Source organism: Mercenaria mercenaria, unplaced genomic scaffold, assembly GCF_021730395.1.
Source record: "Mercenaria mercenaria strain notata unplaced genomic scaffold, MADL_Memer_1 contig_161, whole genome shotgun sequence".
In the NCBI taxonomy this organism is placed as follows: domain Eukaryota; kingdom Metazoa; phylum Mollusca; class Bivalvia; order Venerida; family Veneridae; genus Mercenaria; species Mercenaria mercenaria.
In genome coordinates this window covers 1-68,038 of record NW_026459599.1, presented here as the reverse complement: position 1 = coordinate 68,038, position 68,038 = coordinate 1, and the positions used below count along the sequence as shown (strand labels likewise).

Sequence of the window (68,038 nt, the reverse complement as noted above, 5' to 3'; positions counted from 1 at the left end):
CTTACCACGAACATGAAAACAGTTACTTTTATGCCTTTGTTTACATTTCAAAAGTAACTATTCACATATACGTTCAAGAACGTAAATTTCGTGCTTTCCGACCCACATGGTGTGTAAACTTCTGTATTTAAAAGTATGGTGTATTCGGCAAACCATTTGTAACTTCCGACGTGGTAAATGTCATTGTCAGTTATGTTTACGAAATTTAATTGAATATTTATGTTTTATACTTGCAAAAGAAAAACTTGATGGTCATGGTCGCTGGCTTCGAATTCCTCGCCCATCACCGACGTGGGATCAAAAACCCACTTGAGGTGTGAAACTTTTCAGGTAAGGAAGCCATCCAACTGAGGTTAGTGTCTCGATCTAGGTACTAGTCTGAGCCTCAAAAAATGTCTGGAGGGACCCCTGGAGCCTTTCACCACCAACAAAACCTGGGAAAAGTTCATTGTGTCGTTTCGGTGTTACTCACAATCAAACAAAATAAACATTGTTCCCATTTTTGTTTGTTTGTTTTATATAAATGAATATGCAAAAAGGGTTTGTTTGTTTCAGTGTAACGTCAAAATTAAATATTACAATTATATATCAACAGTGAACGCCACATGCATTATTTGTTCACGAGGGGTTATGCTTTAATCCTACAGGTAAAACAAATATATTCCTATTGTATAAAGGGTTAAGGTAAATATATATGTATATGTGTGTGTACTCGTGGAATTAAATGTTAAGTGTAAAAAGTATATATTCACAGTTCAAATCATCCATGCTAAATAATACGTACGATATGTTTGCTTTCTCACTGTCTAACATGTTCGAAATGATTTATTCGATTTTTATCATAGAGTTCTAGTTTATTTTTCACCTTAAATTAAAGCAAACGTGTTCAATATAATTTTAAACAAACTCTGAAGTTTAGTAGGTTGTAGAATTCTCTAGGTCAATGGTATTTTTAATACCTTCTGTAGTCAGTCATTATCTATTGTGAAAAAAACTCTTTTTAACCAAAGTGGAAAAATTCAGGTACTTGAAAATGCAGCTTTCTAAATTTAGAATTCTCGATGTCATTTGTCAGACATACCTTGTAAATAAATAATATTATTACAAAATTAATACTGCTATTTCTTTTGTTGCACTTTGCGGACTTATGATAAAGTTATTTATGTGCATCTGTTCACAACGAAGCACTGACCCTGAGGACTATGTATGGGAAAATATAAGAGTGAACTAAGTGTTGACTGAAAAAGGGCAACATTTATTTTGCCGAACAGTACCTTAACAAATATATATTTTCACATATCTGGGCGAAAAATACCGCTTAACAAATATATATTTTCACATATCTGGGCGAAAAATACCGCCATTGCAAAACAATACATTAAAAAATATATATATATTTTCACATGTCTGGGCAGAAAATACCGCCGAAAAATACCTTAACAAATTTATATTTTCACATATCTGGGCGAAACATACCGTCCTTAACAAATAGATATGTTCTCATATCTGAATGGAGTTACAGTCCAATACCATAACAAATATATATATTCACATATTAGGGCGGATATAACCGCCGAAAGCATATCAAGAAATGTAGATGAATTTGCATATTAAGAGAAATCTTTCAAAATTAGAAAATTGTCACTTGAAAGAGGAGGCGGAATGGCATGTGGTGGTAAGACAAAACCAGAAATTAGCCAAAATAAAATTAAAGAAAGAAGCGTGCAATTCACTCTTAAATGCTGACGAAGAAGGAAGATGCCGTTTCACGACTGGTTCAACGGTATAAAAGGAATTCATTGATTGGCTTTTACCGTAGTATATAAATTAACATATTTCAGAATAGGACCGATTTGCTCCAAATGTACAACAATGACATAAATAATTTTATCTACCTATAAAATTCATATATATATGAGCAGTACAATTCCTGTAAATGAGCACTACGTAAGCGCTCAGGCCCCTCTCGCACACCATACCTATAGTTCGGACTTCTTTAATGTGTAAAGGCATGTGCACAAAAATGACAAATTTTGCCAACACCTGGTAAATTGTAATGTGTTTTTTAGAAAAGTAATAAACGGAAATAGAAAAATAGCTCTCAGCTCATTTACACGGATAGTTTAGCTTTATTATGTATGTTATAGTTTTTCGCAATTATGCACGATGACATAGAATACTTACCCCGAAAATTGTGACACGAACATACTGATAACTTTTCCCACTTTACTTATTAAATTAAAGTAAGAGTTCAGCACTTTATGGTTTTGATGTATTGTCACATTGGAATAACGTTTGTTTTACAGTAACTTCGAAATTAATCAGAAATAATATCATGTACCCCACCCACCTAATTCATAATTTCAAAATAGCATAGGCCTTAACCTGTTTAAATAGAAAGATCTTGGAGAATATTGTAATTAGTAATAGTTTAGATCATATAGATAAATTTAATATTCAGGTGGACCATCAGCATGGTTTTCGTGTCCGGCGATCTTACAAAACCCTATTTGTAGGTTTTATTAATGATTTAGATAAGTCAATACAGCGAAGCCAGGTTGATGTCGCCATCATAGATTTCTCCAAAGCCTTTGACGTTGTCCTACATGGCAGACTACTTCTTAACTTAGCCCATTATGGCATCAGGGGCTATTCATATTCTTGGATGCTCGGATGAAAGCATTTCTAGGTCATCAAACTCAAGATGTTGTGGTCGACGGGACAGCATTTAGCTCGGCTCCTGGTATATCAGGACCGCTTCTGTTTCTGCTTTTATTACATAAACTACCTACTTGCGCTCTGCCTTACAGCGTACGTCTTTTATTTTCAAATACGTGAGTAGTTTGTTTATGGGACTACAGATCAGCTCACGCGGAAAACCCATTCTATTCGATCCTCAGACCAAAACGAGTACCAAGTCTCAGACTCAAAGTTTCTTCGAGTCAGCCATTTTCCGACAAGGAATTTCGCTATCTGACTCCGAGGATTTATGCGAAGTAACTCGAAGGAAATTTTCGGAATGAGTCGAAATGAAATCCAGTTAGCCGAATACACACCTGTATTTGTTTCTTTTGTTTCCGAGTCACTTGACGGAATACCTTCAAGTGACTCCGAGACGAATAAATAATTACCTATACAAAATTTAAATGGGTCTTCGAGTAACTTCGAGGACAGATTTCAGATTACTACGAGCAGAATAACTATATTTATGCCCCCCTTTGAAAAAGGAGGGGTATATTGTTTGGCAGATGTCGGTTGGTCTGTCGGTCGGTCGGTCGGAATGTAGACCAATCCGTTTCCGGATGATAACTCAAGAACGCTTGGGCCTAGGATCATGAAAATTGATAGGGAGGTTGGTCATCACCAGCAGATGACCCCTATTGAATTTGAGGTCTGTACGTCAAAGGTCAAGGTCACAGTGACCCTGAATATTAAAACGGTTTGGATGATAACTCAAGAACACTTGGGCCTAGGATCATAAAAATTGATAGGGAGGTTGGTAATGACCAGCAGATGACCCCTATTGATTTTGAGGTCAGTATGTTAAAGGTCAAGGTCACAGTGACCCAGAACAGTAAAACGGTTTCCGGATGATAACTCAAGAATGCTTAGGCCTAGGATCATGAAAGTTGATAGAGAGATTGGTCATGACCAGCAGGTGACCCCTATTGATCTTGAGGTCAGTATGTCAAAGGTCAAGGTCACAGTGACCAGGAACAGTAAAATGGTTTCCAGGCAATAACTCAAGAACGCATGGACCTAGTGTCAGGAAAATTGAGAGTTAGGTTGGCCATGACCAGCAGATGACCTCTATTGATTTTGAGGTCATTAGGTCAAAGGTAAAGGCCACATTGGCCAGGAACAGTTAAATGGTTTCTGATCTTCTTGTCCAAAACCATAGGGCCTAGGGCTTTGATATTTGGTATGTAGCAAAATCTAGTGGTCCTCTACTAAGATTGTTCAGATTATTTCCCTGGGGTCAAATATGGCCCCACCCATAGGGTCACATGGTTTATATTGACTTATATAGGAAAAAACTTTTTAAAACCTCTTTTCCAAAACCACAGGGCCTAGGGCTTTGATATTTTGTATATGACATCATCTAGTGGTCCTCTACTAAGATTGTTCAAATTATTCCCCTAAGGTCAAATATGGCTCTGCCCTGGGGGTCACATGGTTAACATATACTTATATAGGGAAAAACTTTGAAAATCTTCTTGTCCAAACCACAAAGACTATGGCTTTGGTATTTTGTAATGTAGCATCATTTTGTGGTTCTCTACCATGTTTGTTCAAGTTTACCCTCTCGGGTCAAATATGGCCCCGCCCCATAGGTCATATGGTTCATATAAACTTATATAGGGAAAAACTTAGAATCTTCGTGTCCATAACTTACATCATTCAAATTTGGACCACATGTATAGTTTTGAGTGGCAAGATGAACCTTGACATGAGTTGACCTTGATCTTGACCTAGTGACCTACTTTCACATTTCTGTACCTACAGCCTTCAAATTTGGACCACAAGCATAGTTTTGTGTACTGAAATGAACTTTGATCTTGAGATTGACCTAGTGACCTATTTTCACATTTCTGAAGGTACAGGCTTCAAATTTGGACCACTTGCATAGTTTTGTGTTCCGAAATGGAATTTGACCTTGATTTTGACCTAGTGACCTACTTTCACATTTCTGTACCTACAGCCTTCAAATTCAGACCACGTGCATAGGTTTGTGTACTGAAAAAAACTTTGACCTTGTTATTGACCTAGTGACCTACTTTCACATTTTTGAAGGTACAGGCTTCAAATTTGGACCACATGCATAGTTTTCTGTTCCAAAATAAAATTTGACCTTGATTTTGACCTAGTGACCTACTTTCACATCTCTCAAGCTACAGCCTTCAAATTTGAACCATATGCATAGTTTTGTGTACTGAAATGAACTTTGATCTTGAGATTGACCTAGTGACCTACTTTCACATTTCTGAAGGTACATGCTTCAAATTTGGACCGCGTGCATTTTTTTGTGTTCTGAATTGAAATTTTACATTGATTTTTATCTATTACCTACTTTCACATTTCTCAAGCTACAGCCTCCAAATTTGAAGCACATGCATAGTTCTGTCTACCGAAATGAACTTTACCTTGAAATTTATCTAGTGACCTGCTTTCACATTTCTCAAGCCACAGCTTTCAAATTTTGACCACATACACATTGTTTGGTACCTAAATGAATTGATTTTGACCTTGAGCTAGTCTTGAAATTTGGAACATTCAAAAATGGCTCAGTGGATGGCGCCAAGATCAATCTGTAATCTCTTGTTAGGTTAATAGGTTAAAGGTCAAGGTCAGATTAAACCAGAATGGTAGAACTTTTGTTTACAGTGAGCATATAATTTCTGTTCCTTGTGCAATTACTGAATGCATCAAGGGGGGCATTTCGTGTTCGACGAGCTCTTGTTTACATAGTTATACGCTAAAAAGAAACACGGTATTTGTAAATTATAATAATAGTAGTATCTTTTATTATTACATTAAAATAAACCAGATTTTTCTGTTTATTTCTTTTTGAGGATACGGCAGTGATTTCTTTCTCCTTTTTATAATTCCTTCCAAATAAATAAAAGAAGACCATTTTCATAATTAAAAATAATATAAACCTTTCTCCTATGATTTTCATTATAAAGATCACTATTCTTTAATGGTCATTATCTTAAAATTTATCTAGTTTTATATAGTTTTTAATTTAGTCTATTTTACATAAATTAATTTCTAAATTTAATCTGCACTGTCAGAAACTATTTCAATATAATATTGAACACATCGCTATTCTTCAACGGCAGTTATTTGAACGTTTAGTTCGTTTTATATAATTATTAAATTAAGTCCATTTTACATGAATTTATTTCTAATTTAAATAGCATAGTCAAAAAGTGTTTCAATATCATACTATACAATTTACTTTTTAGCGGATGTTATTTTAAACTGCATCTAGCTATAAATTATTCTTAATTTAGTGAATTTTACATTAACTTTATTTCTAAATATAATTTGTAAAGTCAGAAACTATTTCGATATCAAAATTTAACAAATAACTTTTCTTTTACCGCGGTCATTTGAAAGTTTGTTTGATTTTATGTTATCAATAATAAAGTCCATTTTACTTAAATGTACTTATTAATCTAGTTTGCATGGTCAGAAACTATTTCAATATCAAAATTCACAAATTTTAAACAGCAAAAAGAACAGGATAATTATATAAAAAAGAAACATTCAGGTCGGAGTTTCGTGAAATCATCTCGCCGCACTCGAAATGACCTGTTAATTGTTTACAACAGACTCGGAGTTACCTGTAATATTTCGACTCGGAGTTCCGTCAAGTAATTTGTCGGAGTGACTCTACGAAATTCCGCTAAAGTAATAAAACTGTTACAGTTGATGTTCCGAGTCAGAATTAGGCAGTACTCGGAGGAATTCCTCGCTATGCAAGATGTTTTCTTCGAGGAAAAACGGAAAGTGGGTTTTCCGCGTGAACTGATCTGTATATACTCGCAGACCGATTCAGCCCAGCTTTAAAATGACCTTTACATTGATCATTATGGGGGCAGAAAACGAAGACGTCTTTCAATGTAACCAGATGTGACATATTGCACGTCTCTATGTCGAGAAAACCTATAAAGTTTACAGCTTTCACAATTAGCCTTCGTTTGCTGCCAGTCAAGCTACCTATTTAGGCACGGAAGTAACATCAAATTATCTTGGCCTCCACGTGTAAATAAAATTTTTAGTAAAGCTAGTCAGAGCTTACGTTTCTTCATACGTAACATACATTCTTCTAAAAGTGTCTCCAAGGCATCTGCTTTAATACTTTTATGAGACCACTTTTAGAATACTGTCTCAGTGTATGGGATCCTTACCATCAGAAGGAAATAGTCAAACTAAAAATATTCAAAGACAGGCTGCAAGATTTATAACAAATAATAACAATTCCCATGACACAGTCTCAAATATCTAACTGACTTAAATTAGAACTCACTGCAATTAAGAAAACAATATAGTAGAATTACTGTATTTCATAAAATGGTTTATTAACAAATAGATGTTGATCCTAAGCAACATGTTACAACTTACACAAGACAGTCCAGACACTACAATCATCTGGCATTCCGGATACAATTTACTACAGCTGATTATTACAAAAGTTCATTTTTCCCTTAGAACAGTTATTCAGTGGAACACATTACGTTCTCTTGTAGTCAGTGTTGAAATGGTCTTCGGATTGAAATCCGCATTGGCTACAATGATGTTTACACCATAATTCCAGTACAAATCTTTTTGCTTTTTTCCTGTTTATAATCCTGCTTACGTCTTTCGTTCTCACAACAGTTTGTGTGTATATATTTTTTACAGTTAAGGGATTTAAGGATTTAGGTGTTAGGTTTTTGCACGTTTTCAATCACACTTGTTAGGAAACACCCGGTGGACTGAGTAGCCTGGAAAATCTGACATTATTTTACCTTTTCTAACCCTGTACGCATGACCATAATATATCAGTATTGAATGTTTGACATTATTGATGATAATGGTAATCTGTATTCAGATCCTGTGTTTTACATGAGATGCATCCTAAGGCTATTCAAATTTTGTATAATTAAGCCTCTTTAACTTTTCAAAACATAATCATAGTCAGAGCAATGAGGGAATTTGCAGAGAAACTAAATACAAAAAGTAGGGGGAAAAAAAGAATTTGAAAGATATGAAGCCAAAACAAACTAGTGTTCTGGTAGTTAGTTTGTTCTTTTATCACAAATATACAAGTGGGGCATGATGACCCTGGATCGCTCATCTGAGTAATGAGAGCTACATTGACAAGTGTAAGAGATCAGGTAAGAAAGTCAAATGTACGTAAGCATTGAAATCTATTCCCAGTTGTGTGAACATGTTTCAAATGTCAAACTGATGTTAAAATATTACGAAAGTAGGTCAGTATAGATTGAATTCAATAAAAGCAAAATCGATACAACTAAATTAGAATCTTTTCAAGAAATACGTAAACAAATACTCTGGGGCAATCGTTTCATAAAATATAGCGGCAAGTGTCTTATATTTAAGTCATGGATAGACTCCAAGATCATTTTCGTTAATGATATAATCTCAAATACAGGAGAAATTGATGTTAATAAAATATTAACTCTTCTCAAATCTAAGCATAACTGGATAGCTGAAACTTAAATCATTAAGAAGGCAATACCAAATACCAAAAGATTCGTACTCAACAAGGGTAAAGACAGAATTAGCTTTATTTATTGAACCTAATAAACCTTTAAAAGATATGACAAATAAAATTATATATGATATACTTCTAAAAAGAAAATTTGAACGCCCATATATCCATAAATACTGGGAACAGCAGTTTGGTAAACAAATTATGTGGAGTTCCTTCTATTATGTTTTAAATAAAGTCACTTTCGACAACAAAGTAAAACAGTTTAAGTACAAACTTATCCATCGTATTGTTGCTACAACTCTGAATTTATTTACTTGGAATATATTTGATAATCCGTTTTGTAAACTGTATTGAGGATTATTCGCATTTTTTCCTAGACTGCAGATATCTGATAAATTTCTGGCGTCTTCAAAAAATGTGGTTTTTCGAGATCGTTTAAAAACTTAGAAAGTATCGTCATTGGTTAGTTAATTGAACTTAAAGAGTATCAAGGCGTAAATTTATTATTAAATTAAATTGCATATATAAAATCTATTTTATTAGCGATAGACGAACTAAATATTTAAATATTAGTAACGTCCTGTACATATTATTGTTCTAATAGAATATTTGGAAAAAAGAAATACAAGACTACCTATTTTGAAAACCTTTTTGAAATACATGTAATATAACAAATGTTGAATAATATTTTGTCACACATTCTATACATTTATATTTTCTTTTATACTGCTTTTTATATTGTATATGTTAATTTGAAAAAAAATAAACGGGTCGTTCTACAGATGTAAGACGATTCCAAAAAGAAAAAGTAGGTCAGTTGGTCATATTTATGGTCACTGAAATTCAGTTTTCCGATCGGTGTGCAAAACTGTACATGTCATCCAAATTTCAAGGTTTCAAGGCTGTATCTTAAACAAACACAAGAAAGCAGGTCAGTAGGTCAAGGTCTAAGTTAGGTGACCCCTAATCACTTGGGGTCATCAGGTAATTATAATTAAACAGTCTAGGAAATATGATCTGATATTTTTTGAAGTATTTTTTTCCTATATAACTCATATAAGAAGTGACCAACGGGGCGGGGCCTCTTTTCACCCTAAAGGCATAATTTGAACAATCTTGTTAGAGGTCCACTACACAATGCTACATACCAAATATCAAAGGCCTAGGCCTTGAACTTTAAGAAATGAAGATTTTAAAAGAGTTTTCCTATATAAGTCTATGTAAAATTTGGGACCCCAAGGGCAGAGCCTCTTTTCATCCCAGGGGCATAATTTGAACAATTTCAGTAGCGGACCCCTAGGAAATGTTACATACCAAATATCAAAAGCCTAGACCTTGCAGTTTCAGGCAAGAAGAATTTTAAAGTTTCTTTCCTTTATAAGTCTATGTAAAACTTGGGACCCCCTGGTGGGGCCTCTTTTCAACTTAGGGGCATAATTTGAATAATTTTGAAAAGGACCACTAGGCAATGCAGCATACCAACTATCGAAAGCCTAGGCCTTGCAGTTTCAAACAAGAAGATTTTTAAAGATTTTTCCTTTATAAGTCTATGTAAAACTTGGGACCACCGGGGCGGGCCTCTTTTCACCCCAAGTTAATAATTTGAACAATCTTGGTAGAGGACCACAAGGCAAGGCTACATACCAGATATCAAATGCCTAGGTCTTGTGGTTTCTGACAAGAAGAATTTTAAGTTTTTTTTCCTATTTATGTCTATGTAAAACTTGGTACCCCCGGGGCGGGGCCTCTTTTCACCCCAGGAGCATAATTTGAACAATTTCATAGAGGACTATTAGATGATGTCACATGCCAAATATCAAGGTTTTGGACAAGAAGATTTTTAAAGATTTTCCTTTCGGTTGCCATGGCAACCAGAGTTCTGTGTGAAATTCAATTCTTTGAACATTTTTACAAAGGGAACTACCAAAGAATCATTCCTGTGAAGTTTGGTTTAAATTTGCCAAGTGATTTTCAAGAAGAAGATATTTTAAAAAAATGTTGGCGGATGCACGACGCATGACGGATGACGCACGACGGACGACGGACATTGAGCGGTCACAAAAGCTCACCATGAGCTTTTGGCTCAGGTGAGCTAATAAAAAGACACAAACTTGGAGAGGGTACATAGAAAGGCATCGAATCGAAGCAGTCAGTGATAAAACCACTACTTGGTTGTTTAAATTGATTTTTGCGGCGCAAAACTTCGTTATACTGTAAGAAAATGCAAGCTTACGACCCTAAAGTAAGGGGCAAAATCCATTTTCTATTATTATATTGATTTCGTAGTTGTTGTAACACTTGACGCCGAAATTGTGATTGTTATATTTATACGGCTATTTAAGCACCATACTTTAACCTCATTTCATCTTTATTTTTGTTTATCAAAATAAAGCATTTCTGTTAGAACATGCTAGGAAATGGATATATCTAGTCTGTATTTACACCCTATGTTTTGTTCACAGGAAAATTTACCTTTTTCAGATCTTTAGAAAGATAATCTAGTCGGTAACCAGATTAGAATACATTGTCGAACTGGTGGCGTTTGGTGGGCTAAGTCATTCTAGAAATTTCAAAGAGTTGATTGTTTTTCAAAATGCCACATGAATCTGCAGAGGAATTTACCAAGTTAATGCCAAACATGGGTATTTTTCTTACTGAAATCAAATGTGTTATTATCTTAATGAAAGCGGGTAATGAGGGAAAACATGCATAAATGCAACGTATCAGAAACTATAAATGTTAGAATCACATGAAAATGATCTTTTGCTAAAAACTAGAAATTGTGTCCATAGGACACGGATGCACCCACATACTGTGCAATCCACTAAATAGCAAAAACTATCAAAAGGCCATAAGTGCAGTAAAATTTTCACACGAAAATTCCTTCCTTTATAGTCTAGTCATCTGTACATCAAGCTTTTTCATCTGTGAGAGTTTGAAGCAAATCAGGCTTATAGTGTCGGAGGAATTGGACACACAATATTTTTCTCTATATTCCACTTTCTATTACTTCCCATGAACAAATTCAAACAAACTGAGTCTGCTATTATTTTGTTGAGGATCTTCATACAGATTTTATTTTTTAAATTGGACTGGACATTAAAAATGATATGGTTTTTAAGCCTGAAAAGGGACGCAGGGATTTTGACACACGCTACGCTCCCACAGGTTATATGTCTTTTGTTCTGGGTGAAAAAATAAAACATGTCCCCGGACCCCACTAGTTGCTCTACTACACATTTTTCACCCCCCTAACACCAAATCCTGTATCCGCCCCTGTCAGCAGACCTTTCAACATGGACACACGCTTTTTCAGTTTATTATGCTTGTCAATGTGCTCTGAGGGATCATTATGCCCATTTTGGAAAAGTTCATGTCAGCGTCAATCCATATGCTGTGTCAAGTTCTTTTGATATTTACCGCCTTTTTTCTTTATCATTGGCGCTGCAACTAAAATATGTAAACATTACATTTGCATATAATTTTTGTTAAAACCTAGGAGTTTATACATCTGGTTTCTCCCTTCGAATCAGATTATTATATTATACAAGAAATCTTTAAAAAAGGTACGCGGCCGCATTAGTCAGTGCACACTTTAAGCTACGAAACGTGCATGCTCTCTGCACTTTAACATACGATCGGCTATTTATAAAGCAAAACAAAATGTAATTTTTAAAGTAAAATTTTCATGTTTTTATGCAGAACATTTTTACAGACCACATATTTTACATCATAATTACATTGATCATATTCTAGGAAACCTTGACAAAAAATAAGACTTAAAAGGAGCGGCCTAAAAGATGGGAACAAAATGACCAATCATTAAGGGATACAAAAGAACCTACATCGGGACGAGTAAATCGTTTACGGGAGGTCACTCCGCATCAGAGTGGCAGAGTGCACAGGTTTGTAGTCGAATTCACTACCCCGAGGGAATTCAGGTTTATGACGTAAATTATTTCCAAAGCAGGCTTGCAACGGATTGTACTGTCTAACAATACATCTCAGAGCACCTGTACATCCCTTAGAGGTGGTTAATCAGATTTTAGTCAACAAATAGAGAGGCAGAGTTGGCAGGTTTGTAGTCGATGTCTGCCGCAGTTTCACTACCGATGGGATTCAGGTTTATGAAGTAAGCTATTTCAACATGAGTCTTGAAACAGGTTATACCGTCTAACAATGCAACTCAGAGTACTTGCACACCCCTTAAGAAAATATTATCTATTCCATTCGAAACCCTATGGAATTGTTCATCCACCAATCAAAATGTACAGTTTTAATCAGCTGTTAAATGACCTTCACCCAATATATTTACAGGAAGGTGAAATCAATATCGGTCTGCGGCCGGAAAAAGTTGTCTCCCATCTTTATATTGATGTTAATATAAGGCATGGAGAAACACCGGCTAATGAATAAACCGCTTTACGATATACAAAAAGGATACAAATTTATTTAAGATAGGATTAACAAGAGGTTATTATTTATGCTATATCACATAGATCTATACAATGTGACCTTCTTTGTATACTTGTTCTGTTATAAATAGTTCAACTTTTATGTGTTTGTTTTCTTCTTTTATCTCTAAAAGACAAAAAATGGGACTCTATTAGGTTACATTCTACCAACACTACTGGATGCACATGCCATTAAAAGGGTCATGAAATTGGCCTTAATTTTTTCAAACGTTTTAAACAGAGTTTTAACAGGTCACCATTAAAATTCACCCATTACTTCTTACTATTTAATGGGATTTTCATGACCATAGTTTTAATGCCATTAAAAATGACTTTGATGGCCATGAAAAGCTGCTAGAAATAAACCATTAAAATAAGTTAACAGGCTCCTTAAAACTCCATGAAAAAATTTAATTGGCATGAAATTAATGTTCCATTAAAAAAGTAGCCCTTAATTCCACATTAATTAGTAAGAACTAATTGGGCCATTAATTTTTTAATACTCTGTTAATGGCTGTTAATTATTAAAAAATGATTAATGGTCTCATTAAATATGTCAGATTCAATTTTAATGGGTTCATAATATTTTAATTGTATATCAAATTAAGGGCCATGAAAATTTGCCATCAGAATTATACATCTTAAGATATTCAACTTCATATTAATATTTGCCGTATTGATTTAAACAATGTATTACTACACATAGTATCTATACACAATGTACTGTTTTGTAAAATGTTAGAAGAATATTTCTTTCTTCCTTTTTCTCTTATTATTTTGTAATGTATACACATGTAACAACCTCGTACAAACATTTGTTATATTGTATCCTTATTCTGTCATATGTTCATATGAAATGAGAAAATAAATGGATATTGTATTGTATTGAGTTGTACTGAGAAGGGTTTAGAAGTATCGGTTTAATAGATCAAGTGACCATGTGGGTAGTTTTAACTATTCAACATTATAATATTGACAAATATTCTGACCAAGTTTTTATTGGTACAGACATTAGACATCAGGTGCATTCAAAAAGCAACTGTTAATGACAATATCAGCGCACAATGGGCAATCACAATTTAGCTCTACTTCAGTACGTTGTGCTCACGTGCATACACTTAAACAGCTATGAGCTAGTGTTTGAGGGATTGCATCGCAAGTAGCTTCTCTCATCTCCAGTCAAGCGTATCATTGAAACGAAGAAGCGATTGATCTGCCCATGTCCCAAATGAATTTAAATCAGACTGTAAATCTTCACAGTTATGTGTACTGTTCACTTCTCTATAAAACTTATTTTCTAATCAAGGATTGGAAAATTTGAAAATCTAAACTAGTCTGAACACATTTTGTTATGTAAATTCCTTACCCCATTCATTTTCTTATACAAATGCTGATAATTTGGACAAGAAAAACATAAAAAGTGGCATGCATCAATACGTATTTATCCTTACCAAAATATTGTAGATTGATGTTATCAAATAAATTAATACGTTTTCATCCGACTTTCATTGAAATAAATCCGATTTTTTGTAGGAACACAATTTGGCAAACATTTGATAAAATGGCGTAACTGCATCAAGGGGAAATAACTTTAATGCAACTAAATATAAAATCATGATATATTATACACGATGTGTGCGTAGTATGTATTTATTGTGATTAAAGTCCATTTTAGAACAATATGAGACTGGAATTATAAGCATTCAATAGGAGAGCAAGCCAAAAACCAAAAAAGAGAATATTTTACATTTTACAGAATGTAGGATTTAATGGGCATTACATTGCTGTTAAGGGCCATTAAGTTTACTCTTAAATGAAATCGTACACAACCTGAACATTTAATGGGCATTAAATCAAATTTAAGGGCCATGAATAATCCTGTTAAATATAAAATATACAGAATTTCAATACTTTTTCAAAGCCATTAATTATTTTAGCTACCAAACTAATTTTTAATGGCATGATTTATGGTAAAAAATGGGTGTTTTAATGGTATTTTAAAATGTAACCCATTAATATTGTGAGACCTGTTAAATAAAGTGATGCAAGAATTAATTTGGGTTAATTAACGGTTTTCCTATTTAAATGGATATTTTACAGTGTTTTAAACCATGTTTAATGGTATGTGCATCCAGTAGTCCAATTCAGTTCCTTCTTTATTTCATATATACATTTTCAGTACTTTAGAATATTTTAATGATATAAAAACCATATATGATCGTTTAGTATCACATGTCTTCTTATTAAAGATAGAAAATATTGACATGTTATGTTACATATAAGAAAAATAATCTGTTCTGAGAAACAACACCCTCTAAAACTGCTCCCATGAAATTAGCCGTTTAGCAATTACGCGTATGTAGACATTTTCTCAAAGAATAAAACTTATACCTGGAAATTCACAATGAAACTGGTCTAGATCTTTTCTCAATACAGTAAGCAATAAAACTGAGCCAAAAATATAACTGTCACATCCTCATTTGACTCATTATACCAGATTTCATCAACAGTATGGAACTACATATTGGATAACTTCACTTTCTGTTTGGTGTAATCAGTTCTAAAACAATTTCAGCAAGAAAACGTACCTATGTCGTATTGAGGTAGCTTTACTGCAAAAAGATATGTCCATATTATTGGTACTTTGCTTTTCTACTGGGTCTTCTTTCAGGACTGTCCATTTCCTTTCCGCATTCCTGTCAAAGTTGTCAATGCTAAAATATATAATGCAAAACAATTGTCGTAAGGAATCTCATACAAAGATTTATATAACAAAATGGCGCAAACCACCACCTAAATTTCAGTTAAAGTCGTGCAATGTCAACGCTGAATAGCTCAATCTATAACTATCTGTATAATCCTATTCTTTTTTTTTTTTTCGAAAGTCAGATTTATAAAAAAGAAAGGCAATTATGGCTTTAACACATTCAATATTTTATCACAAAGGAATAAAAATTATAGACACTGGTCAGACGTGAGAACTGTTTCATTCACATGTCTCCCAACTTCTTTATTACTTATTAAGGACCAAATTGTCTTTCTAATAAAGAGATGACGTTCTTGTTTAATGTTAGTGTAGATATTTCACTGAAGACTGGGAATTTTAATTCAAACCTTTTCGAATTAGAATAGTAGAAAATACCAAGAAAATGCTGTATCAAATGAAAGGAAACGTTCGTGTTAAGCATCATCTTACGTGTAACGCATTATTTTCATATTTTCATTAATATTTCTCTTATTTTGAGACGCAGTCACGAAATATTGACAAACACTGCGTGATTTGCATTAAGTTAACATATATTAGCAAAAACCTCTTAGAGATCTTTATTTTTTGAAACATTATTAACTAAGCGATATAAGATTTTCTTTGGAAAAAGTTCCCGGCTCACTCAAAACCTCGAGGTAATCTAGAAAACTAGTAAAGCTACAATTTTTGGAGATATACCATCGGAAATATTTTTTTTGTGCTGCTTAACATGCGCTATGTCTGATAAAAAAACGGTTGCGTATAAATGTCACTTACTTCGCATTTCCGTCAATTTTGGTTCCTTGGCCGCAATTTTATCAGTGTTACGCATCATTTTAGGTCACGTGTTTTCCCACACGGAGCGGTGTATGTTGGTAAACTGTTATCAATATCGTCAATGTTTAGCATAGGAATAACGTCTGTTTTGCGTTTATGCTGTCCTGATAATGTATGTATCTCTTATTTTAATTTTCACTGCGTCGTATTATATTTATTTATAAATATTTGTTATAAATATTACCATCCGTATTTTATGAAACAGTTAGGGTGTACTTGCATTAATTTTCCAACTTTTTGAAGCTCTATGACATATATTACATAAACACGACCAACTTGGTTGAACTTTTCTAAACTGTAATTAAATTTTGAATGTTCTGAAATTTGATAGGTCAGGGGCCGTATTCGAAAAGCATCTTAAGTATAAGTATAAGAAATTGATTATTTACTTAAGTATTACTTAGGCAAGAAATTTATTTTACTTAAGTATATTTATTATTCATAAAATAACTTAATAAGTAATTCTTGGCTTTTATTGCGGACGAAAACATTAAAAAAGACAACATTAATTTCAAACAGATACAACGTGCACAGTTATGTTTAAAGTGCTTTTATCTGAAAAACAACACTTTATTCGTACTCACGATGCCATTTTGTTTTCTGACTTAAGTCATTTCTTACGTATCTTAAGTTTAAGCTGTTTTATGAATAGGACTTAAGATTTTTACTTAGACTTAAGCTGAAATCACCACAAGCTTTATGAATACGGCCCCAGATGCGTATGGAATATATAAGTACCAGTGCACGTAGAATAGAAAATTTCAATCTCATAAATGTTGACCATGTACAGGCCAAGAAATGTTGCTCTTTCGATTTTCTTTAGTCTGCCTATATATCCAAAAAAGAGGCCTAGAAATTGCCTTTGATTGCATGTTTTGTTAATGCCCGACAGCCATGTTCATTGTTAAGTTAATTAAAATTAGAAATTTTTCAGGGGGGGGGGGGGGGCTGTCGCCTTCTAAGGGTCATAGTAAGGTCACAGCACAAGGTCAAAGGTCAGTAAGTGCATTTTTGTGATAAACGTCAGATTTTCATCATTTCTGCTACCTTCTAATAGATTTTCAGCTTACTTCGACGATTACTGCGGACCCCGGACTGGGAACTTACTACAGGGGTTTTCAAAAAAACTGTATGTAAGTTTTTTTTCGGTTTTTTTTTTTTTGCAAAACTGAACAGCGGCGTATTTAGCATCCGGTTCTAATGCCGTAATACTGTTTCTATTTAAAATATCCGAGAAAAGATAGTTATAAGATTTAATATCCATTGAATTGCATTTATGAATTACCGATATACATGTATTTTGTCTTACAAGCATCCGTAACAGTGTGGGTGCATTTTTTAAAAAATATCCTTTTACATTTTATACCTTTTTATTAACGTATCTATTATACTAAAATCTTTCGACATCGCAAACTTATTCCCTTTTTATCTGAGTGTAGCAACTTATTTAAATGCTTGTCAATTTCGTGAGGATCTAGCCAGTATTCGCTAGCTGTTAATTCAACGATCAACATACCTTTTAAATAAGGATTTAAACCAATGACCATCTGGTAACGAGACAGACACTCTTCCCCTTCCCCTGTGCCGCAAGAGGTTTGCCTATTTAAGATCAGGGAATCAAAACAACAGTATGTTACAAATTAGTTGAATATTTGGTATCAAAGAATGTATATAGTGATTTTGGAAACATAGTTTCGTACTAATGCACTCGGGTTGCTAAAAATGCTATTGTACGACGCACAATTTTGAAAATGCACGATACGATGCGTGACAGTTTAATGCACCGCAGTAAAAATGTCTTGCTTGGTATTAAACATATATATTCTAAACTATTTCAAACCCTACAAAGTCATTTTTATACGGTACGGAATTCATTCAGTTATCTTATCAGGATATAACAGATGTCTACATTATAAATTATTAAACAAATATATACCGTGAGTTTTCATGAGTTTAAATATTTGTCCAAGTTCCCCAAAACCGAGTCCATGTGTATGCATGTGTTCGAAAAGGTACAGGACCAAAAAGCTTTGTCAATGATAAAGGCTTGTCTCGACTACTAAGCTGGTTGTATCAAATGACCACACTGAATTGTTCAAAAAGTGTCAAAAATATAATTTCGTTGACAATTCTATGCATGCACTCGGGCCATAAAACATATTTTTGAATATGATCGGAATTTGACCTTGGACTAGTCCCATGCCTAATGTTCACAAAACAATTTTCGGTCTCCGCTGGGTTTTAGATCGATATTTTGACAGCCAGTTTTAATGGTACTTAAAGATTAAATTTCCACTGAGACTGATAATTCATACTGAGTAGTCACTTTAAGATAGTAAATTTAAAACAACTTTTAACATGCAATTCTGTTATCAGATTATACGAAGAAAATACGAAGTGGTTATTTCCTTTTTGATGTTTTAGCTAAAATATGGTAATGTATCGGATCTCGTTTCGACGGGGTTGAAAGATACATGTACTAGAACTTCCAGTATGTTAAGACAAAGTGTTGAAATAAATCATCCAAGATATTTCAGTAAAACTTCTATTTTAACGAACATTGGATACATTATCAAAATTAATGAAAATCAATGACCTTTTTCGTACAGAATTCTACTAGAACACGGTATATATACCATACAACAAAAAATAAACGGACTTTAATTTCATTCGGGTTGTTTTATTATTTTTTATCAATAATATTTTGTACTTCGTTTATTTTATTATGTTGCTAGGAAAAAACTAGTCTAGGGATTGTATGGACGGACACATATTAAATTCAGGAATCGCCGTTATCTTCAAATCCATGTTTCAAGTTGTATTATTAATGCATGAACATATTAAGGTAAATTATTATCGTAGTAAAGTGGGATCGAAACTTCACATGTCATATCGTTCGATTCGCACGGAGGTTAAGTAACGCCAGAAATGTTCCAAGATATAAAAACAAAATGTTAAAGCATATGGATAATTGAATAAACATGCTATACGCAAGTAAAATGTGACATCGTATTTAGATGACATCATAATATTGCGATTACGTGTTTTAAATGTAGCCTGTTCACTATCCATATATTTTCAAATGTATGTATTGTATAACAGCAGATAATCTCAAAATACACTAATTTGTACAATGAAGACAAAAGTTACAACACATATAGGTAAAAGAAACATATATACCCTAAGTATGTTTTCTGTTTTGCGAACCTTTAAATATTTTGAGAAAACCCCTACTGTAAGTACGCAGTCCGCTGTCCGCAGTCTGTGTCGAAGTAAATTGAAAATCTCTAATATAAACTTGTTATTTTTCGGTGATAATTATGAATTTGAGAAGTAAAATAAATTACTTTAAATAGATTTATTGCATTAGAGACTGGCAAAATTAAAAACGACTAAAGTTATTTCTATAGAATGAGCTTAACTTTTCATACGCTTAGATATTTTGTTCATTTGTGTAAGATATCTTTCTCATGTTTCTAAAATTTCCGTTTTTAGGCTAACAATTTCAATAAATGCTGGCTGAGTACCAGTACGATTGTCTGTATGAACATAACAGGTAGCAAGTTCTATGTCGCGTATTTTATAAAGATTAGTACAGTCAAATTTGAGGGGCCTCCGTGGCCGAGTGGTTAAGGTCGCTGACTTTAAATCAGTTCCCCCTCACCGATGTGGGTCCGAGCCTCACTTGGGGCGTTGAATTCTTCATGTGAGTCATGTGAGGAAGTCATCCAGCTGGCTTACGGAAGGTCGGTGGTTCTACCCAGGTGCCCGCTCATGATGAAATAATGCATGGAGGGGCACCTGGGGTCTTCCTCTATCATCAAAGCTGGAAAGTTGTCATATGACCTATAATTGTGTCGGTGCTACGTCAAACCTAACAATAAAACTTCGTTTGCTCGAATTCGGATTATCCAATTACTACTTTTGACTCGAACTAAGCTGCAGGTCTGTATAATGTATACTTCACGTTGGCTTGTACTACTGATATCTCGAACACATTTTGCTAGTCCCGTCGAGCTCTAGCAAACATGGTTTGACTGTACTAACCGTTGCCAGATCTAAAGACTCGGTTTGATTAAGTCTATTTGTGGGATAGTTTGAATTGTGCAAATTCTCTCAAGCATCATCTAAAATGGTCTATGCTGTCAATCAAGACTCTATTCCAGTGGTTTACGCATGTGCTGTAGCAATTTTATGAATGTGTGGGCGTTCAGAAATACTATCTATGAATAAAAATCAAGCGATAGTTAATCAAAATGTAAATATAGATATAATATAACTGCAAATGTTATGTGTGTGTGTTTTTTTTTCAATTAGCATTAAAATGGTACACTATATAGTTTTGAATCAGCTAAAATAATTTGGCACATGAACATTAGGCTTTTGTCAGACCTGGTAGCCACTCTTCAAGTGTTTACAATATCTACAATTTTGTTGATCGCGGCCCGGGAGGCCGCGATCATATTGGATAGGTAAAGTATATGCGCGCTGGGGAAAATATTTCATGATGGACCTGTGAATTCTTTACTTATGGGTGAAACAGGTCTCATAAGCGTAAATACGACTAGCTTCTACTGATTATAAAACATACCGTACGATTTGTTGTGAATTAACTGTTGTTGTACTTTTAGTAGTTCAACCGCCACCCTTGTTTAAGAGCAACATTTAAAAAACACGTTTTTTTCCATCCTCATGTAATAAGTAAGTAGACTCGCCTAGTTTAATCAATAACCCACAATTGACCGACCCCTTTGGTACAGTATCTACACGCATAATCAAACTCTATACATAGAGCGCCTACTTCACCCGATTTACATTCGGAACATTTTCACGCGTTTTGGGCTTTATCGTATGTTTAATATGAAATTTTTGAACCGTCCAGAGATGTTGGAAATGTTTGTCTCATTGTTTATTTCTTTTTTAATAAAAATGCTTACTGCTTTCATTGTCTACCACTTTTTTTCCACCCTTGCCTGAAAAAAACAGTAATGAGTTTGTACACTGTTCAGACAATTGTGCTCTGTTGAAATTTAACCAAACACAAGTTTACCTGCATAAACAGAAAGCATGATATGTCACCATGCGCGGATCCAGAAGGCGGGGGGTGGGGAGGTGGGGACCGGGGGTCCGGACCCCCTCTGGAAAATCTTTAAAAAAGGAAAGAAGACAAGAAGGAAAGAAAATGTTTTTCGAAAAAGGCAACATTAGGACTGCATGTAAAGTATATGCGGCTGCTGCTACATACAGGGGATCGGACTCCCTCTGAGAAAATTGGCTGTGTCTGTGCATGGTCACTATACCAAGATTGCCCTGACTCCTGGACGCTCAGCGCCTATATGCTATCACATATAGCATTCAAGTACCATATATGTATAACCCTGATGCCTTGGCTGTACTTCGCTAATAACGCTGCACCTCGTCTATAAGCTGGAGCTCACCCTACTATCCCAGTAGATAACTAAACACTATGTCTATGTCTTTTCGATGCTCGGCCTATATTTGCTATCTTTTATAGCATTCAACTTAAACTGAATATGCAACAAAATGATTATAAGCTTTGCATCGAGAAATATGTACATGTGTTTTCTCGGATTAATATTGCATCGCTAATGTAGCGCAAAATCTCAACTGCAGAACTCGGGTAAATTTCTCAATACAAATCTGATAATCTATTAATGCACACTAGCAGAATAGTACCCTGTGTCAGGATAAGATCATATTCTATCCCTTGCAGATTATATAATATTGGCTGCAAAATTGTTTAATTCCGTAGATGGTGTTGTTTTTTCCATATGGCCAAAAAAGTTACAAAATAAGCTATTTATAGGAGCAACAAAGGGAAGTGATTCTAAAACAAAATTATACTAGTATGTCAACCAAAAACAAAAACAACAATTTTTAGTCCGCAAAAATCCTCACCAGGTACAGATACGTCAAACCACACCTAAATATTTGAATTGACATCTATGACTTCCCTATCAGGCTAAGTGGGTGGGCGAACATTTAGAAAATTTGAAAATTTCTGCTAAGATTATTGATGTTGGTGCCCAGTCTATTGACTAATGCCAAGAAAAAGGTACGAATTGAAACTGATAAAAATATACTTAAATCTTCTCCCAAGAGATGACGGCAATCCTTAACTAGTGATGAAACCTGTGTGCACTTTATGAACCAGCGAAAAGAGTTTATAACAAAATATGTGACACTAAACATGGCAAATACACAATTTAAGTGAAACAAGAGTTTGGTATGCCTTGTTCAACCTTTTGTCCAACTGCCATACTGTTAACATTATTTAAGAAACTTGAAAATCTAAAAAGACCCGCTAAACCCTCAGAGACATTAAGAATGATGCATAGTTTATATCTAGTTCCTGCAAAAAAGCCGAAATTCATGAAAAAACATTATTACGGAATGGATGTATCAAACATGTACAGTAGACATAATCGAAGCTTTAAAATATTTAAGCCAGTTGTTACACACTTTATTTAGAACAATGAACATAGACACGTGTTAATCTGTTGTTAGAGAGAAAATATGAAAACGGAATATATGGTTCAAGTTTCTGTGAATAGGTTTCGTTTAATATTGAACATTTGATACATGAAATGCTAAAATGCGTGTATTGTTGCTTGCTACTCTGATAAGTAATATTGACTTTTAGTAACTGTACTTAAATGTGTTATCCTTTCCAGAATACCATATATTTCAATAGACAATATTAGTTGCAAAAAGCAATCCGATGTTACGTATAAAGACAGAACTGATGCCAATGCTGATAACGTGTGGAAGGGGTCAGGCCAGGTACTTGCGTTTTAGTTAAACATTCAGCTCGCACGTACATTGTAATTCTCTAAAATATAGATTTTGTCATCAAAGTAACAGATTACTGTTTGCTTGGCAGTTATATTTCATATCATATTAAAGGTGAAAGACATCTTTCAGGAAGTTCGATAAATTTCAAATTCTTTAAAGTTATAATACTGGCCATATAAGATTACGTAGCGAAAGTAATAGGAAGGTCATTTTTCTACAGCAACGCATAAAACATCCGTTCACGAAGATATTGGCTGGATAAATTTACTTGTAAATTGATAGATTCCACCGATGGAGACGGATATAAAAAATGTTACTTTCGGTTTCAGTGACACAACCGCCATCATTCGGATACGTCCGTGACTATGCTAAAGGAAGTGGCTAATCGTACGGTCCCGTATGAATAGTGAAATAAACCGCAGGTGGCTATTCGTACGGCAGTTTTGTATTACATTGTACTGAAGTCATTCAACTGATATGTTTTCAACCGATTTCTTTACTTTTCTTTAATTTTCAGTCGCACCTAAACAGGAAATAATTTCGAATATAGAAAAAGGCTAATTTTATGTCTGCGTGCAATATTGTTGTCATCGTATGACACATATGACACATATGACAATAATAAGTCCACTCTCTCTCTCTCTCTCTCTCTCTCTCTCTCTCTCTATCTATCTCCTCTCTCTCCCCAACTGAAAACTAGAGACGCTGCTAAATATCTGAGCGTCACACTAAGTAAATACATGTATCTCATTTGGTCAGAATATGTTGATAACATCACTTCAAAAGCAAACAATTCACTTAGATTCATCAGAAGAGTAAAAAACAAAAACAAAAAAAAGAACAGGAAAGTAAAAGAAACAACTTATAACACAATGTCCGCCCACAGCTTAAACACTGCTCCTCTATAAAAATGAGACTAAAATTTACATGTCTTCACTTGGTACCGACAGTGTTCCACAAGACTGGAGGACGGCTATCGTTGTCCCTGTATACATAAAGGGCCCGAGAAGCAAAGCCAGCAATCATAAACCTATTCTCTTACTTGCAATTGCTTTCAGCTGATGGGGCATGTTTTCGTATCAAATATTATTAATCATCTAGATAATAAAATTTGCTTAATTCCTTCCAACATGGCTTCCGCTCAAAGCACAGATGTGAATCTTAATTATTAAATTTTAGTTAAGAATTTTTGATTACCTTGAAGCTAGTAAATAGACAGACCTAATAGTAATGGGCTTTATCAAATCGTTTGACAAAGTCGATCACAATCGTCTGGTTTACAAGCTATTTCAATCAGGTATATATAGAAAAACAGCCATGTGGATTAAATATTTCCTATAATATACCACATTTAGTATCAGGGGTACCGCAAGGGTATGTCCTTAACCTTGCCTTTTCTTAACAAATCAGTCACCTGCCAGGCTCACTTAAAAGCACTGTAAGACTCGTTATTGATGATACAGTAGTTTATCTCACTATAAATATCATGCATGATTGTGAGACTCTCTACCAGTAATTTATATTATTGATCAAAAATCTAAGGGTCCTCCGTGACCGAGTGGTTAAGGTCACTGACTTAAAATCACTTGCCCCTCATCGATTTGGGTTCGAGCCTCACTCGGGATGTTGAATATTTAATGTGAGGAAGCCATCCAGCTGGCTGAAGGTCGGTGGTTCTACCCAGGTGCCCGCTCGTGATAAAATAATACACGGAGAGACACATGGAGTCTTCCACCACAATCAAAGCTGGAAAGTCGCCATATGACATATTATTGTGTCGGTTCGAAGTGAAACCCATTGCAACAAAATAAAATAAACATGTAGCTAAATGAAATTGATTAGAATTGAATTGAATATTCTCCTTGAAATGAGAACATCTTACGGAATGACTATTCCTGAACTGATAAATGAATGAAAGGACTTGAATGTTTAGAAGGAATATGATAAATGTCTTCAGCAGCTCAAATACAAAAGCCTTTTTCAAAACTGGAACTTTTGCTTGGGTGTTTTTACATTTATTGTTATTTTGAATGTGATTGTATGTATTACATGTACCTATATTTATGATTTATACATGATTTATTATGATGATGAGCTTGTATGCTTAAATCAAGATATTTTGTTCTGTTCTGTTCTGTTCTGTACAAACATTGTTTGTTATGAAGATTCATGGTAACTTTATTGCACTCAGTATTATTATCATTTGTGTCATGAGATCATCATGGAGTTCATGCAATGGAGACACTTTTATTTACACTGTACTGTCACCAATTTGGAACCAGTGCGATGGTGTCGACATAAAATCCAAATGATGCTTTTGTTTGCCTTGGTCAAAGATCGAACTATATGACATTCCTTTGTTTGTTTTATAAGTTTCGACTTCATCTGACTGTCTATTACGTTTTACTTTGTCTACATATTTTGGCGTTAAAATTCGTTATATTCTATGCATTAATTCCTACACTGATGTTAGTTTCATTTTAGATGTCTGCGGGCTTTTGTTTTAATTAGCCAACTTTAATTTTATCTTGCTTTTCAATATAGGACCAATTCAAGTGGATCAGAAAAATTTTCATTATCATAAAATAAAGTATGTGTGTTTTTCTAAGAATAGTTGTTTGTTTTCTTTGATTTCAATGATTACTTTAGTCCCTAATGTAACAGTTTCAGATACTGCAGTTATTATAGTATCACTTCAAAATAAAAATATGGGACAAAACTCAAGCTTTATACCTTAGTTTAATCATTGTAACCTTACTTGGCAAGCAAATAAAAATACTAGCACGGCAATATTTGCGGTTTAAACTGCTTATATCTTTGCAAACGTCCTATAACCCGATGTCTTCCATGCAGAGCAATTGAGTAATTTTTCTACCATAGACGGCTAGACTAGAACTGTACTTTTCATTTTTCATTTAGACTTCCCTTAAGATATTCTAGCGCATGTACACTTATAAATACCTAAATTTATTATGTAATTAATCCTGATTGCTATCAATCCTTTCGCAAAAAATAATTCATCTAGTTATATTGGACTTTTATAAAAATTTTCAATATTCATTTTTTCCTGTACAACAAAACATGTAATTAATTTGATAGACACCAAACTTGAGGGGTTTTAGGTCTGTCAGCATGGTCAGTTTCTCAAGGGCTGCTGATAGTCCCACAGACGTTTGGGTGCAAATCATATAAATATGCCACATTATACCTCAATAAATAAAAGATACTTTTTAATTAGCCACATCATTGATATCTGCATGCAATAGCTAAAACTTCACATACAAATTACATCATCACTAATTTTACATAGGGTTTTTTAAATTAATACTATCATTTTCTTGAAAAATGGCCGAGATTAGGCTATCAAAATTTCTTCCGTAAAAAATGCAGCTACAAACATAGGGGAAAGCTGTTTCATGCAGACCTGTTTACTTCTACGGTTTGACCATATTCACTACGTTTGTGCAGCAGAAAATAAGGAGTAGGCCTCACCAAATCAAAAAGTTGTTCATCGGTTTTGCCGCTCGTATATTTTCAGAAACACATTTTTTGTTTGTTTTTGGCTTGCGCTTGCTCCATTGAAAGATTTGTTGGTACACTACTTTTTGCGGACGTAACAGTGTACAAATGCTTATAATCCAGTCCCAGATTGTTCTAAAATGAACTTAAATCACAATAAATACATTTCGTCTACAATATATTATGATACTTATATTTAGTTGCATTAAAGTTGCGTTAGCTTTGTACTTCTATCTAATTACTACATGATGGGTCTTCACCAAACTTTGTAAGAAGCATCCCTGAACGGACGTTTCACATGTTTGTTGAAATAGTTCTACTTGACCTATTAAGGGGCCACCAGAGCTAAAAAGAATAGTCTTTTAACAATTTCCTCTCATAAAGCGTTTTATGTAAACTTAGTAAGAAGCGTTAATTAATGGACCTCGCACAGTTCTACTTGCCCCTTCTCAATGGAAAGCAAGAGGTAAAACTAGAACAACTTCTTTTTATGAATCACTTGATGTATTTCACTGAACTTTTTGTCACATCCTTGAATAGACGTCTCCCAAATATGTTCACATTGTTTCACTTGACCCATTTAGTGGTCACCAGGATAGTAAATAAAATAACCTTTCAACGACTTTTCCTAATGAATTATATGATGTATCTTTACCAAACCTGATCTGTGGCATTATTGTGTGGACCTCTCTTCAGTTTGTTGGCTCCTCTTAGGGGCTACAAGGGCTAAAATAGCAAAACCATTAAACAACTTCTTCTAACGTGTCTTCTCCACCACAGCAGTATCCTTTACTGAAACTTTCTCAAATGTGTTCAAATGTTTCGACTTGACCTCTTTTAGGGACCGTCATGGCTTAAACATTAAACCATTTAAAAAGCTTCTTCTCAACAACTGCTGAAAATGTGTAGACCCCCTTTTATTAAAACTTGAGCTGAAATTGTCCGCCAGAAGCTGTGATGTAATCCTAACAGCCACTACAATGATTGAATAATCTTTCCATCCTCACAAGGACTTTCCTATCAGGTCATTATACATTAATTTGATTATCATTAAATTTCTTCTTCTAGATGGGAGACAATGGGGAGGGGACTTATTTTTTAAATATTGTCTGTAACATGTGAATCTGAGATTCAGGGTGAGCTATTAGCACAGCTGGATGGTCCGTCACCCATCGTCCATCGTCCACAATTCACATAAAACATCTCCTTCGCTGAAAAAATAACTGGTTAGAATTAAAAAAAACTTGCTATGCAGCTTCCCTGCAAGGTCCTCTCTCAAGTTCGTTCAAACAGAGGCACTTGGCTTCTTTGAGTGACCTCGAGCAATTTAAGGTAGTTCTGCACCTTTGAAAAACCGGAAGTGATGGCGTAACGTCATTTATCCGGAAAACGTAGAATAGAGCCTGGATTCGGCGTACGGAAAGGAAAATCTGTTTATGAATTAATCGAAACCTGTGAGTAAATTTGTTACAATGGCACTGTTGCTATATTTCAAAATTGAAAATATGATATCAAAACATATGACACGTTAAAAAATTCAAAATAATGTCTTAAAATTAATGTGAAATGTCCGATTCCCTTTAATCATGGTCAACTATCTCAAAAAATAAGCACACGGACCTATACATTTTATTTTACCAAATCATAGGCCATGTGTTTATTTACAACTGTGAGAAGTTTCATCAAAATCTACATTGTAGAACAAAAATTATTCGCGAAAATGTAATGAAAGTTATGATTTTCCCATAGATTCCCATTATGAAATATTGCGCGAGGTCCAAATTTTTCAAACCAGTCTAGCAAAAAATCAAGCACATGGCCCCATCTTTTTTTTTTTTGCTGAATTTTCTAGGTATAATCTGAAGTTTTGAAAAATTGGAGTTTAATCAAATTCTACATTGTAGAAAAAATTTCGATCCAAACGTGCAGAACTACCTTAAACTGAAAAATATATAAATGACTTCTACTCATCAAGTGCTTGGTAGATCTTCATCAAATTTAGTCTGTAGCATTATTGTTTAACCATTCTGATCCATTAGAGCTGAAACAGAAATAATTTTAAACCACTTTTACTTTCACTCATGAAGTGCATGACTGATCTTCATCTGGTCTGCAGCATGCTTTAAAAAACCTTCAGCTCAATTTCTTCGAATGGAGCCATTGGCCTGTTAAAGAGGACACTTAAGCTAAAATTAGAATGATGTTAAAATGACTTTTTGAAGGATCTACATTAAATTTGATCCATAGCATCTTTGTAAGGACCTCTCGGATTTATTAAAAGTGGGGTATTTGACCTTTGTATGTTTACTGAATACTAAACACAGTTGTAACCATTCATGTTTCAGTGTGTCATGCATATATTCAAAATCAAATAGTAAATTTTAGGTGAACGACTCAGGGCCACGATGGCCCTCTTGTTTATTAGACCATTGAAAATTAATTGCTAGATTATCGTCCATATTTTCTTTAAAATGGTGTGGGAGGGAGAGTTTTGTATTATTAGATTAATGTATTATATGGTTAACAAAAATATGACATCCACAACCGAAGGCATTATGATCCAAGAAGTAAAAAGCTGGAAAACAAACTTCACAGACTGTTTTATAGATGTTCACTTTACAAGTTTTAAATTTTATTTATTCCACTCAGTTCATATAAATATAAAATATTTGATTACTGTCTTTCTAAAATTAAGTTTATCCAGCGAGTTAAAGAACAGTTTATCGACCCGAATCTGTGCTAAGGAGGATAAATTTTTCGGAAAAGAGCTGGATAAACTAAATATTAGAAAGACAGCAACCTAACTTAATTGTTCTATTTATCCTGCAACCAATAAAACCTGTTAAGAGTAAAATGTTTTATAAAAAATTATTTTTGGATACAAAAGTAAACTATTCACATTTTAATGATCTGTAACTCCCTCCATAATCCGGCCCCATTTCTCGTTTCAGTTTAATACGATTGCTTAGATATTAAAACAAAAAAAATCCTTTATTTACAGTTCGACTTCTGTGTAACATTAATCAAAGATGCTAAGTGGCTGTCCATGTACAAAACAAGTATTGAACGGAATACAGCCAAAAGCAACTCTGGAATTGAAATTACTACTTATTTTAAAACTACTACATTTCTGGCATGAAACTGAGAATTCAGTAAAAGTCCTTCTACAACGAATGACTAAGATCCAACTATTACGACAAATGCCTGCTTAAAGCAGGTTAAAAAGCCTCAATTTCTAACCAGATAAAATTAAAGTTCCGAAATGCTAAATCAGACAAAGTAATGTCGATTGAGCCGCAGTGGGTGCATGATGAACAGTTACTGTTCAAACAATCATCACATCTTCTGTGATCTTGAACGAGATAACAATGCTTGCTGTACATTTACTTAAAAAGTAGCCCGTCACCACCTGCCGTGTAAAAGCACGGTGTCGTATAAGGCAACATTTATACGGTAAACTGATTTAAGCGAAATAAAGGGGTAGTGAAGTAAAAATGACGACATGAGATTTCCTGTGATATAACATAGATATAACTTCCAATTTTTAGGTATTTTAGGTATCTGTTCCTGGTGAGGAGATTTTTGTGGACTTATTTTCCTTTGTTGCTACTACAAATAGCTTGTTCTTGAAACTTTTTAACCTGGTTTTTAGAACTGGATATGCCATTGCTTGGGCTTGCTGTCTACAAGACTTATAAAGAATATGTTTTACTATAACATCTACGTCAAGTTTGATAAGTATAGCTACTTTGGGCTGGTGTCTTTACAGTCATTTCTCTTGAATTATTGAAAATTGTCGAAGTTTGAATCATATGGTAGAAATTCATTTCGAAATCAGTCATTTTGAAATGATGCTCTCCAAGAATTACAACTCGGCCACAAAATTAAAATTCCATTTGTAAAATTAATAGTAAATACAGGTGCTTGTGTAAAGAAATTTACCATGACGGGCGTATAGTGTGACATTCTGGTACTCTTGTTGTACTTGACCATTTCGTTACATAAAAATGAAGAACAGAACAAAACAAAATGTAGTGTAAAACATTATCGGTGCTTTCCCTATTTTTAAACAATCATTGTATAGTATTTAGGCACAAAGAAAAGAAAATGGTAGCTTTTTCCATGCAAGCAGTGATAACATTTCCCACATGAAATTGATGCAACAAATTATTTCTAACCGGTATATGTCATCTTCCTTTCACAAACATTAAATCTAAGCTTGATTCTTCCTCCACCATCAAAGCTGGAAAGTCACCTGCAACGTGTACTGTAAAAGTCATATTGTGTCGCGAGGTTTTTATTTTCGCAAAATTTCGCAAACGAACCTTCTCGCTGAAATTTTTGCACATTTTGCTTCCATACTCCAACCACTGACTGATGTGGCAACCTCGCGAAAAAATCGAAAATCAGGAAATCGCGAAAAAAACAACCCGCGAAATATAAGAAAATTGATCTGTCCAACTGCAACCAGCAGTTAATCGTCCTTTCAGGCGACCACACCTGTTATCAAGATATTTCGAAAACGTTATGTCTTCACAGAGACAACACCCCCCCCCCCCCCCCCCCCCCTCCCCCCGATAGCCTAATTTGCCCGTCTAAATAGCATAATTCATCTCTTGGGTATATAACCTTGCTGCCGGGACACAACATTTGTAACTCTAACACGGACATATATGACTTTTTTTAGAATGCTTTCATGAAAAGATAGGAATGTATGTATTTTCTTTCCTGTTATATGGAAACATTGTTCCTTTGGATTAACATTGAAATCGAGAAATCTGGGGGAGGGGGTTTGTGTTAGGATAAAAACACTCTTTTTTAAGTTCAAACAATAATCTAAACGTAATTCACACACAATATATATAGCTAGTAATGCCCTTTCTCTCCAATAAGCAGCCATTGACTTCCGCTTTAAGCTATCATCTATATACAAAAACATCGGAATATCAAACTATTTTAGAATTTAGTTAGTGGACTGAATGTTCGAATTTGTTAGACGTATGACGAAAAGCCAAAAAGCCAAAAGGGAGAGTGTGGAATGTAAAGAAGAACACCCCCCCCCCCCCCCCCCCCCCCCCCCCACACACTGAAAACCCATTAATAGCTGCATGATGTAGCGCTTAACGTAACGTTGTCAAAACCCGATTTGTCATCTACTGGGAAAAGTACGCACCAACATGTGTTGACCTTGGCACGTCTTTTAAAGGGAAAATTAGACCTATTAATCCAGTTATTTAGGTACATAAGATTAATATTTAATCTTGGTTTAATCGGTTCAACTGTCGACGGCGCTACAATATATGGCGGCTCACACTCACCAACTTTGCCTAAACAAACAATGGAACTCTTTTGTAATCGATCACACACTATTTCGCTCATAAAAGACACAAACAATTTGCAATTATTTGCATTCTTGAACGCTCTAGGTAATGGGCAATCAGTCATAAACGACATCCTTGAATAAGCTTTTGAAAGGTACAATGTAATCATCAATGTTAACACCGGCCCTAGCCATGACTCCACCTCATTGGACTCGGCATTTGTGTCTAGTATTGTTTTGTGTAAAATTGGATGTAATTGTCCTAACACAAAGTTATAATTGTCCATCAATAATAAAACATTGAAATTCAGGGATTACGTTGGCCTCATGTGCTTCTACTGCAGATTTTGAATTGCTAATTCAATTGAAAAGGTCTGCCATCAATCTGATCATAAATTTGCATCCTAACCTCTTGATCCAGTGGATCAAATCGCTTTGATAACATTCGTTTCACAGGATTTAATCGAGTAAATATTCTGAAAGTAAATAGATGAATGCAAGTAAAAAATCAAGCATCAAACTAGGTTCTGTATTTAAATCGCGCTGTTGACAGTATTTAATTATTTCCGGATGTCACCGGACAGTCCGACAAACTACAGATTTTTTATCACTATTTGCTAAAATCATAGGACAGATCTATACTTGATATGTAGGTAGCATTTTCATAATGTAATAATAACATGGTAGAATATGTCATGGAAACTTAGATCATACTCCACCACTACAATATGTGGTCGCATAATTTAGCTGTTTTGCGGTTTGTGTGTTTGAATGAAAATATTTTTCTTGCATCAAACAAGACCAAACTTTTCTTTTAATCTTTATTCAGCACTGACAATATTCTTCAAGAAAATGTAAGTTACTGATGTGTGCTACGGCCATTGGAAATATGTCAATTTTATATAAAATAGTGTGTTGTAACCTATAACCTTGGGTTGTGGTGCAGTAAAAAATTGTACACCGTGATATTTCAAAGGCTGTATTGGCCCCGAGCTTGCAGTATATCTGTATTGTGTCGGACAATAAAATTGGGTTAAGCGCAGTTTTTCAACAGTCAAATATTAGAATTCCCCTTAAAAAGATTTGTTAAAAAGGTTAGGAAAAAAGCTGAATTTGACGCACGTGCAAAAAGAAACGATATGCAGAATTATGAAGTCTTGTCACAGTGAATTCCCTTGGTTAAATTTGCGTATGTCTATCATTTAGCGCATATTTTTGTGACTATTGATTATATATCCTGCTTCAATGATCATGAGTTTAAATAGTTTTGGATTATATATGAAAGTGTGCAGTGAATATGTGAGCATGAACAATACTATAAATGTTTATAGCTTTTGTTTAAAACAAGCCGTATTTCCATTAACGAGGTATACTATGCTCGATATCAAAATTCAACCCTACATTGCTACTGCTTAAAAGCAGTGACATAAAAATATACATTCTTAACGAATGAAAGTAGAAATGCTATGTTTCAATATCGGCACCTATTAGGTTTAACTGACAGAAAAAAAGTTTTCGCTTACAACTACGGTGTTCCGTTAGAGCCAGCGCTTGCTCCCTGTGAACGCGAAGCGTGAAGGTACGACGGTACGATAGCGAAGCGCGACAGTACGGTAGTGACAACACGACAGTGTGATGAAATAGTGTCACCATCGTACTGTTGCACTTCGCCATCGTACTTTCACGTTTAATTATCTTTTCTCTGTTTACTTAAGGGCCGACTTTAATTAAACTCTGTATTTTATAGTATTGTCAATTCTGTCCAATGAGCAAATAATTGGAACGCTTTTCGGCATGTGTATTATTGAAATGAATATCACCAGAGCTGAAGTTATTCAAATGAAAATTCCCCGGCAGAGTGTCACTCAAATGAATATCATCTAGCATGATGATATTAAAAAAATATCATACTTTAATATTGTTTGAAATGTACTATTCCAAAATAGGCTCAGTTGGTCTATGGCTATTTTACATTGTTCACTTGAGGGATGATAAAAACGAATATCACTCAACCGAGTGTAATTTAAGAACAAAATAACATTGTTTTAAAATTAACCTCTCTATGGAAAAATAAATGATAATTTATTAACATGTAATTAATTGTTTTGTGATAAAACGTTGTTTAACCAGCTCATATATTTCAACCCATGAAACATTAAAAGTATATATTGTCAGCTAAATATAATAAAATACACTGTTGTTTTAACTGAAGAAGCGTATTGGATAAAAATGTAGATTCATGTTAAACAAGATTATTAGTAAGTAAATCCAAAGGACTTTCCTCCGTCTGACCGTACAGTTCTATACATTAAAGCTGGCCCTTAAGTAAACAGAGAAATGTTGGTCATGATCAACAATTAGGTAAAATTTGCCGTCTTATCGGTAAAATTATCCCCCTTGAAATCACCTGGCAGTGCGATATCGATTTTTATCTGGTTGATATTTTCCAATAGCGCGACAGTACGATGTTGACACTAGGTTGGAGAAGCACAACAGTGCGATGGCGAAGCGCGACAGTATGATGGTGAAGCGCGACTGTACGATGGCAAAGCGCAACAGTACGATGGTGACACTACGATGGTGAAGAGCGACAGTGCGAGGGCGAAGCGCGACAGTACGATGGCAAAGCGCGACAGTAAGATGGTGACACATAGTTGTTCAAAAATTAATTTAACTGTTTCTAGTGTAGCGAAAAGGAAAAATAGTCACGGGTCGCTACATTAAATGGTCCCGCGAACCGGATGAGGATTAAAAGACACCAGCAGGATTATGAGAAATTTCGATCTGGACATTTGTTTAAAGCATTCATTGCAATTTGGAGTAAAGATTCGATCTGCAGACAAACGATTGACTAAATTCTTAACAAATGTGTTGAAGATGGAATAAAAGAAAGAAAAAAGGAGTAAACTGTAAAAAGGAAAATAAAATTGGGCTTGTGAACGAAAAATGCTGGAGTAAATTAAGGGTTATGTGCTGCTGTTTGATAGGAAAGTAAAACGAAAAAGAGTCAGCAAAAATTGAAAGAAAAATTGTTAGATTTATGCAAAGGTTCAAATTTATCAGACACGCAGTGTTAGGCGTTGCCCAGACAGGTTAAAGTAAAGAGTCGTGTGCAAAATTCATGAATGGAATTCCAGTGATATCTTGTTAGCTGAAACACGAGTGTGCCAGTCCAAAAATAATTAGGTGTTGAAATCGGAGACAATATAATCTACAGAGCAGTGATAAAAGGTCGTTAAAGCATAATTGCTGATGAAAGTTTCCATTGGAAATAAATAGGCTAAGTGCTTAAATATGATATTTAGACTAAACAAATATGGAAAAGCAAAAAGACGGCCAGGAGGCTATTAGTGCGATGTCGTCAAATTCGAATTTACGATATCTGAAAAGCGTGAGGACACGGTTTCGAAATACGTTGAAGGAAGAGGTTGAGAAAGCTGCATCATTATTAACTTCGGAATCTGAGGAATACGAGTTAGATGAAAAAATAAGCAGTGCTTCGTCATGTATGGAAAAGATTAGCTTATACCGAGAAAAGGTAGAAAATCAGAGCGAAAAACTAGTCACATCGATGGGGGAAAGTGAAGAAATTGAAGTGATTGTGGATGATGACTGTAGTTTGTGTTTCCGTGCAATGGACATTTATCTAGAACTAAAGAATTTCTTGAGCAAACTTTATAAGTTAAAGGACAAATTAGAAGAAAAAACACATGAAGAGTCAGACACTCATCTGTTAATTCAACTACAGCAAAATATGCAACAATTAATGTCTTCACAAATGAAGCAACAAGAATTTACAAACAGAAAAGAAGCTGAAAAATTGTCGGCAGTTAAGCTACCGAAAATAGATATGATATCTTTCGCCGGTGATAAAACTAAGTGGACTGAATTTTGGGACTGTTTCCAGAGCGCGGTACACAACAATAAAATGATATCAAACATTGAAAAATTTACCTATCTGAAGAGCAAATTATTCGGTGAAGCAGGAAGGGCGATTGCTGGATTAGCCCTGTCGAGCGAAAACTATAACGTAGCAATGGATATTTTGAAGAAAAGATTTGGCAATTCACAAGAAATAATTGATCTTCACTACAAACGTCTGATAAACATTCCGTCGGCTACAAACAAAGTTAGCAGTTTGAGATATTTGATAGACAATGTCGATAAACATTTTAGAAGTCTGGAAAGTCTCGATCAAAACGTCAACCAAGACATTATTGTGTCGATCATAAAGTCGAAAATACCTGAAGATGTGTTACTGCAACTTGAAATCATGAAAGATGTCGACGAAAAGTGGACAGTTAGAACTATAAGCAAACGGTTAAATGACTATATTGTAGCGCGTGAAAGGGCAGTAAAGGACACGAACAGTACCGACATTAGACAACGACGCTCAGCTACGATGTCATATGAAAGGAAAGAGCGAAGCTTTGGACCGGGAATGAGAAATCGTACGTCTGAATCTACACCAAAACATACGACAGAAGCGTTTGTAGCGGGAGAAAATAGAGCAATTACGCAAGCATTTACGAAAGCGTGTAGATACTGCAACGGCGAGCACTGGAGCGATGAATGTAAAAGGTATAAAACAATTGATGAAAGGAAAAAACGGTTGAAAGGATGCTGTTATAAATGTTTGAAAGATAATCATAGAGCAAAAGACTGTAAAAGCACAAGAGTTTGTACGTACTGCAAGAAAGTGAACGTACATCACAGAAGTTTATGTGACAAAAGATTTCAAATTAATCAAAATCATGAAAGCGCAAATTTGTCCAATGAAGTGGAAAATGTTGAAAATACGGAAAGCGAAAATAAAACATTAGAAAACGAAGAAACAGGACTTCTATCTTACAATGAAAATGTATTAATGCAAACAGCATTTACAGAAATAAAAAATGCAAGAAATGGGCAAAGTGAACATGTAAGACTTATGCTTGACTGTGGAAGTCACCGAACATATGTTTCACAAAGTTTAGCAGATCGTTTGAACCTGGAGGTAAATGGAGAGCAAAGCATTCATCTTATAACATTTGGTAGCAGAAATGAAAAGGTTATACAAACAAAATCAACGAAGATCGATATTAAACTTCAAAACGGAGAGTACATGACACTGACTGCAAATATTGTACCTAACATCACTGGAACTATCAGTAGAAAGGCGGTTAGACTGAAATCACAGTCTAAGTTTGACAGTCTTACAAAGGATCTTATATTAGCGGACAATATCCCCACCCACAATGAAACTGAAACACTTGATTTGCTTATTGGTAATGACTATTACCTGGACATTGTGCAGACTGAAAAAATCGAAGTTCAGCAAGGACTCTACCTATTAGCGACAAAATTTGGCTGGATGCTTTCAGGGAGAACAGAAGTTACTGATGAATATGATTCTAGTGACATGAACATGTTGATTCTAAACTATGGAAATAACGTAACAAAAACAAATGTATTCACAAGGCGGACAGTGTAGTTCCAACAAAAACCAGATATCGAAGACTTTTGGAATGTTGAATCTATTGGAATAACTACTGAAAGGGAAAACACAGATGATCAAATTGTTATGCAACATTTCAAAGATACACTTAAGCGCGAGGACGGGCGATATCAGGTTACATGGCCCTGGAAACGAGATATTGATGAATTGCCGGAAAATCGTGGATTGGCATTAGGGAGACTGAAATCATTAGTTACTCGAATCGAAAGACAACCTGAACTGAAACAGCAATACGACGATGTAATTCAAGACCAGCTTGCAAAGGGCGTTATTGAAAAAGTTGACAAATGTGCAGAGTACGGATATAAACATTATATTCCACACCATGTAGTTATCACACCAACGAAAAGTACAACCAAACTTCGAGTTGTTTATGATGCATCAGCGAAGACAAGAGCTGACAACAAAAGTCTGAATGAATGCTTATACAGAGGCCCTGTCAAGCTACATGACCTCTGTGGAATTTTAATGCGGTTTAGATTACACAAAATTGGTATAGTTGCCGATATAGAGAAGGCATTTCTGCAAGTGGGATTACAACCTTTAGAAAGAGACGTTACCAGATTTCTGTGGCTCAAGGACATCAATACATCAATCGTAAATGAAGACAATATACAAGAATTTCGCTTTGCAAGGGTGCCGTTTGGCGTAATTTCGAGTCCATTTCTACTGGGTGCCACTATCGAATGCCATCCGGATTTATATGAAAGTGAGATTTCAGAAAAACTGAAAAATGATATATACGTGGACAATGTTATTACTGGAACCGAAACCGAGACTGAAGCCATTCAGTTTTACGAAACATCAAAATCGATCTTTAAAGATGCATCAATGAACTTACGTGAATGGACTACAAACAGTAAATCCGTGAATACTTCCATACCTGCTGAAGATAGATCAGGGTGTGAAAAGACAAAGGTGCTAGGACACTATTGGAATGTTAAAGATGACACATTTTCTATCAAAGCGCCGATCTTTTTACCTGAAACGTCACAGATTACAAAACGAACAGTGCTAAAACAGATAGCTTCAGTGTATGACCCTCTAGGTCTTTTCTGTCCGATTTTGCTTCGGGGGAAGATACTTCTACAATCATTGTGGAGTAAACATTGTGACTGGGATGATGAACTTGAAAATAGTGACATTCTGTCATGGAAATCGATCAAAGAAGATTTTGTAAATATCCCAAATTCTCAAATTCCAAGACATGTTGGATTACAAGTTGTCGATGAAAATACAAAAGTACAAAACAGATTGGTTTGCTTCTGCGATGCTTCAAAATATGCATATGCGTGTTGCATTTATCTTATTCAGGGAGATAAAAATGTAACAAAAGGGAACCTTGTATTCGCAAAGTCAAGATTAGCTCCTATAAAACAAAATATGACGATTCCAAGATTAGAATTAATGGCGATGGTCATAGGAGTTCGTTGCACTGAATTTGTGAGAAAAGAGCTGAAATTAGAAATAGAATAAACTTACTTGTTTACGGACTCGCAGTGTGCATTGAAATGGACAGAAACAGAAAAGGCGTTACCCGTATTTATCAAAAACAGAGTTAAAGAAATAAAAAGTCACGGTGACATTTCGTTTAGATACGTATCTACAAAGGAAAATCCAGCAGACGTAGCAAGTAGAGGAGTTACAATGGATCAGCTACAAAACAATCAACTATGGTGGCATGGTCCTAGTTGGTTATCGAAACCGAAAAACGAATGGAAAATTGACGAAAAATTTGTGATAGCGGAATCAAAATTTGAAAATACTGAGAAAGATGTAGAAACGAAGAAAAATGAACCATTGTTAAAATCTGAAGAGGCGCCTGCTTTAGGTTCAGACAATAATTCTCCTTGCGGAATTAAAAGTGAAAAGTACTCATCTGCAATCAAGCTGTTCAGAGTTACAGCCCTTGTCTTACGTTTTATCAAAAGGATAAAGAAACAGAAATGTGAAACTGAATCGATTTCAAGTGATGAATTGTTACATGCCGAAAATTTGTGGATATTGCATTTACAGAGAAAGTGCTATCAAGATGTGTACGAGTCGATAACAAACGGTAAAAAATGTACCATAAAGCAACAGCTTGGAGTATTCATAGATAAAAATGGTCTGCTTAGATGCAGAGGCAGGCTTGAAAACGCAAATATTAGCGATGCAGCCAGATATCCTATCCTTTTACCAAAGAAAGATCATTTTACACGTTTAATCATAGAACGCGCTGATAAACAGCAACTTCATAGTGGATTATCTCAAACGTTGAGTGCTGTGCGATATAAATTCTGGATTCCCAGTGGGCGTGCTACTGTGCGCAGTGTGATACGACAATGCATACTGTGTCGGAAAATCGAGGGCGGTGCGTACAAGATGCCGCCAATGCCTCCGTTTCCGAAGGGACGTGTTACGGAGGCGGTCGCATTTGAAAGGACAGGTCTCGATTATCTGGGACCCCTCAACATAAAAACCTCTGGGGAATATAGAAAGGTATGGGTCTGCCTATTCACTTGTTTAGTAACTCGTGCAGTACATTTGGAGACAGTACACGATATGTCAACAGAAGAGTTCCTATTAGCGTTACGTCGATTCATTGCGCAACGGGGATCACCAATGGAAATAAACAGTGACAACGCAAAACAGTTCAAGTTAGCCAGTGACACAATACATTTAATCTGGCAAAACACTATCAAAAGCGATGACGTGCAAACGTATGTATCAAATCATGGAATAAAATGGAATTTTATTGTCGAGCGAGCCCCCTGGTATGGAGGTTACTGGGAAAGACTTGTGGGACTTGTTAAACGATCATTACGCAAATCTCTAGGACGTAGATCATTGACTGATATTCAGTTACAGACTGTTATCAAAGAAATAGAAAGTGTCATCAATTCTAGACCACTTTTATATGTGGACGATGATATAAATTCTAACATTACGTTAACACCAGGACATTTTCTGACACTGAACCCACGTACGGGCATACCTGAAGCGGATTACGATGATAATGATCCAGATTACGAACCATACGAAAGTTCAACGAAAAAATTGTTAAAACTGTGGAATAAGGGACAAAAACTTTTGAATAATTTTTGGGAAATTTGGAAAAAAGAATACCTCATAAGCCTTCGTGAAAGGACTCAGTCGGAATTAAAATCACACAGAGTGCAGTCAAGTTTTAAACCTAGTGTTGGCGACGTAGTTCTGATTAAAGACGATTTGCCACGAGGATTATGGAAAATGGGAAAGGTGATTAAACTAATAATGTCGAATGATGGACAATACCGATCAGCCAAAGTAAATTTGTCAAATGGTAGAACAATTGGTAGAACACTAAACCATTTATATCCAGTCGAGGTATCCGATGACCATAATTCAACGGAACAAACAAAATTATCAAAACCAGTACTAAAAACACCAAAACAGACAGAACAAACGCGTCCCAAACGAAAAACAGCGATTATGTCAAGAAAAAGAATACAGGAATTAATTGCTAATAAACTGATTAGTTAATAATAAAGTTAGTGAATGTTGACTGGGATTATATTAGATGCTTGAAGAAAAGACTGACATTTGCAAAATTCTTATTCTACAGTAAACTGAAACCGTATAATACTGTATTTATAATATGCTTACTTGCTTTCATTTAATCACAATTTACGTTGACAGCTCATTTGGTAGGAAATGTTCCAAAACAGACGCGTGCTAACAATCTGAATTAATTGCAGTGACAGGTGGATAATTAAGAATGATAAGCTCGTGTTTATCTAATGGTTTAGTGATAAACTTACATTGGGAGAACTGAAACGCATTTGTTTATGATAAGAAACAACAAACTGACTTCTGTTCAATGAAATGTATAAAAGGAAGATTTATTCAACGTAAATTGGAATTTAGTATTCTTATATCTTGCCATTAATATGCTTTTACTTAAATAAGTATTTCTTTCATTGCATTTATATTCTTATAGTTTATAATTATTCATTAAGCAAATAACTAAAACATGTTTTCTAGTAGGTATTGTTAAATGCTGTGTGACACCATTTTCAGCATTTTTGTTTAATTTGAGATTTAATATTATCTTCATTTCAGTTTATGTTAGATGTAATATGTACATGTTATGTTACATGTCTCTTTCTGTTCTGGCCGGAGTGTCGCGAAGTGCGAGAGAAATTTGTAATATTTACTCTACTAACCTAAAACCTAGCTTACATTTTTCTTGATAAGCTTATAATTAGCTTTTTCGACAGTATTACTCATAGATTGGCTATTCAGCTTTGCCTCTCTCCAAATTTGGGAGTTGCTTTTTGATTTGCACACGGCACTAGTTTTTTCTAGAGAAGAGAACGGATATATTCGGTATTTAGGCCAGACAACATCTAAAATTTTACAGAGATTTTAATATAGGAAATTCAAAGATATTTGTTACAAAAGAGGAATAAACTGTAGAAAACTAACATTGTTGTTCAAAAATTAATTTAACTGTTTCTAGTGTAGCGAAAAGGAAAAATAGTCACGGGTCGCTACAATTGTCAAGTGAAATATTTGTTGCGGAAATCTAATAAAGTGTGTGAATAAGACTTACAAAACTTTTGTATATTATACTTTGTATTTGTCACCATATGAAATTGTTCATCTGGAATTTGAAATTTTGAATCAAATGTAGTAAAATTAGCCTGTTTGACATGTATTACCGAAATTATATGCCCAAAATTACAGCTCAGATTAAGTCATCAAAGTTGAAAAAATTTAAAAATTCGAGTACTTTCAGTGATTTAACTGAATCTTCATAACATGTATACGGAATGATGTAGGTCAAGTTCGAACACCAGCCGGTTTTGATCTGTACTCTCGAATTTATGGCCCTTATTTTAGACACAATTTACAAAATTCAAACATTTGTATTTTTAATTTGCACTGAAACAGAATACACATCATCAAGATGTCTAACCAGCTAGGTTAGATTTTACCCCAAGCATTCTGTTTTTGACTGAATTCAACATTCTTAGATGTTATAGTGTCTGGACAAAAACTTGGACTATACTGGAAATATTTATGTACCCTTGATAAATCGTATATTTTTGACGATGTCTTAAATGATACATTTTTGAAATTTGGCATACGTTAACACAATCACGTGGTTAATGTTATCAAGACATTTCAATAAAATCAGTTTGAACCATCATTGATTTTGCTCAATTTACGACCGCACCCCTTTTTTTTAAAAAAAGACACGAACACATAAATATGTTGAAGTTTTTTACACAAGTAAATTTCATTTGAACAAGTAGTCATACAAAAACTTCCAACAACAATAATATCTTTGTCTTGCCTAATTCAGAAAGAAAAGTATATGTATTAAGTATCTACATCTTTGTGTCCATAAAAATGGTGTTCCACTCTATTGTGATAATCTTCATATACTCATTTGAAATTTGAACATGCCAAATGAATGCCTGTAATAATTACGTGTCAAAGAATTAGTTATTAGAATAAATCAAATCTTATGATAGCATGATTTGAGTTTGTCGCTAGTGATTACAATAGTTATTGCTTAATGTTATGAAAATTTAAATAATGTTCATTAAATAATTTGAAAAAAAAAATACTAAAAAACACGGTTTCGTTAGAAAATTTGCTAAGTGTTTATGTACAAGATCGCACTATGAAATAATTATCGAAATACCATAAAGTCATTATTTTACATATCTTGAATTGTCGTTTTCAACCAACTTTTAACAGTAGATCTAGTACAATAAGTTTTATTCAAAATATGTCGACACATCTCTCTTAATCAATACTTTTATCAAGTGACTTGAAACACGATAACTTTGACTGACGACGGAAACTTATCTTCTTCTACCCTTACCTTTTATCTTGCGTCAGAAGAGGTCATTCCACGCTTCCGTAATATTTGGAAATGAATAGTTCTCATATTACATATATCCAAAATATAAAAATAACAAAACAATTTTCTATTGGTTTGTCGGATAGTTAGTTAAAACTCAATATTTAAAGATTTGATCATTATTTACTTTTACGAATATTTTAACAAAGTGAAGATGGCTTTTTGGTAATGAAACAGACTGAAATAAAATATAAGTTATTCTACGTGGAACAAGTTTTCTGTAATAAAGTAAGTTTATATTTATTGTTATGAGTAAGTTTTCAAAATTCATACGATTTCAGTAAAATGTTCCTATATTTGTCATGACACATTATCCATTATACTGACTTAAATCTATTGCAGTTACCGTTGATTTGTTACGGTCGCTTACTCATAGCTTGTAAGTTTAAAAGAAACAACCTCTGCCAACTCCGTCAGGGAGTCGACACTTTGGCTCAGTAGTTAGACCCGTATTTGCATTTGGGATTTTTCATCATTAAATTTCTATCCTCTTTAACTTCTGTTACAGCTGAAAGTCGTAACTCGTCCAGAATATGCACTTTATCTAGAGCCTAAAATGGCACTAGAGTTATTTAGATATTCATACATGCACGGAAGAGTTATATAAGCGGACAATAACAAATAGTTAAAATCTTTGACCTCTATGACATTGTTTGTTCAATGTATGGGTATGTGCACACAAAAATATAATCATTCGCGGACCGGCGTACCGAAACATAGACATGGGTAACATTATTCTTAATGACCGGAGCACATGAACTCATTTTTTACTACGTATCTCCTTTATCTGTTAACAATGTTAAGTTTAAAAGTAGATTTAGTGTAAAATCATTCATTGGTTTACTTCTAACATATAGCCAGGTAGCAATTCTGCTCAGCACTATGATTAATTTCATTGAGCACATTGACACTACTTCCGTTTGATCACAATGCCATCTTTCAGTGATAAATAAACTCACTCTGAATCTGAAAACTAGCGAAAAAGATCAATGAAATATGTACATTTTCAGAAAAGACTGGAATGCTGACGGAAGAAAATACGTATTTTCTGCGAGCCTTTCTACTTCTTGTGGAAGGTGGAGGTTACATTTCGACAGAAATCCTCGACAGAGAACGTCAAAACGAAGGTGGTGATTTCGATGACCTGCTACGAAATTTTGAGCGTAAACTTCGACATGAATTTCATGGAAAACAATATGAAAAGTTATTCCCTTCTGCCGGTAACACCAATACCGAAACTTGGGACTTGCAGCTGAAAATTGGTGTGATGTTAAATATCTTTAGACACACACTTTCTCTGACTGAAAAAGGGAAATTACGAACGTTGCGTGAACTTCGGAACGACATATTCATGCACTGTGTCTCAGCATCTCTTGATCATGAAAAGTACGAAGAGGTACAAGAACAACTTGAAGATGCTATAGAAACATTGGCGTCAACATTCGCTGACTCTGTCAAGAACTGCTGCTCCGCTTATATAAGACAATGTACTGTGGAGCCATTAGACAGTGAGTATGCAATTTAGAAAAGTAAATAAACAATCGAATAAGATCCTTTAACTATACGTTTTCAAAGTTGTTTAACAGTATTTTAGGCTCACAAATGCGGACATGTATATCCTCACCTAGTCAAAACCCAACGAGTTGGCGTCAAGTTACCCTAAGACCTATTAATGAAATGTAGCCTCTCGCTACGACCTTGGAATATAATGATAGTTTTATAACGGGTATATGTAGTTGGCAAATGAATGTATAAATGAGCCGCGTCATGAGAAAACCAACACAGTGGCTTTGCGACCAGCATGGATCCAGACCAGCCTGTGCATCCGCGCAGTCTGGTCAGGATCCATGATGTCCAAAAAAGTGCAACGAAAAAGGTGTTTTAGTTTTATCTTGTATGTAAAAATCAAGAATGATACATGAATCTTTTATACAAACTTGAGTACATGAATCATTCACAGTAGTTACGTTTTCAGCAAGGTTGAAAACACCGGAAGCTCCAATCCCGATATGCAAAATAAAGGCACTTAGTAGATGAACGGTTTCACTTAATATGAATATGCCATAAGAAAGCATGGAAACATATACGCAATAAAAATTTAGTTTGTTTGAAATGCGCATTTTTACATATCTATATGTAAAAAGACAAACGCGATCAATGCATTGGTTTTCAAATGATAGAGAAACAATGTATTTATCTGGCATGTAATTCAACAAATATCAGTTATTATTAAATTATCGTTTTCCAACACAAAATTATGCCGGCAATAAATCATTAAAAATATTTAAATGGAATTCATTTTTGGAATCAAAATGAATGTCTATTTGAAACATATATAGCACATAATCAGTTTGCTGTTAACGACAATTTTAATGACTGTAACTTTAACCAAATGTAAGTTACAACATTTTTTCATTAAACCCAAAATCACTGACCTTTTGTTTTCTTATAAGCACTTTCAAAGTTTATGGACACCAGGCCGCCATTCCATCTTTTACTTAATTAGTTGCTGTTTTCCTTTTGGACAACGGTCATGGATATATTTAACCGCATGGTGGTGAAGCACCCGAATCACGTATACAAGGGAGCAGACATTTTTCATCTGATACATTTTAAACAAAAACAAGAAATGTCTTTTAAAAAGGACAAACGGCGTTTGGTGCATGAAAAATGCAGAATTAAACTGGATGTAAATACAGAAAAGATTTGGATACACAACTATGAACACATGATTCATTTGCAAATATTTTAGCTAGGTAGTAAATTATAATGATCAGTAGGTATCATTTCAGTGATAGAAGGTCAAAATGATTTGCTGTTGATTGTGCTGATTCTTAAATTATTTCGTGATGGGTTAGAATCTTCCATAAGTAACCCACTAGCATAATATCTCGGCCCGCATACAATGTGTTAAATTAGACCCTAGCAGTATTTGAATCACTAGTGAGTTACTCGATTAAGTTCCCAGTTCTTATAAAACATAAAGCAAAATGTTAAAGTCAGTTGAACATTTGCCGGTTGGGAGAACTTCAATAACTGTTGAAATTTTTTTTTATTTGTGTAAAGTAATAGTTAAATACTTACATATATGATGGAATAGTGATTTTTTAATTTTATTTGCGCAATGTTGTTATTTGTATAGTCACTATTTTCATGAAATTTACGATTTTCAGCTTACTGAAGCGAGGGACGCAACGGGGGAAGAAATTTACTTTCGATTTCTCTTGCGATGATAAATTACTTAAGACTTTACACTATTAGAATAAATCATTTTAGTTTTGGGTAACAAAACTACTAAATATCCACACTTTAAACGCTAAAAAATATATTTCAATCCCATGTCAGCATAATATAAAAACATGTATTCCCATTTATAAACAATTGAATCAATACATCCGAAGCTGGTTTTAAAGATATATGTATTTTCATTAAAAGTAACTATGTTAACGAATGTGCATGCATCTTAGCATATTTTTAAGGGAATACAGTACTAATACAGATTCTTTATTTTTTTTCTCATATAAAAATATAAAAAAACAACGGACTCCTGATAAAACTGTCGAAATCTAGAAGGAAATGATTATGTTGATTATATTTCACAAAGTTTCACAAAAAAATACTGTTAAGCTGAGCATGATATTAGTTAATGTAAATGGCATGTTAATAATAACTTACAACAGTTTCCCTGATATAGAATGCGATAAGGCACCCGATCAAAATGATCAAGCTTTGCCAGTTTATTTCATAGAATTAAGTGCGTTCTTTTTTCCAGATTTAAGACCATCCATTGCAACATTAAATGGATTAACTCCTGCCAGTGTTAGAGCCGTCCATGGTACGTGTACAACATATTTATTTAGTATGATAAATATTTCATAAGTCCTTGTAATAACAAATCTTTCCTGATATCCATAAGTAGTGCTTTTGAGATATTAGTTTTTCTACTGCCTTTAAAAATCAGTTCATTTATTTGACATTTATCATGTGTACACATTTCAGTTCCTTTAGATGTTGAGCTACGAGTTGTATGTCTATCAGAAGAACTGGCTGACCTTTCTTATACTGCTCTTAACACTATATTCAACTTGGCTGCAAGCAACACAGATGAAGAAACAGATTCAAAAGAACTTGGTGAAAATGTCCGCAAGCTTCTGGACTTTTTAGAATCACATAAGGATGTGGTATTCAAAGGTTCTAACATCGCGTGCATCATACTTAAGTTCGAGTGTCGCAGCTATGCCGGTATGTTGTGTTTACTTCACAAACTGCAGAGTCCAGAGTTCAGGGTTCATTTGAATGATATTGCAGATGTCTTGATGAGACTCTATCAGCATGACTTCCCAATAAACATTTCGTCCAAAGTTACAACAGAGTGTTTACAGTCTGTTTTGATAGACATCATTAGTAAGTACATCATGTAATAAAACATATATTGATTAAATAAAGCACAGTGAAAATAACGAAATTACTGAATTAAGTGTTATTCAAATTTACGTTGCACGAGATTCCTACAAGTTTTATTACCAAAAGCAGTTTCCAGTTAAATATGTGACACATTAATGTGCACCAAACTACAGAAAAGCAGCAAAGGTGATATTAGATCAAAAGAGTAAGATTAAAAAAATATTAGGCTGGTTAGATTTAGAATGGATATATAACGTGTGTAAAAATCTAATTAAGAGAACTTTGAAATAGCAGCCTTAGTTTGTTGTATTTATAACATGAAAAACAGGTAGGCAAGCTTCACAGAAACTATACATTTTTAGCTAGACTATATGGGGACTTGTCCTACTCGCCTCGGCACCGGAGTTTGCGTCCGCATTCATGTCCACACCTTAAAATTTAGATGCACTTTCACTTTATTTTTGTTATTTCCTCATAGATTTGATTCAAATTTAAAATAGTTCTTCCACATCATCACCAACATAATATTTCACAAGATCCAACAACTTTTCGTGAATTATGCCCCCATTTTCAATTTTACTTAGAATTTTAAGATAATTTTGATGCATTTCACTATATCTGTTTCTACAGAAGTGATCTGATGGTTGTTTGACATCATCACCCACGCCATTTGACGCAAAAGCCATATCTCTTGAACCAAAATTTCATGAACTATGCCCTCAGTTATTTAAAGTTTCATGTTAAATTTCGTGCACCTTCTCAGACATAGAATAGTTCTTCCAAATCACCGTCCTCACCATACGACAAAAGGACAATAGTTCTGGCACAAATATGTCATGAATTATGCCCCTCTCCCACTTTTAAGAATTTCAGTTCAATTTTTTCAATATTTTTTCACCATATCATTATTACTACTAAATGGGTTTTATTCAAACTAAAAATAGTTGATCCCCATCATTAGCCACATAACATGACAGATGGTACATTACTCTTGCAGAGATATTTGATGACGTATGTCCATTTTATACTTCGTTAGTGTTCTGATACACTTTCACTACATCTCTGTTATTACTTAATAAATCTAACTTAGGCTAAAACAATTTCCAATATCATCAACCATATTGGAGTTATTAAACACTCCAGTGATAGCGCAATATTCTTCCTTTGTAACATATTTCGCTATCAAACATCGAAATCGATCCTGTGACAGCTCTTGTTGTTTTCACACTATTTCATATGCGGTCCACTTCTGTTTTCCAGTATCAATTAATATTAATAAAATATAATATCACAACTTTGGTTCTACAACTGTATACTTGGCATAGATATATGGTTAATTATCAAAAGTGCTGTAAGTTTTTGGTCTTTCAGCCTTCGTTGTACAGTGTGACTGATGCACGTCATCATATGTTGCTCACCGTACAACGTGATGTTGCCGTCCGTCTACACCGTTATTCCTTTAAATATAATTTGAAATTATATTTTAACTGTTTGTTTGAATTCTTAACTATTTTCGCCTGTAGTTTTCAATTTCATTGTAGAGACGGTACATGAGGAGGAGCAGTCGATCGGTTGTTTCGAAGTTGTATCAGATAACAAAATGCAACACAGTGATGGAAATGAGACGCAATTGAAACAGTTTACAGATGATGATGATTGCCAAGTTGTGGAAAGCACAAAAGCGCTAAAACTGGCTTTAGAATGCGAATCAAAAGATGGGTTGTTTCATATTTTGAATATGTTTAAGGAGGACAGCTTGTCAGGTCGACTCACATCTATAGCAGATTCTTTATCACGCCTTTATCAGAAAAAAATAACTTTAAAGGCATCTTTAAATGTTGAAGAGGTCATGACAGCTCTCGAAGAAGCAGGTAAAATATTTCCTTATGTATTATTTGTATTTCTATAGACAAGGGAGGGGGTGTTCGTTATAAGTAAACTATCAAAATATAGTTTATGCGGTGTCTTACATGTACTTAAGTGATCACTTTTAAAAATTAGATTCAGTCAGATCTTCTGCACCTCGAGTAAGGTTATGTCAAAACGTCTAATAACCTCTCGATATATTGGCTTATTAAAGTACCTTTGTTAATTTTCTCACACACTTACAAAAACACATTCGATATTTTTTTTAAAAACTCGAGAAATCCTTCATTATCTTATCCGTTTTACGATCTGTATTCAAGTTTATAAAGTCGCAAAATTACATATCTACATATACTATTTGCAAATGAATTTCATTTTAAGGCAAGAAAATCATAGCAAAAACAAAAGTTTTTTTTTATCCGGTCATATCTTGAGGAACAAATTAAAATTTTGTATTAAAATGCAATATCTACACTTCTGCATTTCTATATTAAGTGATATTTAGTAAATTACTTGTAAATAGTACTGATCAGAAATATTCATATTTATTTTGTGACTTTTTAAAAATGGGTAGAGGTCATAAAACTAAGTATATGATATAACTACATTATTTGATTCTCTTGAACAATTTTCTAAAACGTCTACAAATGTGATCAAGGTGATATTGTCAAAATCCCGAGGCGTGGGGGAGGGCTTAAAAGGTTTTGTTACGTGTAGATACGTGCAGTGATACGATGTAAGGTTCCGTAATGACTCGACAAGGAGCATTCATCGATATTTTAGAGAAAAAAGTATTTACTGTATTAAGATATAGATTTAATGTAAGATCAAAATATGGTTAACACAAGATGCATTGTTTTTACGAGTGGCGTACAAATGTAAGATCTGGTGTTTAAAAGGAAAACTGTTTGGTCTGATATATAAAAACACATTTTCATTTTATATTGTGAAATTATCAGATCTGTTTTCTTTCTAATATTTCAATAATTCACTGGATAAAATGTAATGAAATAATTAGTAAACTCGGATGTCAAACAATAACTAGAGAAGTAGGAAATTAAAAAAAAAAAAGGATTCGTCTACTGTTTTATATTAAGACCATATTAGAATCGAAATAATGTATAGCAAAATCGTGTTTTACTTAAATTAATACACTCAAATCGGTTATACGTCCCCAGATTAATTATTTGGTGGACGTATATTTTCGTGCTTTAATAACGTTTACACACGGTTTTTCTATAATTATTTCCTAAATAGCATTTCTGTTTGGAATGTCATTACACATAATGATTGTATCATCTTAGAAACTCTACATTGTACATATTAGTTGTTATAATATTTTATGTTTTTATTTTACGGACCATTCTAGCATGGGTAAAATATTTCAACCGTACAATTGGTAAATTTAGAATTAAAAGATTTACTTTCTTGTTAAATAGTGTCTAAGGGGTGTAAACAAGAAGCGTTTTTACATCAGAATCGCGAAGAAAGCGGACAAGTGCATGAACAAGATCAGCTCAGTACCTATGGTATGATGTTTTATTTTGCATGTGGTACTGAACGATTACGTCATAACTATATAGGCATTGTATAACATCTCACAAAATTGGCATATTCATGCACCGAGATAAATGAATAACACTATCATGACGTGTTTATGTCAAAATAAATCGGAGAAAAATAGTTTTTGTTTGTTTCTTTGTTTTGTGTTTAACGCCGTTTTTCAACAGTATTTCAGTCATATAACGGCGGGCAGTTAACCTAACCAGTGTTCCTGGATTCTGTACCAGTACAACCTGTTCTCCGCAAGTAACTGCCAACTTCCCCACATGAATCAGAGGTGGAGGACTAATGATTTACTGCCAACTTCCCCACATGAATCAGAGGTGGAAAGAGTGCCAACGCCAACGAATCCGAACAATCTGAATCACCTAGGTAGAAACTCACCTAAGGATCATTCGTTTAACAGCATTTAAAAGTCGAGCAAGCAGTTCCTGACAAGAATATTTTAAATGTTTCCACTTTGTGTATTAAAGAAAATGTGACCAAGCGCCCTGCTAGTCACTTCATATGGCGAATTGGAATCATTTGAATTATTTATCGTTGTAGGAGATTTGCCGAGACTCATTTCTATAAAAAAAAATAAAATACGGCTTGTGGTGTCAGAGAAGATATCATTTGAAGATTTTTATTTTTATCTCAGGCGGCCTTTATGAGCAGCCGAGCGGATATTTTTAACACTTCTGAAAGAAATATTCCTGTTCTGTTTCGTTGAAATTGACAAGATGTCGTGTGGTCACCAAAGCTCACCCCCATGAGTTAAAAACTGAAACAACTGAACCTATCTCTTGTAAAGATATGACTGACTACATTAAAATTTGTTACTCATTGCAACTTTTTGCTTTATCTGGCATGACCAAAATTTACGTTCTTCACACGTTTCAATGAATATTTATGTCACGTAATTTGTTTATATTTTCTTTAATTTAATTGCAGAATAGTATCATAGCTTTAACTTTAATTTCAGAAGATTTTAAAATTCCCTTCAGCGTCGGAAACACGTCACCATTGCTGCCTCATTCCGGGACAGTTGACAAAACGGCATCTACCTCTGCAAACTGCAAAAATGGTAAGAAATCGTTTTTTCTTTAAATGACCTACGATGTCCGCAGATACTGCAAACAAAACACAAAACACATCAAACAAAAAGGACAAGTAAAGTAAGTTTACAAGGCTTATACACTTAACAAAAACGCAGTTTTGATGGGATATAATGGAGTGATTTTATGGTGATTTGGTGGTCGGTGCGTTGCAAATATTTTGTGCGATTTACTTCCATACTTTTTGAGTAAATTCTGTTCAAGACAAGTTTTTCGTCATCCCTTCAAAGCATACTCCCTGCACAAAAACACACTTTTGGATTTCTGCCATCCATGGCATTAATGCCGTAAAGAAGTATCCTCTTAGTGACTATATTGTTGATACACAGAAAATTATAGAAGGAATTGCACTTTTTGTGGCAACGCATTTCCCTGCAAGCATTTTCTTTAACAAAGGAAATAGGAAAACGTCACAGCCACTTAGGCCAGGGGAATATGGTGGGTTTTCAACCTGAATGATTTTTGTTGTTCTACGAAAGACCGTACAATTTTATTTTTGTTGGCGGACACTTCGTCATGAAAAAGCTGTATGCCTTTCAAACCTTTACTGAGGCGTTTTTATACGTTTTTGACAGCTGTAAGTACTTTGTTTTTGTAGAAATTGCTTGTGATGGTGCTATCCTCTTTGCAAGGAGTTCGTACAACGAGTCCATTAGAACTGAAGAAAAATGGCATAAAATACCTTATTGGTACTTTTTGTTTTGTTTTTTTCAGAATGACTGTATTCGAAAACAACGTGTGACTTTGAATTCATATTTTTCAGATGCTACAAACGTGGTTAAAGGAAATAGGATAACACAGGTTAAGAAGCCATACTCAAAGCTATCCCCTGGTACAGCAAGAAAAAGATCTTCGGCAAGAACACAAGCTGAACAGAAGAGACGTAGGAATTTGATCCATAATTCATGTTGTTGTTTCTTCTCAAATCTTCTCGTAGTATCATAATCAAAGTACTAATAGTTCATTTATGAAATTTCTTACACATGCAGAAGCAAATATGCTGAAAATGACATATTGAAATTTCAACAGATTACATGAATTAATGACATAACTTTATTCACTTTACACCATCAACTCCATTTTCAAAACAAAAATCACTGAAATATACGCTTTAAGTCTGTAATTTTGTAAAAGGCAACAGAATCATGACAACACGAAACGACTTCTTGTATACTGTCTGTATGTTTGAAGCTAAAATTCATTTGATTTAGGAAATAATAATCCCAAACTGTAATTTTAATTTTGTCAGTCGGAATGATGTATTAATAAGAATCTGAATGATAATGATTTTATTCCAGAGAAAATCAGTTCTAAATATAATATTATCATTGCGATTCTAACAGGACATCAAAAGCTTTTTTACATCCTGGGCGATATGGACCAATATTTACTTTTTTGCGTGATATTCTTTTCCAGCACGCCACTTTGACGTTTAACGCTATGTAATTGTGACGTAAAAACAGATTTTGTTGCAAATACCGTCCAGTTCTAGTAGGGAAACACATCTTGTCGTTCTATGTTTGATGTTTGATGTATCAGTGTCTATTGAAAATCTACATCTTTGTATCCTTATGAATGATTTCTCGTTTACTAAAATCAAAACATTCATATATTTTATGATTTTTAAGATTTGATTGAGGATTAACAGTTTTTCATTATATACTGTTTTACATGTGTAAGAAATTCCATATAGGTAAAATTATTAATATAAAACGTACTGCCATAATATCCAAAAGGCGTAACAAGGTTAGCTTCAGATGACCCCTGTTATTATTAGACCACATTTTTGTCACACAGATATTTATTTGACCCTACAAAATGTATGAAACGACGTTTTTTATTTCTTATCTTATAACAAGCCAAGTGCAAGTTTAAGCTGTTATATTTTACGTGATTTTGCTTTCAAAATGCTGCTTCTTTCTTTTGCCACTCATTTGGTCAATGTTTTGACTGCTTTTTATATGAAGAAACTATCCGGCTTGGTTTTAACCGGTCGATGTCTCTGCTATGGCACTGACAGAGCGTGACGGATATCTAATTGCAGTGTTTCATAGTAACATATAACAATTTTGAGTCTGACTAAATCGTATCAAGTCTACCATTATTTTGTAAGGTTTTCTGGTTGCATTCTATGACTCCAAATATCTTTTTTATCCTAAATTTGCAATGAACTGAAACATTGCATTTACCTGTATCTAAATGATATTCTTCATTCTCTGTTATGTACTTATGTATCATAAAAACAATGTGTTTCTGCTTTAAAGACTCGTACTGCTTACATGAATTAATGATTACATTATTTTTTAATCCTACATGTATGTGATCGTTGATTCTTAAAGTCATTTTTTGTATTCTAGAAGGCATGAAAGTTGGAAAGCAACAAATGGATCGAGGTATCCCGACAGTACAAAATGCACAATTTCTATCTGAATCTGATGAAGAGAGCAGTAAGACTAAATATGATTTAATACATGTAGTATGTTTTAGAGGGAGGTATGAGCGGTGTTTAACGTCTCATTTTGTAAAATGATGCAATATGCGCCTTAATATACGCCTAAACATTTCATTGCGGAAAGTAAGGAGTGTTAGGTCTTCAAGTCCGTGCTAAATTAGCAATAATTGTTTTGTTTGTATCGTGTTGGTCCATCAGAGCTGCAAAAGGGTTTATTTTTTAAGCATGACCAAGAGAATATATCATTTAAATGGTACCTAGTGTAAGTAGTAGAAAGTTTTTGAATTTTAAACATATCTTTGATTATGTCCCTTTTATACCAAAACAAATGCATTTTCCCTGTATAGAATTCAATCCCCAAAACTTTTGTTGAAATTATGCAAAACATTGTACAGGAAATTTTTACCTTTATGCTGACTGAGATGTCTTGACCGTTTTATAACAACCAATCTATATAAAGCCAACATTTTCTGATGCCCAAAATTTTCGTGTTTCTTAAAGAATGTACCAAAGCTAGACGAAACTTTCAATTTCATAATGTAAAGGAAACATTCTTACAGGAAATATGGCTTTTAAGATAAATCGAGTTTATGTACGTGTTCGTTTCATCAGATTTTAACGTACATTAGATGGATTCGTAAATGTATTTCTTTTAAAAAAAAAATACAAAATAGATATTTACTCTGCCAAAACATTATGAATTCTTCTTTCGTACAAAGTTATACCCGAAGGCTATAGCCGGTTTGAAGGATCTATATCTTAACAACCACTTAAAATTCGTCTTTCAAGCGATTAATTGTGAGTTAGAATTTTGGTGCTATACAGTATACACGAACAACTTTTTGACGAATGCAAATAAAGCTGGAAGTACTTAGTTATTTTAATACTAAGTACTATGTGAACTGTTATCTCTCTCAATCCGTTTAAAACATTTACAACGTTCTTGCATCCCTTCTGGGATAAGGTATTTTGTAGATATAAAACTGTCTCAAACCTATATATATCGGGTACCGTATTTAAATGCTTTTAAAGTGTACAATGCAATTTTAAGCCTTTTATAAATGAATGAGTGTCTTATAATGTTTTTAGTTGACAGAAAAATACTAAGAAGGCGGGTGAGTTTCATAAAATACTTTGCCGCCATCAAAGATGAACTTTCACAAACAGTGGCACTTTCTATAGCAAAACAGTTGTTTCCCGGTGATCATACTCGAATCTCTGCTATAGAGTCTACGAACCGGAGGAGAAGTGCTGTTGAGTTACTGTTGAAAGAGGTAATATTCTACTTTAAGTATAGTTTAATTTACTACAAAGCTTTTACTGCATCAAGATTGACTTGCCTATTTGTCAGTTAGTTTCTAATCTACAGAAATATATTTAAGCCCGCCCACTTAGCTTAATAGGAAAGCACAGATCTACGGATCGCAAGGTCATGAGTTCGATCCTCGAGGTGTACATTCTCCGTGACAATCTGATAATAGGCAATGTCTTCCTCCATCTCTGTATCATATGGACTAGCAGGCAGTTACCGGAGAACCTGTTGGTACGGGTACAAAAACCAGGAATACTGCTAAGGTTGACTGCTCGCCGTTACATAATTGAACTACTGTTGAAAAAGGGAGCTAAACCCAACACAAACAAACAAATAAAAATATTTCAATAGCACGTGTGTTCTAAATTAGGTTTCTGGACTTAGTTTGCATTTCATAAAGCCAATGCCAAACGGATTCTGCGGAAGGAATAAAGCCAGTACACAATATAAAATACAAACCGTTTCACAGAACAAAATAAGGCGAATGTAGTGGGATTTAATAGCAGTTCCTAACCACGAAACAAGAAGAAATTTTGCGGTAGCATGTGACTTTCATTTGCAGCGCTTAGAATAAAAACCAAGGTTTTCTTAAAATATCACCTTAGTAAGTCTGCACTTTGTAATGCTTCATATATTAGATAACTTAACTTTTAATGCCTTTAAAAATGAAACCTCTTATAATGATATTGCTTTGTTGCACATGCCCTCACTTTTAACATGCAAGTGAGAACTACAAATCCGACATTCATTTATTTCATGATTGTCATTCGAACATGCCTACGTATCATTATTAGGTATTTAATACTTTCTTCGATACGGATGTTTGGCATTTGTATCAAACCTGAATAGGATATCTACCTATGTTTCAAATATTTATTTAAAGCATACAGTTTCTCGTTTACAATACAATGAAAGTCACCCTTAAAAGATGTTTGGCATCTACACTTTATACTTAAACATACACATTTAATATTCTTAGGTGGTGTCAGGACCCGACGAAATGCTTGAGGACTTCATTAGTCTCTTGCGTGGAACTGAAGAAGGGAAGTTCTTTGTTGAGACAATAGAAGCTTGGCATGTTACAGATTTTGATGTTAATGGTGATTATGTTTTCTGAATGAATCACGTAGTGGTTGGATTCAGCATTATACAAATGACAGTCCTGGAGCAATTTTGGACTCCGTGAAGGGTTTCTTTGTATATTATAAGGCGAATGAGTTTTCTTTATCCTTTCTTTGTTTTGATAAACTTTAATCAAGTCGAAGGATATAAACAACGTACAAATGAAGCTGGTAGTAAATATCGAATAAGGATCAAGTTATAATCTACTTTTCAGGTAAAGAACTTGATGGAATCACAACAAAATTTGCATTTAATTAAAATTGTCAACATCGTATTTATGAAAAAGCTAGTTGTGGAATATTGTTATAATGACAATGAAGTTTTAGAAACGGAACAACAAACGCGATCACAGTTTATGATACAACTGTGCACATTTTTTCGAAACCAGCTGTTTCTGTTATTAAAGATGACAGAGTGGGCAAGGGGTTGGGTGATACAGACCTATTGTGCACCTATTTTGCACAGTTACTTTTTTAAATCTTGTTTTAGAGTAGAAAGGTGTCATTGTTGTCTAGTGTTATGTCTTAGCATTGAGATTTTATTAGTTTAAGAAGTTTTATCGACAAAATCTGATTAATGTAAAACAAACTTGAGTCGCAATGCATAAAGAAGCCATGATATTGAATTGTTTTGTTTATTTCAGAGTATTTCAAAATAAATTCGGGCAATCAAGAAAATGAAGAACACCGCCTAGAATTTTCTGTTAATGATTGTAAAACTCTAAAGAGTCAGCTCAACAATCGAGACTGGATAGACAAGATTAATGACCGAATGCTCTCAAGATGTAAATTCAGTATTGTTCAGCACACAGAAGTTTGCAAAAGTTCCACGGGTATTAAATGTTTACTGGACAATTTGCAGTTGTGTGATGAATACGTTTTCAATGACTTCACAGAGATTTTGATTTCCCTGGGATTGCATGGGCTTGTAAAGAATCTGGACAAGACGACACAGAAAAGAAAGCATCTGTATCTGTCAGGTAAATTATCAGCTCGATCAATAAACAGGAAAACGGATGATTTCAATTAATTATAAGAGAAAATAGAGAAACTGTTTTGTTTGTTTTTGTTTTGTTTTTGTTTTGTTTTTGTTTTTGTTTTGTTTTTATCTGGCGTAATATATCTAGATTTGATTAAATAGAAATAGAGGACGTAGGGCAAAACAATGCAACGACTTGTCACATGGTTTCTTTACATTCCACATTGTTCCACACTGATTCAACATCGTTCATCATTACGCTAAAAAGGTAACTGCATAAACTTTTTAATTGTTTAGATTGTATTCTGAGGTCAAAAAAAATGTAGTTTACACTTCCTTCTTTATTTGAAACTGAAGAAGAGTGAAAACATCAGCTTACTTTTACAGAGAGCGAATCCGAGACTGAACACGTTAGCAAACGCATGAGGCATCTTGATAAACATGTGGAGCGCTGTGTAGTGAAACTTAGCGGAAGACCTAACTCAGATGTGAGATCTAAAGTTCGTAAATACATAGGAGGTAAGCTGTTTTAGACAAGACTAATACAAATAAAATAGGGAAAGTGCAATGTTTAAGAATAGTAACATTATATAAAATTCAATTTTATCGCGTTAATCTGAAAACCATGTAAGTGATTTTGTTGAATTTCAAAACAGGGGACACTAAGTGGAAGTTACACTTTAAAAGAACTACAACTATAACATGCTTACGTTTCTAATTAGGCCTAAAATATTCTTTGTTTCCGGTAACATGCTCAAAACAATTAGGGTAGATAGTTCGGAATTTTTTGTTTTTTTATTTTATTAAGTGAGACTTTTCGTGTCAAAAAATAAATACAACTAAGGGGGTTATGCCTTTAGAGCATTCATTTCTAACATCAATGACCATAATTAAAGCATAAAAAATGCAGTTTTGCAATCTTTTGTTAAAAAGGTGAAAAAAATATTCTCCAAGGCCATAAAAAACATTTAGGATCGGGCCAAAAATTTATCTTCCTTAATCAAATCAAATTACATGTACTTTGTTATTACCTTGTCCGGAACCACTGGCACAAGATCAGAAAGAAAATGCCAATGTACATGTAATACCTTATCCCTGGGTATACTATAAGAACCATGGCCATGAACTGGAAAATATACTAACCCATTTCAATCGCACATTACTCATCTAAAAACGCTCAGTTCGGAAAATAAGTACTATGCATATAGAACAATTGTTAATCTGTCTTCTAGTGTGCACCAATCACATTGTCACAATATTTATCCACCAATATGATGTCCTTAGTGACGTTACATAGATTACTTGATATGTAATTAACATGTTACACGGATGTCCAAATGCGAATTAACGGAGTTGGAAAATTGTATACATGGAATGCCTCACGTTCTAAGTGTATTGCTGATTAAGTGGCTTGATTTTCGTGTATCTTTACAATAATTGTTACCGTTCAAATAATTTACGCCTGATTGTCATCGAGTTAGAAATTTGATCAGTACTAAAACCAAAATTTCATTTAGATTTCAAGACAGTTGTTCAAAACTGCATACCCCAAATCAGAAGGGGAATTTATTTTACAAGGTAAAACTTCTTTTTGACTAGGTCTGGCTTGGGACAATTATATTTCAAGTTAACAAAACAAATTTCTTTTTTTCTATGAAGCTTTTGATATTGAGAATGTAAACAGTGGTTCGATAGTCATATCTTTGAAACCTGACGGCCCCGAAGCCTGGTTAAGTATGGAGGAGAGCTGTCGCACAGGGAAGATTAAAGATTTTATACCAGAGCTATTTGACCATGAAGAAGTGTATGATCAACTTCCGGAGGGGCAGGTTATTCTTCAGTTATCCATCTACAGTGAACAGACAGAAGGTATAATGGCAAAAGATTTCAATATTGTATGTACGGCTACACCATGGCCATGTGATACGATATACATTGCCCGGCATAAGCAGTACTAGCTTTTTAATTAAGAAACATGATAACACTTATTTTTTGTATATTCTTCAGTGTGTGTTTTGTGACGATCAAAACAGTTACAGAGTGCTCAGTTCGTTGATTTTGAATCATGTGCGACCTTCCGCTCCGCATTCGAACGTCAAAATCATAATTGGATATGTACTGATAGATAAATCAAACCTCGCCCCCACCCCCACCCTATCCCCCACCTCACTCACAACCGGGTGTTAAAAATCTTTTAACATTAAAGGTGAAAAGTTTCAATATGGACCGAGATGTGGGAGGGTTTAACAGGTGATTATGCTAACAGTCAATTAACTTTTAGGGTTATATTTCGACATTAAAGAAGACTAAGTTAAGCAAATATATGATAAAGGAATTTAACAATTACAATACTTTATAGAAAAGTCAAAAAATCAGACTATTGTTTCCAACCAAACCTAAAGTATTAAATTAACAGACTTAACTAAGTAATTACTTAAGTTTTTTCGTGAAATTGAGGCCAGGACTATCAACTTAGTAAATAGTCTGGTATCTGAGGCCAAGTGATTTGAAGTAACTTTGCCCAAGGTTCTCGGATTTTAATGCATATCAACTTGTTATAGATACTGCTGATTCTAAAATCGCCTATGTTTTGGTTATTTCAGAAACAAAAAGAGCCATTTTTGTTTTACACGACAGTGAAGAGCAAGAGTTCACAGGTGAGTTTAATCTTGAATCAAATGCTGGTTACACGATAACTCATGGAACAATCACTTATTTTATATTTAAAAAAAAACTTAAATAATCCTTCTACACTGCAGTCATATGTGCCCAAACGCTTTTGGTGCGGACAAACTTGTCAGACTAAATGATTTTGCAGTTTCTATTATAATGTGCTGAGAGGTTTAGTTGTAAATAGTTAATACCGGGCGCTTTTTTAAATGCATTGAAATTGATTTAGTTTTTATTCAGGCGTAAAAATAATCTTCGTTTCCGGTATCCGACCTACCCTAATTGTTTGTCCCGATCCTAAATGTTTTTAAGGCCTTGGATAATTTTGTTTTTCAACTTTCTAACAAAAAGTTGCAAAACTGCACTTCCTTTGCTTTCAACATGGTCAGTGATGTTAGAAATCAACTTACTGATGCTCTAAAGGCATAACCCCCTTATTTGTATTCATCTTTTAACATAAAAAAAAATCCAAAAAAAGATTTTCTGACCTACCTACCCATGTTACCGGAAACAAAGATTATTTTAGGCCTTATTACATTGATTTTGGGTATGCATAGTTGTTTCATTTGACAAATATTTGGCTTAATTTTTGTTGAGTTGATTTGTCCGACTGAGGTATTTAAGTTAATGATTCTGCTGGTTATAGACCTGGACACCTTCGGTTAGTTGATGGTTTGGTTTGATCACGTCTCACAGATTCCTCTATTCCGTTTTGAAGTAATTAGAATGTTATACATGTTAATGACATTGCTCGTGCCAAGCCGATGCCACATTGTTGTTTATTTCATCATCGTCGTCTGTGTTTGGCTTTGTCTCTCTGTACGTGCGTGCATTCGTGTGTGTGTGTGTGTGTGCGTGTGTGCGTGTGTGTGTGCGTGTGCGTGTGCGTGTGTGTAATGTACACGTCTCTGAGTGCACTGATGTGGGTTGTATATTTATTCTTGTCTTTTTTCTTAAATGTAAACCTTGTAGTAAAATATTCACCCTGTGTTTGACTGGTCAGGCAGTCAGCTGACCGCTCACTATATAATTTATTTTTTCTATAAAATGAATTATATTCTTTACAATGAACATTAGTCGGCCGAATACGTAAAACAATGTATGATAAACTGCATTGGCATGTTTTTCCGATATTTTGTACTTCCTCTGTTCGTCTGTTTAGTAAGATATGTATGTTCTGTTCAATGGGATTTTGTTTAAGAGAAGAAATAACTAGTTCTTCAAAGAGCCAATAAAGGCAGAAAAACCATCAACAGAGAACCATTAGAACCAAATATTTAATCACGGTCACTGTAATACGACAGTCTCACGCTGTAGGGATTAATTACTTGGTTAGGCTAGATACACTGGGTTGAACATTTCAGAAAGAAAGTGAGATAACATACGAATTATTGTTGAAATACACCAGGGTGGTTAAAAAGAACAGTTTTATTCTTCGAGGTCAGGCAGACTAAGGAGGTGTTAAGTATCTGATATATAAAATTCTAACTAGTACTGCATTTATACAAATTCATAAAAATTCAGCATATGTTTTTCAGCAAGTGTAAAACATCTAACACATATCCGCAAGTGACATCATAAAATTGGAATATTATCACAGTCCAGTAGAATATTTTGAACACAGTAAATTTGTAAAAGTATGTTTAGTAAGTGCTCGGTATAGATTAAGATTATTTGCAATTACTTATCTTTGACTTTGACGACAAAAGTTTATCTTTCTCTTTGTAAAAGAAAACTACTAAATTTAACATATGCAAATAACGTAAAAGAGAGGCTTGTGAAGAAATCCTTTAATAGCAACTTATCTTTCCTTGTATTACGTATATACGAATTGACAAATAATTTCCTGATGATATAAGTCATATAAAATCCGATTATGAGGGATAAGGCTAAGCGAAATTTAATCTATCATTTTTAGCGTCCACGGACTGATAGAAAACAAAATTTGGGTTTGTATCAGTTTTATGATGTTTTACTTGTCATAAACTTTTAACAAAATGAATACCAATCAACTAGGCACCAAACATGACAAGAATTATAATCATGTTTCTGCTTTCAAAAGTAATGCATCTATTCATTAAACTATGCATGGTGCATAGTTCAAAACAATACCGATAGGTCATCTGCGAAATAAACGCCTCACTGTTAAAAGCATAAGAATTGCTTTCCCTTCTTTCTGATGAAAGTGTCGCTTTTCAGGGAAGACGAAGTACAGTGGCATCGAAGATCAAGGCAATCCCATAGAAGACTGCCTTTGCGAAGAATTAGATATTGAACATATAAATGATCTGCTAAAAGAATTAAACGGGAAGAAGTTAGTGGACGACAGATTTATGCAGGAAATTACAGAACTTAACATGAGAACAGAGAAAGCAAAACATCTTGTTAAGAAAATATATTCACTCGGTCTAAACGGGTAAGATTACGACTTTGTGAAGTCAATTTATTGTGTCTTCAAATTTGTCTAAACACAGAACGAAAATAATAAATTTTGCATTTTTGAGAAAAAAAAATCATCTATCTATTCCTATCCGATGATTATCGTTTCGAGTCAAAATTTGATAAAAAAAAATATTTTTTTCGAAATTTTGTCACGGAGTGCAAATCATTAAAGGAAGAAAAATCGACAGGGTTCACACGTGCATAAACACTAGAAAAAATACTTTAAACCTATAATATATATAAGCACCTCGAACAAATTGAACGTTGCAGTTTTTTAATCAATGCGATAGTATATCACCCAAAAGGAGATATGAAAAAAACATATCACATGCGCAGAAAAATAAAAAAGGGCTGCACCCTCGTGAAACTATTAGGTCCGACGTATTACCGCCCATCTTGTATAACTAGGGTTAAAACAATGTTTTGCTATTAATTATTTCTTAATATAAGGAAGAAAATATAAGTAATGCGTTAAGTTGATATTTTGTTGATATGATTAACGTTCGCTTGAATTCCTTCAAGTTGATGTTTTATGGATATGATATAAACTAAATATTTCCTTCTATTTTACACCTTGGCGTCACATTTCAGTTGCGTAACTAACACTTTGCTACATATTTTAGAGAGTGCAGAGTCTTTATGAATAAATACTATCTAGAGCGCACTGCATTCCTTCACTCTTCTTTGTTTCTTAACAATTTCAAACGCATTTCTAACAATTAAAACCACTTTCTTAATTTAAAAAAGTGACAATTATTGAGTCGTCATTCCATGGAACATATTTGTCGAGTTTTATTTTCTTATCTTCGGAGGGATTTGTTAGAAAATGTAGTTGAAGTCATTAAGGCAGCCGCCGTGTTATATGATAAAAAGAAAAGGTACTTTGCATGTGCATTCAGGATAAGCATTCTGAAGAACTACCTTAAAGACAAAAAAGAGTATCTGTACCAGAAACTACGCGAAGCAGAGACTTTTGCTGGTGACGAGATGGAAGATATGTCGACTGGAAGCGGGGAAAGACAGTCTAGAGGACGCAACAGATACTCTGCAAAAAGGAAGATATTCTTTACGTGCACAGTAATACTGCAGATAAAGAAGAACGGTATAATACTGAATCTTATTTTACTTCAGGTTCAGACATGAATATTTCAAAACTTTACAATTTATATTAATATTTGAAATACACCACTAACACAAACCACAAAGTACCGAAAACGGAGAAAAAGTAGCTCTAAGTTCATTGCATTTACAGATGTGACAATCAGTTTCTTAATTTAAATTTGTAAAATTGGTAATTATGATTCAACTGTTTTAATAAGGTTACAATAGCAATTTAGTGTTGCTTTAACCATGTGGGAACAGTGATTTCGCAAGCAGAATACATTTTATGAAATCTTTTTACGCAACACTGTCGACATTTTTTTTTCTCATATATTTGTCAAATGTTTGAATATTGAATAACAAAGTAGTAAGTATTATTGATTAAGAGGTTTTTATACGCTATATTTGTTTCATCAACAAAACGTTTTAGACTGCGATAGGAGGCTAGTTACACTAATTGTACAAGTTTAGGGCACACATGTGTTTTATGATAAATAACTGAGTGCCACTAAGCGACAACCAACGTTAGGGCTTTGCTTACAGCAATGATCCAGAAAAGTTAATCAGAGCACATCCATACTGTTCGTTTGTGAAATTCAGCACATGTATTTAAGTGTTTAGCGAACAGTATGGATCTAAAAGTGCAGATCGAACTGGAACCAAACTGATCGCAGATACCACATATTGGTTATTGCAAAGCGGCGCTCATTTTTTATCTAGGAGTACAGACTAGTACTTAAATAAAATGCACATTTGAAAGAATACATTTTGTTGTCACTTATAACCGTTTTTATGTTGTGGTATATGGGGTCAACTATTTTCACAAAATTTACAAAGTATTGTAATATTATTACTTACTTTTGTTATATTTTTGTCTATAAATGTAAGACTCTGATACCAGAGATGACAAAACATATAAACATAAATACTAATAGAATGTACTCCTAATGCTTCAAATTGTCCATTTAAAGGTTTGACAATTTATTTGACCTCGACATCGAACCTTCTGTCTATTATTTCTACCAAAATTTATAAACTTAAACCCTTTTTCCAACTTTGAAGAGACAGTTTGATATACAAGAAACGTAATGATAATACTTTCAGTAACTTTTTCAAAAATGTCTGCGATCATGTTGCGAAATTCTGCTACTTACACAAAACATCATACTTGTCGAATTTGCATTAACGGACAACAATAATTAATAGCACGCTAAGTAATACGTGTTCCTCTGCACATCTTTTTTAAATTATTTTCACCTTTCTCCGATTTATATGTGTTATTTGATAAGTCTGTTTAATGCATTTTACTAAAATATAAGAACTGATTTCTTATTCTTATTAATTCCAGTCACAATTTGTAAAAGCGGCAACCATCTTGGATGCCATCTGATATATCCTGACTCGTTTCATTGTCAGGACCATAATATTGCCTGAAATCTGGAACAGTTGAAATATAGCATTATTTGTAATACTTTTATGCCCACCCTTTAAGTTAGGATATTAGGATAACTACAACTTTTGTTTTAAGTATAAATTCATAACATATTGAAAATGAAAGCTATTATATAGCCTATGTTAACTGTAAAACAAAATCATAAAATTACAGTTTATTTGTATATAAAGATTTGCTTTGTTTGTAACATGCTTCTGCATTGATTCCATGAACCATAACTCATCTACGATCATTTTAAAATTATCAGAACAGAACATAAGAGAAATTTTAATAAGTCTTATTCATACACAATACAACGAGATAAACCAGTATAAATAATAGCATGGTCATAACATAATAGTAACATAATGACAATCAATATAAGATAGTTAGCTTTCTTTCAAGCACATTAATCATTTTAATAGTCTTTTTAACAAAACGTTGAGCGCTTGACATTCAAATGCATTACAGTATTTTGCTATGGACAGTTAAGTTATATTACAGTTTCTCTTTTAGAGCGTGTGACAAGAGCGCATGGAAGACGGATTGAAATAACTTGCCCCAAAATAAGCGATCGGGTTTGCCATTTCGAAAAGAAAGGTCAATTTATAATCTTTAATATCATTAAACATTTTAGTGGTTTTATGTTAAGCAATCTGAGTGAAATTACTGGTCGTTTCCAGATTTACATCACGATATCATTAACAAAATCGTAAATATATGCTAATATTATTACAGTTGCTGTCCATGTCTGTCAAATTTCTTCAGGTTTACATCATTATTTTTTTGCGTTCAATAAGTTAAGGTCAATTGCGGAAATTTCTCTGTTTTTATTTTTTTACTTATAATTTTGTTACTTACAACTAGAGAATAGAAAAAAACAAAATGTAGTGTTGCTTTCCTTATTTTTAAACAACAATCATTGTAAAGTATTAGGCAAAAGGGAAAGAAAATGGTAAACTTATTCCTTGCAAGCAGCGATATCATTTCCCGCATGAAATTGCTGGAACAAATTATTTCCAACCGGTAGATGTCATCTTATCACAAGCATCGAGTCCAAGATTATACTCAATCTAAGTAAAAGTTAGCATACAACAATACTTAAGGTTTAGGAGTATATCACCAAAACACAGAAATATTTTATAAACGAATAACATCGTTACCAATATTTTACTTAACCATTACATGTTCTGCCGTACTGTCCCGTACTGAAAATATTCTGAAAAAGTTGCCCCCCTTTGAAAATGAATGCCATTTGTAAAGAAATAAAAATAAACAATTGCTAAAAATTGTGTTCCACTTAATTATGTGAAATTTCAACACTCGCATGCGATTGCAAATGAATCAAAACTAACTTGTGTAACAGTTCTTTGAAAATGGTGAATTTTTGAAGGCGTTTGACTGCCCGGAAGTGGGTCCCATTTAGGCAGTCTTTTTTTCGGAATTCAATGTTTATATTATTATACTGACACTTGTTTGTTTGTTTTTATAATGATAACGTGTATATTACTTATATTACTCTACAAAACATGTGTCAGTATACTGACATAAGCATTGAATTCCGAAAAAAGAACTGTTTAAACAAGCCCCACTTCCAGACAGTCAAGCGCTTTTAAAAACTCACTATTTTCAAGGAACTGTTACACATGTTTGTTTTGATGCATTTGTAATAGCGTGCGAGTGTTGAAATTTCACATATCTAGGTGGAACGCAGTTTTCAGCGATTGTTTAGTTTTATTTCTTTACAAATGGCATTCATTTTCAAAGAGGAACAACTTTTTCAGAATATTTTCAGTACGGGACAGTACGGCAGAACATGTAATGGTCAGGTAAAATATTGGTAACGATGTTGTTCGTTTATAAAATATTTCTGTGTTTTGGTGATATACTCCTAAACCTTAAGATATCGGTCACGGTCAACAGTCGCTAGCACTATAGTCCAGCGAACTAACCACTGCACCACAGGCTCTCTCAGTCATAACAATCTTTCCCAATATGTTATTTGATAAAATATCTATACTTCTATATTGGTAACTAACAAGTTTCTTTCCTTTTGTCAAATACGTAATATTATTATGAAATGGATTTCCAAATTTTACTTCTAGCCATGGTATTTTTATTTTAACTTTGAAAGTGATAGGCCTCCTCATATTTCATGTTATGTCCTAAAGTTCACTTTTGTTCTTATATCCAAATGCTATCAGGGGTTGCAATTTCCTAGAATACTTAGAATACTGGCCGACTATACATATATATGTATAAATGTGTAGGAAAAGAAATGATT

General features: G+C 34.1%; 4 protein-coding genes across 4 annotated transcripts; all 4 read left to right on the top strand.

The window, feature by feature from the left end:
- Positions 1-35,235: 35,235 nt before the first annotated feature.
- Positions 35,236-37,392, top strand: LOC128551737 (uncharacterized). Its single transcript, XM_053532651.1, has one exon. It carries the CDS (start codon positions 35,236-35,238, stop codon positions 37,390-37,392), a length of 2,157 nt encoding a protein of 718 aa, XP_053388626.1.
- A 90-nt stretch (positions 37,393-37,482) lies between these two features.
- LOC128551736 (uncharacterized) lies at positions 37,483-38,892 on the top strand. Its single transcript, XM_053532650.1, has one exon. It carries the CDS (start codon positions 37,483-37,485, stop codon positions 38,890-38,892), a length of 1,410 nt encoding a protein of 469 aa, XP_053388625.1.
- Positions 38,893-39,063: 171 nt separating this feature from the next.
- LOC128551735 (uncharacterized) lies at positions 39,064-40,920 on the top strand. The gene has a single exon (XM_053532649.1). It carries the CDS (start codon positions 39,064-39,066, stop codon positions 40,918-40,920), a length of 1,857 nt encoding a protein of 618 aa, XP_053388624.1.
- Positions 40,921-43,378: 2,458 nt separating this feature from the next.
- Positions 43,379-66,354, top strand: LOC123545995 (uncharacterized; the record flags this gene model as incomplete). Its single annotated transcript, XM_053532648.1, has 18 exons — positions 43,379-43,543; positions 44,326-44,823; positions 47,088-47,150; positions 47,315-47,719; positions 49,261-49,590; positions 51,025-51,114; positions 52,113-52,214; positions 53,009-53,128; positions 54,603-54,692; positions 55,787-55,971; positions 56,989-57,109; positions 57,775-58,110; positions 58,497-58,628; positions 59,769-59,978; positions 60,713-60,766; positions 62,979-63,195; positions 64,121-64,323; positions 66,271-66,354. Coding segments are annotated over exons 2-18 (3,229 nt in total), but the record flags the coding sequence as incomplete, so codon positions are not given.
- Positions 66,355-68,038: the final 1,684 nt, after the last annotated feature.

What these genes read in the sequence shown, in the direction of transcription:
- LOC128551736 (XM_053532650.1), top strand. Translation starts at nt 37,483, where the DNA reads ATGCAACATTTCAAAGATACACTTAAGCGCGAGGACGGGCGATATCAG.
- LOC128551735 (XM_053532649.1), top strand. Translation starts at nt 39,064, where the DNA reads ATGGATCAGCTACAAAACAATCAACTATGGTGGCATGGTCCTAGTTGG.
- LOC128551737 (XM_053532651.1), top strand. Translation starts at nt 35,236, where the DNA reads ATGGAAAAGCAAAAAGACGGCCAGGAGGCTATTAGTGCGATGTCGTCA.